At 40.6% G+C, this 72,089-nt stretch overlaps 1 long non-coding RNA gene across 9 annotated transcripts; it reads right to left on the bottom strand.

The window, feature by feature from the left end:
- Positions 1–40,063: 40,063 nt before the first annotated feature.
- Positions 40,064–44,422, bottom strand: LOC110897475. Of its 9 annotated transcripts, none has more exons than XR_004877601.1 (6): positions 44,325–44,422; positions 43,780–44,038; positions 41,134–42,661; positions 40,589–40,707; positions 40,384–40,484; positions 40,064–40,324 (listed from the first exon to the last, which is right to left on the bottom strand). It is a non-coding gene; the product is annotated as an uncharacterized LOC110897475 (long non-coding RNA). The 9 variants fall into 9 exon arrangements; XR_004877600.1 differs by having other exon boundaries at positions 43,780–44,009; positions 44,098–44,404; XR_002568676.2 differs by having other exon boundaries at positions 40,589–40,736; positions 41,134–42,261; positions 42,622–42,661; positions 43,780–44,402.
- Positions 44,423–72,089: the final 27,667 nt, after the last annotated feature.

The following is a 72,089-nucleotide window of genomic DNA, read 5'->3' as shown; positions in this document are numbered from 1 at the left end:
GTTTTCGGTCATGATGTAAAACGATGTCTTTGTTAGTCTGTAAGTTGACCAAGTCAACCGTCCTCCTGGTTTGACTTGGACCAACAGTTAGAAAATGTTTGTAAATGTTCTGTGTCGAAGGATAGCTCATCGAAGGATAATGTAGATCCTTCGATGAGCTCGAAAGATATGTTACGAAGGATAATGTTGGACTTCGAAGGATATGCCATCCTTCGAAGTATATGTAGATCCTTCGAACACTTTGTCATCGATAGATGATCCTTCGATCATCTATCGGATCCTTCAGACCAGACATGCTGGGCTGGGTATATATATACCCATGCAGTGTGTGTTAGATACACAGACAGAAACATAAGTGCACACCAAGAGATAGAGAGAGTTGAGAGCATTCTGTCCGAAACACACACACACATAGTGAGAGTTTGCAATACAGATTTGTAAACATTGTGCTTGTAACCGAACCCTTCATTCGTATTAATACAAGTAGTGTTAATTGGTGAACCTTTGTGTGTTTGTGTCTATACTTGCTTCATCCCGGTTTGCTTGCTAGCTTGGATTCCGCACTCGCTAGTGGGTTAGTATAACAAGGTTTAGGTTCGTCATCCTCCGGAAAGGGACCTACAAATATATTAGGATATTTTGTGTAATATGTAGGTTAACTTAAGTTAAATTAGATCTTTTGTGTAATAAGTAGGTTAACCAGCTGATATTATGTTCTTGTCATGAAACTTGAAAAATGATAATCAGTTATCTTTCAGTTGAATTATGTTCTTGTCATGAAACTTGAATCAGTTAAACTCTAATGATGATGATTGATGATGATGAGCAGCAGGTTTTATGGTTAGGCTTAGTTGTTTATGACCATTTAGATGATGATTGATGATTGATGATGGTGAGTGTTAATGATGATGATTGATGATGATGAGCAGCAGGTTTTATGGTTAGGCTTAGTTGTTTATGACCATTTTGATGACGATTAATAATTGATGATTGATGATGATGATGATGATCAGCAGCAGGTTTTATGGTTAGGCTTGGTTGTTTATGACCATTTTGATGATGATTGATGATTGATTACACTGCAGTTAGGCTTAGTTCTTTATGTGCAGCAGGTTAGATGATCAAAATGGACCACCAGTGATGTGCAGCATGTGATTATGAGTGTTAATGATGATGATTGATGATGTGCAGCAGGTGCAGCAGGTTTGAGTTGTTTATGTGCATTTGCAGCATGTTAGATGATGACAGTTAGATGATCCATTCAGTGCAGCAGGTTTGGTTTATTTATGTGCATTTGCAACCATTTTGTCATCTGCAGTTAGGTTTGGTTTGTTTATGTGCATTTGCAGCATTTACATGATCCATTCACATCAATTAAGCAGATTGAACATGTTTGGTTTGTTTAAACTGATTTTGAGTGTATGTGTTTTGGACATGATTGAACAGGTTTGAGTAACATAGAACAGATTGGTAAGTGAATTTCCAACCATAACTTAGCTTTATTAAGTTTAAATCAGATTGTTAAGGCAATTTCAAATACATTGTTGGTGCACTACATCTGTCGACTTCGTCTTGGATCGAGTCTTACATCGAATTGTATAGATTAGGGCACGTTTTACGAGAAAATAGGAAGATGTTAGATTTTAGAGAGCTGATTTCGCTCATAGGGACTTTAGCAAGTGATTTCGCTTATTTGGTCATGCTAGGGTTTCACTTATGTGGTCATGTCCCTTGGAGTGAAATCTCAGACACTATATATATGTGTCATGAGCGAAATCAGTGAATCAGTTGTACGATTCCATACCGAGGTGCTGCCGGTGTGAAGACTTCCTGTATTTGAGTTCTAATCAATACAATTAGTGTTATTAGTGAAGAATAAGCTGTTTCTACCTTTGTTTCTTGTTATTCTGCACCTGAAACAGAGAAGAACACCTCTAAACGACTCATTCGGGTCAGATCTCGATCCTACAAGTGGTATCAGTGCTCAGGAGGAGGAGTTCTGTAGAGAGTAGCTGGAATTCATCTTGTTTTCTTTCTTCTACACCTTCTTTCATCATTTCAGGAAGTTTTACCGGTCAAAATTGGATTAAAATTTCACAGATTGTGTATAATTGGACATTGATAAACCCTGGAAAGTTTGAGACCTAAATTCAAAGTAAAAATGGACTAAATTGACCTCGAACTTGATTTCGCTCATACGGACATCTTGTGATTTCGCTTATCTGTCATCTTGATTTCGCTCCTGGGTCACATAATCTAAAAGGTTTTGCTCCAAATTGCCTGATAAATTCGCTCATAGCTGCATAATCAGAGATTTCACTTTTGTGAACCTCCAAGAACACTGATTTCGCTTTTGTGAACATCAGGGTTTCGCTCTTGTGTTTCCAAACCCTAATTTCGCTCAAGTGTACTTTCTGGGATTTCGCTCTTTGTGCACAAACCTCTTATTTCGCTTATTTTTCACTGATTTTGAAAATTGTGCTAAGTCATCATGGATACCGAGTTCTATAACGCGTTAGCAACACCGTCTGGTCCAGCTGTTATTGTTCAAGCAATGAGTTTAGAAAACGAGACGGGAACCACCCAAAAGCCCCCGAAATTGATGAGTATTGAAGAATACTACGGGTGGAAAGACAGATTCGAAAACTGGGTCCAGGCAAATCATCTCAGGTCTTGGGAATCATACTGAAGAAATATGTGCTGCCTCGAACAGATGTGCAAGTTCTCAAAGAGTTATCAGAGTTTACAGATCAAGAACGGGTTATGTATAAAGCAGAAAAGATGATGATCAGTCTGCTTCAACAAGCTATCAAGGAAGACATCTTCATTCTGCTACAGCATGACAAAACTGCAAAATCGATCTGGGATGCTCTTCGTGTCAAATTTGAGGGTAGTGAGAACATGATAAAAAGCAAAAAGGCGTTGCTCAAGAAAGAGTTTGATCTGTTTAGCAGTTTACCGAGAGAGGATACAAAGAAACTGATCGAATGTTACTGTCACTTAGTGCGATCAATGTCGATGTTGAGTATTACTAAAGATCGTGAGGAGTGGGTGGACAAGTTAGCCGATGCATTACCACAGAAAGAGTGGGGAACGTACTTGATGATTCTGAAGAACACGGGTGTTTATGATGGGCTAACAATCTCTCAGCTTATCGAAAAGATTGAAAGTCAGGATCTGCAACAACAGAAGATCGCTAGGATAAACAGCCCAAGTGGTCAACAGGACGTAAAAATGTATTACAAAGGTAGTGTTCCGGTTCCAGAAGCTGAGAGAAGTCCGAAAATCCAAACTGCATTTAGTTCTGGGGATTCAACAGAAAAGGCTGATCAAGGTTCAAACAGCAGCAGCAGTGGATTCTCATCATTTCCTAGTGTCAATCCGAAAGAGTCAAACACGAGTTTTCATTCTCAGAGCACAAAGACAGGAAATGGTTTTGTGATTCAGTGTAACATCGCTCTAAATCTTCGAGAGGGTCAAAGTTTTTCTGAGGAAACTGCTAAAGACCACATAGCTTTACTTGGTTCTGTGTTACTATCATATGAAGGTCTTGTTGCTAGGAGGATCGGAAATCCTATGCTTACAAAGGAGGATTACGATCAAATAGACGCCGAAGAGATGGAATTGATGGATATCAAATGATGTCTAGCAAGTGTTCTTAGGCGTGCTGAAAATTTCAAGACAATAACCGGGAGAAATGACTTTCTCGACGCTCATGTATCTACATTAGGTTTTGATAAATCTAAAGTTACTTGTTTTCGATGCAGGGAGAAAGGCCATTTCAAACGAGAGTGCAAGGGCAGGGAAGCTAGTGGTGCTCAGAATCTGTTCAGAAAAGACGACTACTACCGGAAAGCGATTTATCAACAGGTTGGTCAACAACAAGATTCACAGACGGCTCATGGTAGGAAGATTGAGGATTCAAAGCGAGCGTGTTTGGTAGACTTTAACTAGAGCAACTACATATCACCTAAAAGCAAAGCATGTTTAGTCGATCAAGATGATGAAAGACTACCTGAAGGCTTCAGCTGGGATATGTTTGTTGATGAAAAGGATGATTTCAAAGCTTTCATCGCTAAGATTGTGAGAGAACCAGACATATTCACTACATGGATGAAATCTATCGGTGAAACTGTGAAGTTTGTTGCATCTGATGAAAGCTCAGAAAGTGCTGATGAAAGTGTACAGAGTTCTGATGAGAGTGTACAAAATGATGTTAGTTCAGAAAAGGAAGTTGTTTTTGATCAAACACCATCAGATTCTGGTCTATCAGATGTTGATTCTGAAAAATCTGCACAGTTTGATCCATCACCTCCAGACAGCAGCAGTGATGACGAGGAAGAAAAACACATTAATGTTGCGAAAACTCATCTTTCTCCTGAAAGTTTTCATTTTTATTTTGTAGATCGCATGGAAAAGTTGAAGGCAAAAAGAGCTGCAAAAGAGCAAGTGGAAATTAAGATTGAAAGTGTTGCTGAGGAGAATGATAAGACTGAGCAGGTGAATGAAGAAAAGATGTCTGAAGCTGAGAAGGTGATAGAGACAGAAAAGGTGGTTGAAGTGGTGAAAACAATCGAAGTTGAGAAGATTGTTGAAGTTGTCAAGCCTTGCACGAAGTGTTTGGAAGCATGCAAGGAATGTGCAGTAAAGAATGAGATAATTGCTGAATATGAGAAGAAGAAGGAGCAGTTGCTGTTCAATCTCAACTATGTGAAAGAATCTTATGATGTCTTGAACAAAACAGTAACTGGTCTCCAAAAGACAAATTCAGAAAGAGAACAAGCAATAACGATGATGAATGCTGTAATGATGTCAAAGCAGAAAGCTATCAACTTCTACATCGAAGAGAGTGCTAAGTGGAAGCAAGAGTTGGAGACAGAGAAGATTGAAAATGAGAGAATCAGACGCTTATTGCAGAGTTATTCTAGTTCTGATTATCTTATTGATCGTATTTACCCAACTGTTGCAGGTATGGAAGCTTTTCAAGAGGACAAGCCAAAGAAGAAAGACAGTGAACCACTGTTAAATATAACAAGTGTCCGCCTCCGATTTGGGAAGGGTATTTGCCTAGGAAACCGAACGAGGAACAACTTGAAAAAGCAGTCAATATAAAGCTTAAAATCGACACAACTGATGAATTACCAGAAAACATTGACGTCATGTTTACCTTTTCTGACACTGATCATGAGTCTGAGTTAATCAAAATGGTGGTCGATCAGGTGTTGGACACTGATGAGGATGAGTCAAAGTCTGAGTCTGGAGGGTCAAATTCGTCAGTCAACAGTTCAAAGTCGTCGGTCAAACGGTCTTATAGTAAAGAATCTTTGTTATCAAAAGCAAATTTGGATGATGAAACATTTGAAATCGCATACACTTTAAATGATTCTGACAAATTATACTCTGACAAAGAGTTTCCAATAAGAAGTGTTTGTTTTGAATTGATCAAAAAGGTTTTCAAAATGACAGAAATTAATATTTCTGAAATAAAAGATTTAAATCTTACACTTCAAGAGTTCAACAACGTTTAAATAAGAAAAAAGGTTTCGATTCTCGTTCTGGTTTTCAAAAGAAACCAAACCAAAATGGTAAACTCAAAAAGAAAGGTCTTGGTTATATTGCACCAGAAAATTATAAAAATGAGAAAAATTCTAAAACAAAAACAGAATTTGTTTCAGGTGGAAGTTCTGAAGATGAACAGAAGAAACCGTTTTGGAGACAGTCAAACCAAGAGTTTCTTGCTGAGAGGAAGAAGAATGGAACTGAAAAGATCTATTCAAGAGAGACTCGTACCTGTTATAAATGCAATGAAGCTGGCCATATTGCATGGAATTGTCAGAAAAATGCTAAAAGAAAACACGGAGTTTCTAAGAAATTGAAAGAAAAGGTTGTTGATGTTGAACCACCAACCGAAAAACTTAAAGTTTTTGAAAACTCAACTTATGAGGTTAGTGAGTGTTCTAAAAAGAGTGTTTTCAAATAGAAAGCTGAGAACAGCCAAGTGTGGGTTGTTAAAAAGGTTAGTGAGAAAGTCGGCGATGAATCTGATTCCACAAAGCCAGAAGAGCCACAGATTGAGATGAAAATTTCAGTAAATGATGATGAGTTTCCATCACTGAAATTTGAAGAGATTAAAAGCAAAGTTGGTAAAATTGAAATCTCGAATCAGTTTTACAAAGAGAAAAATGAATTTGATGTCGAGAAAACATTTTACGGGAGTGTTAAAAAGATTTTTGGAAAAATGTTGAATGGGAAAGCGAAGGGGGTTAAAGATTTTTATGCTACTAAAAAGGCAACTTACAACCCTACTGTGCAAGAATTGAAAGCCATCAAGTCTGAGAATACTTGGATGGAAGTCTGTTTCCCTTGATAGTCTTAGGACTATGCCGGAGATCCCAAGTTTATATCGTGGATCAGGAATCGGCATCATTCTTGTAAAAGTGTGTTTATGAAATAGTCCTTCAACCTAGATTGAAAATTTGTTGAAATTTTGCAGATCAAGGACTACGCCGGAGCTTCCATGTTGGTAAGTGCGAAGCAGGAATCGGCATCCTGATTGGTAAAATGGTGATGTAGACGTAACATTCCTACAACTGGTATGGCTTGGTTGTACCTACAAGTGGTATTGTGTATTTTTACAAGTGGTATTGTTTTGGATATACTTACAAGTGGTACAGAGGTTTCTGCACTGCAAATGGTAAATCAGGGACATTAAGTTGTACTTGATTTACTACACATGATAAAAATAGACAAGATGATGAACCATATCCCCGTGCTTAACAAGTGGTAAACTTACAAGTGGTAAAAACAAACTCATTTTCCAGAAAAATCATTTTGATTGAAACAAAGTTAAGTGTTTTGAAATCTAAATGAGAAAATGGTTTGTGATAGGGAGAGTTCTGATTGTTTATGCCTAGTGAATGGCGATTTGATGTGATTCGATGTCAGTTGTCAAGTTTTGTACAGTTTGTTTTACATTTCTTGTTTCAAGTGGGTCAAGAGTCTAGTCTTGTTTTCAAATTTCCTTAATGTGTTTGCATTTTAGGGGGAGTAGAAAATTTTCAGAAAATCCAAAAACATTAGAAAATTTGAAAAAGCCAAAAACATGATAAAATCAAAAATGAGTTTTGTTAAGAAAAGAGGAAATGATAGTACATCAGTAGACTGTCACAACATGCTAAAGAAATGTAAAGATAAAATGTGATAAACAATCTTATTGCAGATGTGTCAGTAGGTTTTTACACACTTAGTAAATTGTGACGAGATTTAAACCTAAAATCAAACTTGCTTATTCTGTGGGTTAACAACATCTTGGATATATAGGTAACCCCTGAAATCTTGTTTGAAAGGTCCCTTATTATGAGATACTAAGTCTTTATGCTCAGTGATATCTGGGGTATTATCCCGGGACTTCTGCTGTATGGAAATACTGACCTAGTCCCCGGATAATGCTTTCTGCAAAAGCTTGAAACATAGCATCGCCCTCAGCAAGCTGATGAAATAATAAAATTGATAGTCACTGCTGTTGAAATAAAAAGATCCTCTAAAGGGACACACCGAAAAGTCGAAGCCGTCATCTCTTTGCATATACGGAAGTATCGACCTGAGCTCTCACGGCCCTCGCATTTAACCCCTATACAGATATCATATGTGGTATACTCACCTGTAAGACTGAATATTGGGATCTGGATACGGGAGTATATCCAAAAAGATTTTGTGTGTGTTTTAGCATAAAATTTTTGAAAAAGTCAAAAAGATTTTCGACAATTGATATTGGAAAGCAGATTTTCAAAATTCCGTGTGCTAAACATGATGACATTGTTGTGAGGGGGAGTGTGTCTTGATTGTCAAAATATGTTTTTAAATCAACAAGTGGTTCATCATGTGTGTGTGATTTGAGAGAGAGTGATTGTTGGTGCATATGTTTGTGAGAGGGAGTCATCTGATTATTTCAGAGTATTGGTACATATGTTTATACTTAAATTGTTAAAATCTTACTTCTGGGTTAAGAATGTGCATGAATAGCCAGGTTTCGATCTTGGACCTAAAGATAAAGAGCAAGGTTACATTACCTGAGGACTCTGATTGAGGAGAGCCAAGTTTCGATTCTGGAAGTTAAACGCTATGAACAGAGCTAGTGCCAGGTTTCAGATTCTGTGGTGAAAGTTAAACCAGGCATCAATCTTGAACCTGCGAAAGCCAGACAATGATCCTGAAGCAGATATTGCTGAAGAACAAAGAAATGCCAGCAAATCGAGAGGGGGAGTCTGAAGATATTCAAGCAAATATGGTTAAAGAGGAGTCTGTTGATGAAGATAGAGAGAGAGAAAAGCCCAGAGACTGATCAAGATTGAAGAAGTGAAGACACAACATTGTCATGACTCGATAGTCGACTCGTCAACATCTGAGGGGGAGTCTGTTGGTGCACTACAACTGTCGAATTCGTCTTGGATCGAGTCTTACATTGAATTGTATAGATTAGGGCACGTTTTACAAGAAAATAGGAGGATGTTAGATTTTAGAGAGCAAGTGATTTCGCTTATTTGGTCATGCTAGAGTTTCGCTTATGTGGTCATGTCCCTTGGAGCGAAATCTCAGACACTATATATATGTGTCATGAACGAAATCAGTGAATCAGTTGTACGATTCCATACCGAGGTGCTGCCGGTGTGAAGACTTCTTGTATTTGAGTTCTAATCAATACAATCAGTGTTATTAGTGAAGAATAAGCTGTTTCTACCTTTGTTTCTTGTTATTCCGCACTTGAAACAGAGAAGAACACCTCTGAACGACTCATTCGGGTCAGATCACGATCCTACATACATTACAACAATTTCGTGTTAATCACCATGTGCAGACATGTGTAGTTGACTTTGGCTGGTCAAACTTTTTTGGCGGGAAGGGTTTTGGTTACTGCAGGGGGTAATATTATTTCTTACAACAAAGTATAAGGGGTAAGAAGAAAGGACAATTTAGTCATTTAACAGTGGGGGATAATTATGCGACATAACAACAACGTTGGGGGGGTAATATTAAAGGGTAGGATAGTCATTTCACATTCCAGTTAACAGATCTGTTAACTTATTTGATGTCGGGGGGGGGGGGGGGGGTGGGGTAAATTGCAATTATTTCCATGGAGGGGGTCAGAGTGCCAATTGGGTTAAACCCCAGGGGGTAAAATTGCAATTTACTCTTATTTTTAATACAACTTCATTTTTAACAAACTTATACGGGAATGTCGAGAAAATAAAATTAAACACAACTACATAATTCAGTTTTTTGAAATAAATTAACTAACGTAAGTTATTAAAAAAATATCAAATTTATTGATAAATAAAATATGATAGAAAATAATAGAAAAAAAGAATTAATAAAAGTAAAAAATAAAAGAGAGAGAGAATATGATTTTAGTAACAGTAAAATAAAATATTTAAAAACTATTAAAATATTTAATAATAAAATATTTAAAAAGCTATAGATTATTATGAAAATAAAGTTACTATTCATGTTCATCCGTCAACAATATATATATATAGTATTAAGAATTATTATTATACGAGAACTAGAGTGTTACAATTTTGACTATCCAAATGATGTACCAGCTTTGGCTTTGGAGAATTAGGGTGTTACAATTTTGACCATCGAATTGATGTACTAGCTTGAAATAAGTTCCATCCTCGATTTCATACTTGAGGTTGATAAGAAAACTGAGAGAGCCATCTTATTAAGTATATTTACAAATATTACTTGAGAGATTGATAGAAAAATAGGTCTAATGAGATAGTTATTGAAGTCATGAGTCATCATAAGCATAATAGTAATTTAATGATATAGTTAACTATGAATTTAACGAAATGTTTATATTTATATAATTTCATTTGCAAGTTACAATATGTGTAGGTTAGGGTCAACTCATTAATATATACATTTAACAAAAGGGTATTATTATTATTATTATTATTTTAAAAGAGAACTTTATTAAAAACAGCCGGCCTGACAAAAACCACAGAACCGCACCACCAACCAATTACAACATATACAACGGATTGTTACACCATTCTCTCTACATTATATCCTTAAACTTCGATCTATTTTTAAGCCAAAAGAACCCGTAGGATCTCACTTCACCAAAAATGTCTACCCTATCTACTCTACCATTGGCAAATATCTTCTCGTTCCTAGCTTTCCATATCGCCCAACACACCACTATAACCAAACCACGAATTAACTCTTTATCTTTATTGTTCCGGCCAACCTTTTTGTGAAAATTTAGAACGTCTGAGAACGAGAATGCAAAGAACGAAGGGAGGTTCACCCACCCACAAAAACGATTCCAAACCCACATAGCAACGTCACAAGCCGTAAAAAGGTGGTCCACAGTTTCCACTCCATCCCCGCAAAGAGCACAAGACGACAACTCAGCTTGAATGTTCTTTCTTTCTAACACTTGCCTAGTCGGGATCCGATCTAGAGCAGTTCTCCACATAAAAATCCTGCACTTGGCTGGCACCCATCCACAACCCTTGACGGAAAAAGGAACCTCCTCGACACTATCCTCCATCACTAACGCCTTGAAAGACCTCGACGAGAACACCCCCCATTTATCACTTCCATCCCCGCAAAGAGCACAAGACGACAACTCAGCCTGAATATTCTTTCTTTCTAACACTTGCCTAGTCGGGATCCGATCTAGAGCAGTTCTCCACATAAAAATCCTGCACTTGGCTGGCACCCATCCACAACCCTTGACGGAAAAAGGAACCTCCTCGACACTGTCCTCCATCACTAACGCCTTGAAAGACCTCGACGAGAACACCCCCGAAGCCTCCGGAGACCAAACCCATTTATCACTTCAAGCCGTAAGCTTCACACCGTCGAATGAAGACAAGAAATCATCCAGCTCCTGCACTTCATAACTGATGTCGGCTCCCTTAACCAACTGAATTGGAAACGCAAATTATCTCCCGAAACCTCCAAACGGTCACTCACCCAACAAGATTTGAATTTTTAAGGGCAAAGAGGCAAGGCCATTTAAACATAAGAGCCGAATCTCCATACCAAACGTCTAACCAGAATCTAATATTGTTAACATTTCCCACCACCCCTTTAACTAAACTGTGAATTCTCTTTCCATTCACAAGCAGCTTTTCCTCCATCTTCCTAGTATTATTCCATACTCCAGGAACCGACGGATTAGATGGCAAGAACGACCACCTTCTTTTCCTACCATGACAAGCCATAATTACTCTTTTCCACAAACTATTATCTTCCACTTTAAACCACCACACCCATTTAGCCAAGAGCGCCTGGTTAACTAGCTTGAGCTTACAGAAACCGAGCCCTCCATCTTTTTTGGGACACGAGACCTTCTCCCACGCCACCCAATGAGTTTTTCTAACCACTTCCGAACCACCCCAAAGGAAGTTTTTCATAAGAAATTCTAATTTATCTACCACTTTAAATGGCGCCTTAAAAATTGAAAAAATAATAGATTGGGAGACTCTCTAAAACTGCTTTAATAAGAACTACCCGACCGGTGATGGATAAAGAGTTAGCTTTCCACGATGCCAACCGATTTTTGAAGATCCCGACAATAGGGTCCCAATTCTTCACCCTATTCATATTAGCTCCCAACGGGATTCCCAAATACGTAAACGGGGTAGAACCTCTTTTACACCCCACTATCGACCCCATTTGAACAACTTCCCCATCTTCGGTTCCCACGCCATAAAGATTAGACTTGATAAAATTTATTTTAAGGCCCGAACACGCAAAAAAGACCCGAAGGATCCTCGTGACCGCTTTGAAATTAACCTCCTCCCATTCTCCCATAATCAACGCATCATCGGCATAAAATAAGTGAGAGACTAAAGGGCCCCCATTAGGCAAAACAATTCCTTTAAAACACCCCGACGTACAAGCCTTAGCAATCAAACAAGAGAGCGCTTCCATGACAATAAGGAAAAGGAAAGGAGATAAAGGGTCACCTTGCCTAATACCTTTCTGACACTGAAACTCGAACGTAGGAGATCCATTTACCAACACAGAGGAACGAGCCGAACTAAGGACCCCTTTCACCCATTTAAACCACAAGGCAGCGAAACCCATTTGCCTCATTACCTCTATAAGAAAGCTCCAGTTAACATTGTCAAAAGCCTTCTCGAAATCAATTTTAAAAATAAACGCCTTCCTACCCGCTTTTTTAAGCCACGACCACACCTCGCTCGAAATCAAAGGGTTGTCTAAAACGCATCTATCTCTAACAAAAGCAGACTGGGACTCCGATACAGTACCCCCGATAACTCCCTTTAACCGATTGGGTAAGATCTTAGAAATAACTTTACTAACAAGCCCAATTAAGTTAATCCGCCGATAGTCTCTCAAACCAACTGGGTCGACAATTTTAGGGACAAGAGAGATAAAAGAAGAACTGCAGCACCTATCAATGGAGCCAGATTCATAAAAGGACGCCATAATATCTCTAAAGTCATCTTCAAAAAAATTTCCAAAAGTGCTTCAGGAATTTAAAGTTAAAACCGTCCGGACCAGGAGCTTTATCCAACCCGCACTCGAAAACTGCGTCCTTAGTCTCTTTACCAGTGAAAACGCCCGAAATACCCATAGCTTCCACATCCGAAAGCCGCTTGATGTTGTGGCAAAGCAGACCAGGTCTGTTACTCACAAACTTCGTAAAGTGGTTCCTAAAAAACCCCAAAATCTCTTTCTTAACCAACTTCGGTTTCGAAACCCACGAACCACCAATCATGAGCCTTGGAATACCATTTTTCTTTTTCCTATTATTGCAAAGTCTGTGGAAAAAGCTATAGTTTTCGTCACCTTCTAACGCCCACTTGCAACGAGACTTTCGCTTTAAATCCATAAGCGCCCACCTCTCCTGTTCCCTAATATTATTAAAACATTCCTCCTTAATCCATAATTCCTCTTCGCTTAAATCCCTTTCTACACACAACATGTCCAAAGCATCCAATTCTAACATCAGGATGGGCTTCAATAACATCAAAAGAATTGACCGCGTTTTCCACCACCTCTTCTAGACCATCCTTCTCGATCCAAGAGTTAAAGAACCTAAATGATTTAAACCCAAAATTTTCACTGCTGGTCACCAGAATAACCGGACTATGATCCGAATGTAATCTCGGAAGAGCTCTCAAACAAGCATTAGGCCATTTGTTGAAAAAAAAAATTCAAACCAACATCCTATCAATCTTGCTAAGTTTGTTTGAATTAGAGGCCAGGAAGGTAAAGCTCCTACCTTTCATGCCATATTCAAAAAAATCGCACCAGTCAATAAACTCATTAAAATATCTGGCACAAACACTATTAAAGCTCGAATTTTTTCTCTCCTCCTGGTTTCTAACCGCATTAAAATCTCCCAACAACACCCACAATCCGTTCCCCGCGCTGACCACACCCGATAAAGCCTCCCATAAACCTTTTTTTCCTGACACCCGCTGAGGAGCGTAGACGTTGATTGTGTTGATAAACTGGTTGGAACCCCCCAAATGACCAAAAATATGAAGGAAATATCTATTCTTAGAAACCCCCTGGACTCGGAACAAATTAGGATCCCAAATGCTAACCAATCCCCCCGACCTACCCATCGCTCCCACAAAATCCATCTCTAAACAGTTATTGCCCCAAATGTCACACCCCCAAAATCCACATGCGGAGTACCACCGCTTGGAGGCGTGACTGACCAGGATCTTAACCATCAATCACACTGAACTCATAAGCATAGGTGAACAGTACTTTCATTTATAAACACAAGTGTTATAATATTACAATATTTCACAGTTTACAGCGGAAGCATATTTAACTCAATGAGTGTTTATAAAACCACATGTAAGTTCTTAATTCTTGTGTTGCGTTTCCATGTGTCTCGACCCATGACCACTCCAGCTTCCCAGACAGCAAGTTCCCTGGATATGCACCTATAAGCCTACAAGGCATGTAATAGAGAGTCAACAACTAGTTGAGCGAGTTCATAGTTTATAGTTCAGTAATAGTATAGTGTGAGTAGTATGTTCGTTCGTTATGTCATGTACTGTATTAGTTTCCATCGCGGCCTCCCAGGCAGGTATGCGAAGATTAGGGGATGTCTTTCCCAAGTATTCTAGACTAGGTTTATTTGTATCGCGGCCTCCCAGGCAGGTGTGCGAAGATTAGTAAATTTAGTTCGCGGCCTTCCTAAGGCAGGTGTGCGAAGTCAGTCATAATATCGCGGCCAACCCTTGGCAGGTGTGCGAAGATCAGTTCAATAAGTGTTACTAGTCTAGCCGTATCTTGTCGTTAGGTTCTATCATCTGAGTATATACAATAAGTCATCCAATCCCATTCCCACCCGGGAACCCCATGCCTTGGCTGTGTGAACTCACCTTGGTTTGCTCGGTATGCTAAGTTGAGTGCTCACAATAAATCAGTCAAGCCCTATAGTGCACGTATACTCAATCAGTTCACGCTTGTAATGTTTCGCATGAAACAGAAATCTCTAAGTGCACGGGATAGTTAACATCAAGTAACACGTAAACAGATAGTCGCATTCATATCATTCATGCTTCACATAATTGTCTTTCACAGTTGCTATAACTTGGTTACTCATTAACCTACTTAACAAGGTTAACAAACCTAACTGAATTTATGTTCATAACAGAGATAATCACTGACTGTGCTAGTTAACTAACTGAGACATCCAACAATTAAAGTTATCAATTTAACATCTTACCAGAGATATACATGCTTAACAAAATTACACATTTAACTTAACCGAGTTAATCAAGTTAATAGAGTTAATAACTTAACTCAGTTAATAGACTGAACAGAAATATGGACTTAACAACGGTTAATAAACTTAATAGCATCATTTATCACGTATGCAGTTAACATACATAACAAAGTTAACAGACTAAGCGAAAACAACATACTTAACAGGATTAATAAACTAACTGGTTACTGTGCCAGAATACACACAAACTCATATGTGACGAAATCACTTTTGGACGAAAACCCAAGGCCACGAAATCCAAGGGTTTTCGTCGAGTTGTTGAATGGCGAAAACACTAAGTGTTTTCGTCTGGTTCCCTGCATCACAACAGTTACGCAACAACTCCGAATCTCCGAAATCATCTAACAGTTGCAATTTAGATCAGCATACATATTAATCAACACCAATGTGTTTTAATCATTAAAACATCATTTAGACATAACAATCACACGTTCCACTAGTCTACGTGCAATCTGATCCAGCTAAGCCCATTAATCCTATGCGGCCCAACTATCATGGACATAACCTATTTCCAATTTAGTTCATTCATACGATCATGAATTAGATTATTATGTGGTTATTCTAAATTTCATACTGTTCAATCACATGCAAACATTAATAAAATCATGCGATCATTGTTCAATATTGGCAGATTTTAATGATCATTCATCCCACAAGAAACTCAATTCAGCAACAGTACTTAGTAACCTTTATGTTCTTGACTCCCCAAACATTAATATATTACAATTATTTATAATCCATATAATGGATGCAATATAATGGATTGCATGTGCATACACAACATAAGTCATTCTGACAATTCACATGTAGGCAGCCCCAAGGCATTCAGAAAACATCAAGCCTATCCTAGATGACATGCAATTTATTAACATACACCCTAGTCTAGGTTATCATCATGTAATCACCATACAGTTCAAATCAAAGCAAAACGTATTCTACTTCGTTATTAAACCAATCACAGCAGCAATCAATTTGTACATGTGGATCACAATCAGTCTATGTACCTACAACCCTAGGTCATTTGCTAATCATCACATAATCGCATTCTATTGTTAATCAAGTCCATGTATAACATAAACGAGCAAAACAAGAAACGATATAATTTCAGATCCACTAACCGAGTGACTCTATCGACATAGATGATGTTGCCTCTAGGGGGTTTGTGTCCACTGCCGTCGCACACAGGGAAGAACTCTAGGGTTTGGTGATAAAACTACTCGCAACAGTGGGGAAAAATAAGACTTTTAACACAACTCGCTACTGGGCCAAAGCCCACTCCTGATTTCGTTGAACATGTGGTGGACGAAAACACCAAAGTGTTTTCGTTAGTTGGTATTTTCGTTGGTGGGGTGTTTTCGGCCAACATTCATATATTTTATTAATTATGCTAACACATTATACACACAAGACATATCACAAAATGTAATGCACACCATATATAGATACAAAAACAACACTTAGTGATTCAGTATTAAGTTCAGTAGAAACCTTGAAAACTCGGGTTGTCACACCAAATTTGGAAGCCGCATCCAAACTGAAATCCCCAATTTAAATTTCTTGAATCGCCATAAAGCTAATCTTATGTTCAAGTTTTAAACCTTTGATCCACGCTGATTTAAAATCAGACCCCAACCCACGAATATTAATCGAAAGGAAATTCATGACGTACCCAACTGGATGCCTTCTTCCCTGATTATCTTCTTCACCAAGTGTTGATGATTTTCTAGCTCAACTCCAATTTTCTTTCCCAGATTAAGCGTGCAATCCGCTTCGCGAAGCACCCATTCCTCAAATGGTTGAACCTCTTCTCCCCTGACATCCGGATCCGTCTCGATCTCTTCTTGCATCGATTCGTTAGCTGAGGATACCCCCTTATTCGGAGAAGACCCCAAATCGCCATCAGCCCTGACGTTAAGATCTAACGAGAAAGCCTCGTCTTCCGAACTACTTCCCAGGTTGTCTTTCCCCAAAGACTGACCAACGTTACCTAAGATATCAAAAGAATCAAGTGGATCCTCAATCCTTCTCCTCTTTTTACTAGTCGGCTTCCTTGATTTACTAACAAAAACATGAGCATGGGCCTTAGGCAACCTCTTTTACAGTTTATTGTGGGCTTTAGCCTATACATTAGGCCCACCATTCATTTTACCTCCATTCTCAAAGCTGCTAATATTAAAAATATTTTAAATCTCCCCCTCCTCTAAATTATCGAAAGACCCCCCCCCCCATTAATCTTGGAAACTTACACCGGTTCATTATTACTGTCACGACCCCCGCGCCCGGTTTGACCCGGTCCAGGAGCCGCGGGACAGAAAACCCGTGGTATTTATTATCTGATTTGACAGCGGAAGTTTTACCAGGATCTTTAAACTTCGAAAATGCCTGATTATTTTATTTCATAATTTGGGATGAACCCCGTAATTTACAATAGAGGAATTTCACGAGGAAATTCCCTGGTTTAAAAAACATGTTTATTTATTTAACTAAGCCACCACTTCAAGCTTTATGAGTGCTCCGTAGCACTTTTCTTTGATTCACATGAGGTCGCCTGAAACATGTTTTAAAAAATATTTTTGTCAGCGGGGAAATACTGGTGAATCATTCAAATTTAATAAAATGACACATAGCTATTAAATACAGCATAAGAGCGATTACAATGGCTTCTATCTTATTTTATCTGGCGCCATGTCACACCCTGGTGACGATGGTCATACCACTATTGGGTCCTTTCACCCAAGTAGTGATGATTATCACTGTTAGGATTTATTAGCCTAACCGTGAGAAATTAGTAATGTGCACAATACCCCACTTGCCAGTGATTCAAGATGACCACGACTTAATCCTTGTAATTATAACTTTGAAAATAATTTGAGGTATTGTAAAATACTTTTGATAAAAGAGAATGACTCACATTGTGTTGGTGCAGTCATCTGTCATCTTCGTCTTATGTCGAGTCTCGAGTTCGTTGCAGATCAGATTGGGCAAGAAATCAAGAGATTTGAAGGCTGGCCGTTTGAGAGGATAGCTGGCCGTTTGAAGAGAAGCTGTCCGTTTGAAGACTGCTCGTTTGAATGTTATGCTGACTGTTTGAGCATGTTCAAACGGTCATGCATCACCTATATATAGTTCTCAAACGGTTGTCATTTGTAACGGTTCGGAAAACTGATACCGAGGTGCTGCCGGTATTTCTTTGTACTATAATCACTGTTATATCAATAGAAAAGAGGTTTAAAGTGTATTCAAGCTGTTTTCTAGTGTGTTTCTTAGTATTCCGCCTCTGAAACATACGAGAGCTCTTCTGATCGACTCATTCGGGTCATTTCACGATCCTACAATTGGTATCAGAGCTCAGGACGAGGAGTTCTTGCCATATTCAGCTTAGAAATCTGATTTTCTACACCTTCTATTCTAAACCGATACTTTTCAAGGACAAAATCAGCTAAAAATTTCATACTGTGTTCGGAATTGATAATTGACAAAGCCTTGAAAGTTTCAGATTGAAAATCGAAGTAAAACTGATAAAAATTGGATGTCCGTTTGAAAATGTTCGATGAATTGCTGATGTCATAGGTCTGCCTCGTTTGAAACTGCCATCCCATCGTTTGAAATTGGATTCGTCCGTTTGAACAATACTTTACCGTTTGAACCTATCGTTTGAAAACATGTGGTCCGTTTGAAAAACAGGTCCCATCGTTTGAAACCAGATTCTATCGTTTGAAATCGTCCAACCGTTTGAACTGATCGTTTGAACCGGATCCTGTCGTTTGAAATCACAACAGTCCGTTTGAAAAGTGTCCTGTCGTTTGAAAAGTTCACTAATCGTTTGAATCTGTTCCGTTTGAAAAGTCCACCGTTTGAAACACTACCGTTTGAACTGTTTAGTTTGTGAAATATGAGTACCGAGTTCTACAACGCATTTGCAACACCGTCGAGTCCAGCCGCAGTTGTTCAAGCAATGAATTTAGATAACGAGACAGGAACTACCCAAAAACCACCTAAATTGATGAGTATTGAAGAATATCATGGATGGAAAGATCGCTTTGAAAACTGGGTTCAAGCCAACCATCTAAGATCGTGGGAGTGCATACTTAAGAAATATGTGTTACCGTGTACTGATATGCATGTTGAAAAGGAATTATCAGAATTCACGGATCAAGAACGTGTTATGTACAGAGCAGAAAAGATGATGATCAGTTTGCTTCAACAAGCCATCAAAGAAGACATCTTCATACTACTTCAGCATGATAAAACTTTAAAGTCTATTTGGGATGCTCTTCGTATTAAGTTTGAAGGCAGTGAAAACATGATCAAGAGCAAGAAAGCTTTACAAAAGAAAGAATTTGATCTTTTTAGTAGTTTACCCGGAGAAGATACAAAGCAGCTTATTGAACGATACTGTCATTTAGTACGATCCATGTCAATGCTTAGTATTAAGAAGGACAGAGATGAGTGGGTAGACAAGCTGGCTGATGCGTTACCACAGAAAGAATGGGGAACGTATTTGATGATTCTGAAAAATACCGGTGTTTATGAAGGATTAACAATTGGGCAGTTTATCGAAAAGATTGAGAGTCAGAATCTGGAACAGCAGAAGATCGCTAGGATGAACAGTCCGAGTGGTCAACAGGATGTGAAAATGTACTACAAAGGTAGTATTCCAGCTCCTGAAGCTGAGAAAAGTCCGAAAATACAAACTGCGTTCAGTGCTGGGGATTCATCTGAAAAAGCTGATCAGGGTTCGAACAACAGCAGTAGTGGGTTCTCATCATTTCCGAGTGTCAATCCCACAGATTCAAAGACAAGTTTTCAGTCTCAGGGAACAAAGACTCGAAATGGATATGTGATTCAATGCAACATAGCTCTCAACCTTCCAGAAGGTCAAAGCTTCTCTGAAGACACTGCGAAAGACCACATGGCACTTCTGGGTTCTGTTCTGTTATCCTATAAGGGTCTGGTTGTTGGTCGGATCGAAAATCCTATGCTCACCAAAGAGGATTACGATCAGATAGACGCCGAAGAGATGGAACTCATGGATATCAAATGGTGTCTTGCAAGCGTTCTTCGACGTGCTGAGAAGTTCAAAACCATCACCGGGAGAAATGACTTTCTTGATGTTCATGTATCTACTTTAGGTTTTGATAAATCTAAAGTTACTTGTTTTCGATGCAGGGAGAAAGGCCATTTCAAACGGGAGTGTAAAGGTAGAGAAGCTAGTGGAGCACAGAATCCATTCGGAAAAGATGACTACTACCGTAAAGCTATCTATCAGCAAGTTGGTCAATCTCAAGAACCACAGACAGCTCATGGAAGAAAGATTGAAGATCCCAAGAGAGCATGTTTGGTAGATTTCAGCTGGAGTGATTACATATCATCTGATGGCAAAGCAACACGCATAATCAATCAAGATGATGAGAAACTACCTGAAGGTTTTAGTTGGGATATGTTTGTTGATGAAAAAGGAGAGTTCAAAGCATTCATTGCTAAGATTGTTCGAGAGCTAGATTTGTTTGCTACCTGGATGAAATCTATTAGGGTGAATGTGTCTAGTGAGGATGAAAAGTCTGTTGCGTCTGATGAAAATTCAGAAAGTACAGATGAACTTTCAGAAAGACCTGGAGAAATTTCAGAGGGTTCAAATGAGAGTTTATCAAGTTCTGATGAGAGTGTACAGAATGAGGTTGTTTCAGAAAAAGCAGTTGTTTTTGATAAAACACCGTCTGATTCTGGTGTATCAGATGCTGATTCTGAAAAATCTGTACAGTTTGATCAGTCACCAGTTGATAGTAGCAGTGATGTTGAGGAAGAAAAACATATAAATGTTGCTAAATCTCATCTTTCTCCTGAGAGTTTTCATTTCTATTTTGCAGATCGCATGGAAAAACTAAAGGAGAAAAGAGCTGCTAAAGATCAACAAAAGAAGTCTGATGTTGATGTTCAAAATGTTGAAAGCGTTGCTGAGAAGGTTACCGAAGTTGATAAAGCAGAAGAAAAGGTGACTGAAGCTAAGAAGGTGATTGAAGTTGTAAAAACAATCAAAGTTGAGAAGATTGTTGAAGTCGTCAAGCCTTGTGAGAAGTGTTTAGAAGCTTGCAAAGATTGTGCAGCAAAGGACGACATTATAGCTGAGTACGAGAAAAAGAAGGAGCAGTTATTGTTCAACCTCAACTACGTGAAAGAATCATACGATGTCTTGAACAAAATAGTAACTGGCCTCCAAAAGACAAACTCAGAACGAGAACAAGCACTGACGATGATGAATGCAGTCATGATGTCAAAGCAGAAAGCTATAAATTTCTACATCGAAGAAAGTGCTAAGTGGAAGCAAGAGTTGGAAACCGAGAAAATTGAGAATGAGAGAATTAGACGTTTACTGCAAAGTTATTCTAGTTCTGATTATCTCATTGATCGTATTTACCCAACTGTTGCAGGTATGGAAGCTTTTCAGGATGAGAAGCTTAAGGAAAAGAAAGACTGTGGTAAGAAACCGACTGTTAGCTATAACAAGTGTCCGCCTCCAATTTGGGATGGGTATTCTCCTAGGAAACCAAACGAGGAGCAACTTGAGAAAGTAGTCAATATAAAGTTAAAAACCGACACAACTGACGTTTTACCAGATAATACTGATGTCACGTTTACCTCGTCCGATACCGATCATGAATCTGAGTTAATTAAAAAGGTGGTCGATCAGGTGTTGGATACTGATGAGGAGTCTGAGTCAAAATCTGAGTCAGGAGAGTCAAATTCGTCAGTCAACAGTCAAAATTCGTCGGTTAAACGGTCTTACAGTATAGAATTTTTGTTATCGAAAGCAAATTTGGATGATGAAACATTTGAAGTTGCATACACTTTAAATGATTCGGACAAATTATACTATGACAAAGAATTTCCAATAAGAAGTGTTCGTTTTGACATGATCAAAAAGGTTTTCAAAATAACAGAAATCAATATTTCTGAAATAAAAGATTTAAATCTTACTGAAAAACCTAAAAAGTACACTTCAAGAGTTCAACAACGTCTAAACAAGAAAAAGGGTTACAATTCTGGTTCTGGTTTTCAAAAGAAACCTAACCAAAATCGTAGCTACAAAAAGAAAGGATTAGGCTTTTTTCCACCAGAAAATTATAAAAATGATAAAAATTCTAAAACAAAAACAGAATTTGTGTCAGGTGGAAGCTCGGAAGATGAACAGAAGAAACCATTATGGAGACAGTCAAATCAAGAGTTTCTTGTTGAAAGAAAGAAGAATGGAACTGAAGTGTTTTATCAAAGAGAGACTCGAACCTGTTACAAGTGCAATGAAGCTGGTCACATTGCATGGAATTGTTCGACAAATGCAAAAACAAAACAGGGAGTTTCTCAAAAACTAAAAGAAAAAGTTGTTGTTGTTGAACCACCAACAGAAAAATTTAAGGTTTTTGAAAATTCAACGTATGAGGTTGGTGAGTGTTCGAAGAAGAATTTTTACAAAAAGAAAGAAAAAGACAACCAAATGTGGGTTGCTAAGAAGGTTGATGTGAATGTCGGCGATGAATCTGGTTCCACAAAGCCAGAAGAGCCACAAGTTGAGGAGAAAATTTCAGTGAATGATGAAGAGTTTCTATCACTGAAGTTTGAGGAAGTTAAAAAGAAAGTTGGAAAAACTGAGATTTCAAATCAGTTTTACAATGAGAAAAAAAGATTTTGATGTCGAGAAAACATTCAACGGGAATGTTAAAAAGATATTTGGGAAAATGTTAAGTGGGAGAGCAAAGGGGGTTAAAGATTTTTACGCGACTAAAAAGGCAACATACAACCCTACTACTCAAGAGCTGAAAGCCACCAAGTCTGAGAAGACTTGGATGGAAGTCTGCTTCCCATGATAGTCTAAGGACTACGCCGGAGATCCCAAGTTTATATCGTGGATCAGGAATCGGCATCATTCTAGTGTTTGAAAAGTTTGTTTGATAGATGTTGAATAGTGTTTGAATTTTACAGGTGAAAGGACTACGCCGGAGCTTCCAGGTTGGTAATTGAGAAGCAGAAATCGCCATCTTTCTGACTAATTTTACAAGTGGTAAAGAGGTTTCAGTAGATGTCTCATTCCTACAGGAAAACCTACAAGTGATACTTTTTTGCTATACTTTGAAGAGATTATGTTTACAAGTGATGCAGAGATTTCTGAATTGCTAATGGTAAATCAGGGACATTAAGTTGTACTTGATTTACTATTCATATGAGATTGATAAACAAAATGATGAACCATATCCCCATGCTTTATAAGTGGTAAACTTAAAAGTAGTAAACACAAACTCATTTTCCGGAAAAATCATTTTGATTAAAACAAACTTAAGTGTTTTGAAATCTAAATGAGAAAATGGTTTGTTGAAAGGGGGAGTTCAGATTGTTTATGCCTAGTGAATGAAGATTTGATGTGATTCGATATTAGTTGTCGAGTTTCTATATAGTTTGTTTTACTTTTCATGTTTCTAGTGGGTCAAGAGTCTAGAAGTTTTCAAATTTTCTTTGAAATGTGTTTGCATTTTAGGGGGAGTAGGGAAATTTCATAAAATCCAAAAACATTAGAAAATTTGAAAAAGCCAAAAACATGATAAAATTCAAAAATGAGTTTTCGTTGTGAAAAGAGGAAATGATAGTACATCAGTAGGCTGTCACAACATGCTAAAGAAATGTAAAGATAAAATGTGATAAAAAATCTCACTGAGGATGTGCCAGTAGGTTTTTACACACTTAGTAAATTGTGACGAGATATAAACTAAATTTCAAACTTGCTTGTTCTGTGGGTTAACACAAACTTGGATATATACGTAACCCCTGAAATCTTGTTTGAAAGGTCCCTTATTCTGAGATACTAGGTCTTTATGCTCAGTGATATCTGGGGTATTATCCCGGGACTTCTGCTGTATGGAAGTACTGACCTAGTCCCCGGATAATGCTTTCCGCAAATGCTTGAAACACAGCATCGCCCTCAGCAAGCTGATGAAACAATAAAATTGATAGTCGCTGCTGTTGTAATCAAAAGATCCTCTAAAGGGGACACACCAAAAGTCGAGCCGTCATCTCTCTGCTAAACGGAAGTTCTGACTCGAGCTCTCACGGTTTCGCATTTAACCCCTGAACAGATATCATCTGTGGTATACTCACCTGTAAGACTGAATATTGGGATCTGGATACGGGAGTATATTCAAGTAGTGGGACACACGGATAAGTTTAAGTTCTTAAGACATTAATATCGTATCTCGGATCAGTTGAAGTTTGTGTGAAAATTTAAGTGGACCGATATACTGACAATCTAGGTGAATTGTTTTGAACTGAAAATGCAATCAAGCTTAACGGTGTTAGTGACATGTCTCATAAACTGATATGATCCTCTTACACGAACTCACAAAAATATGTTTGTAAACATTTCATTGTTTGCATTTTATTTCTTTACATTGAAAAATCCAAAAAGATTTTGTGTTTTTTAGCATAAATTTTGAAAAATTCAATAAGATTTTCGACAAACTGATGTTGGAAAGCTGATTATCAAAATTCCGAGTGCTAAACATGATGACACTATTGTGAGGGGGAGTGCTTCTAATTGTTAAGATATAGTTTTTAAATCAACAAGTGGTTCATCAGTTTGGAAAATCATCATGTGTGTGTGATTTGAGAGAGAGTTAGTGATGCAAGTAGTTAAAATTAGAAAATTTATTTCCGGGTTAAGAATGTGCAGGAATTGCCAGGTTTCGATCTTGGATCTAAAGATAGAAAGCCAGGTTACAATATCTGTTGAAGAAAGCCAAGTTTCGATCTTGGAAATCAAATTTTGGAAAGCCAGACAACGATCCTGAAGATGTTGCTGAAGAACAAAGGAATACCAGCAAATCGAGAAGGGGAGTCTGAAGACAGAGAGAAAGAGAAGCTCAGAGAACTGATAAAGACTGAAGATTATAAAGACTCGGCACTTAAGACTCGTCAACATCTGAGGGGGAGTCTGTTGGTGCAGTCATCTGTCGTCTTCGTCTTATGTCGAGTCTCGAGTTCGTTGCAGATCAGATTGGGCAAGAAATCAAGAGATTTGAAGGCTGGCCGTTTGAGAGGATAGCTGGCCGTTTGAAGAGAAGTTGTCCGTTTGAAGACTGCTCGTTTGAATGTTATGCTGACCGTTTGAGCATGTTCAAACGGTCATGCATCTCCTATATATAGTTCTCAAACGGTTGTCATTTGTAACGGTTCGGAAAACTGATACCGAGGTGCTGCCGGTATTTCTTTGTACTATAATCACTGTTATATCAATAGAAAAGAGGTTTAAAGTGTATTCAAGCTGTTTTCTAGTGTGTTTCTTAGTATTCCGCCTCTGAAACATACGAGAGCTCTTCCGATCGACTCATTCGGGTCGTTTCACGATCCTACACATTGCAAGTTTAAACGGGCAGAGTTTAGCCATCGGATAAGCCTGATAACCTAATTTAAACAACAATGCACACGAACTAGGTTAGTAACTAATACAGCATTTATGATAACTCACGAGATACAAACCCTCACAACGAATGACAAAGTGCAATACTTAAACATCCATCGAATTCACGGCGAATGACAAAGTATAGCCCTAATGTGGGCGGCAGTTAAACATCCATCGGATAGTTTCAATCGATCGGACATTGAATCGTAGCAGCGATCGAGTTAATACCCGATATCATGGCAGCACTTCCCTAATGGAAATTATGGTTTTGAGAAGTGTATCTTCGGTTTTTGAGAAAAGTTTTCGAAACCAGTGAACTGCTCATGACCCAAGCAATTTATAGCTGAAATATGGGTTTTACGCGGCCCGCGTGGCCACCTAGTCTACGTGTAGGGTTGGGGTGTCACGAGTAGGTGTGCCAGATGGACAACATGTGGCCCGGATGCTTATCAAGTCAAATCTTAAGTTGACGCGGCCCACGTAAGGCCATGTTTAACCTTTACGCGGCCCGCCTGAAGGTCAAATTTCTTGTTTTCTTGGTTTTTCATGCATGTTAGGGTTTCAGGGGTCCGGGTTTTTACTTACGGGCCGTTTAGGGACATTTTTGGCAGTCCTTACACTTACCCATCCCCCCCCATGTACGTGTTTACCTCTTCAACTTCCTCTTCAGTGTGGTCGGTGACGACCTTCGGACTTCCAGCACCCGACGAGAACTCCGACGGCCGACAAACAGGTGTAGGAGAATCCGACAGATCCTTACCCAGCTTCGTTACCTCCTCTTCATACCTCTCACCACTATCAACCAAACCTTCACTCTCCATGATACTATCCGGGATCCACTCCCCTTGTTCTTCCAAGACACAAACTTTAAACTTCCTCTCGTTCTATTTTAGCGTGACAGAACTACTGATTCTTTCTCCATCCCCGACTAAGACGCCAACCAAATCATAGGTTAGATCATTAGCCTCGCTCGACATCGAAGACGCATGTACCACCTTCCCGAACAATCTGCCAACAGTATCAAAGATCTCGATGTCTGCCAAGTGAAGAGGAACACCCATAATTTTTAACCAAGCAATTCTTTCGAAAGGAAGCGGCTGTCCTTTCCAAATCTCAACCCAAGAGAACCAGCGAACAACTAACGAGTTATCCTCTTTAAACCTAACCATCTCCTCTGGATTCTCAAAAATGATAAGCATGTATAACCCACCTACATACTTAAGCTTGAAATCAGACTTGACATGGGCATTCAACAGAACGTCCATTTTGACCAAAGTCGAGAAATCCAAAGTACGAACAATATGTCACACTCCCAAAATCCACATGCGGAGTACCACCGCTTGGAGGCGTGACATGACCAGGATCAAGCCACCAATCATATTGAACATGTAAATAAGTAGTAATAGTTATCCATCAATACGAAAGGTGTTTATCAAAACCAACATAATCAAGTGTAGCGGAAACATTAATGTAAAAACCCAAACATAAGTATTAAGTGTGTAATGACATAAATGTTTAATAAGCATTCACGATCCATTGCCCACAACGACCTGCTCCTCCCTGTACAAGCTCCATAAGTACCTAAGGTCCTGCAAGGCATGCAGCAGAGAGTCAACAACTAGTTGAGCGAGTTCACAGTTAACAGTTCAGTTATAGTATAGTGTGAGTAGCATTATGTTCGTTCGTTATGTCATGTATCGTATCAGTTTCCATCGCGGCCTCCCAGGCAGGTATGCGAAGATATTAGGGGATGTTTTTCCCAAGTATTCTAGACTAAGTTTATTCGTATCGCCCCCCCCCCCAGGCAGGTGTGCGAAGATTAGTAAATTTAGTTCGCGGCCTTCCTAAGGCAGGTATGCAAAGTCAGTCATTATATCGCGGCCAACCCTTGGCAGGTGTGCGAAGATCAGTTCAATAGGTGTTACTAGTCTAGTCGTATCTTGTCGTTAGGTTCTATCATCCGAGTATATACAATAAGTCATCCAATCCCATTCCCACCCGGGAACCCATGCCTTGGCTGTGTGAACTCACCTTGGTTTGCTCGGCAGATACACAGAAAGTTCGAGTAAGCTATATGGTGATCAACCACGTCCTAGCATGGTTATCATACAAGTCAGGTTCGTATTCGAATATAACACATAGGTTCTACACGTATTGTGGCAAATATAATCATGGCATACACAAGTATTCATAGCAGTCCAATAGCAGACACGTAAACAAGTCCAAGTATCCGGCCCAATCAATTGGGCTCGTGACAGTGCAAGTCCAATAATAATGTGCAAGTGTTCACGGTCTCGAGTCGAGACTAGTGATTTCGAGTCGAGACTAGTCGGTCTCGGGTTGTACTGATTTCGGGGTCTCGAGTCGCAACAAGGGCGGTCTCCAGTCATTATGGTCTAGTCGAGACTACACGGTCTCGAGTCGCAACCGGACCCACAACCGTGGTCTTGGTTTGTGCTGCTCTGTGCCGGTAATGTGGTCTCGAGTCGAGACTAAGGGTTCTCGACTCGCAACCCGTGTCGAGACAAAGTGTAACAGATTGTAACAGTTTCCTTATTATCAGCTCAATTAGTTCCATAATATCAGCAATCAGTTTTAGCAGTTCCACAATTTAGATCAATCAACAAATCAACAGTTTCAAACTTAGTTACTATTCGATCAAACAAGGGTTTTATCCAGGAATCATGCATATTCATACTCGTTCATATCATTAACATCAAGAACAATAATCCATAAATCGAACAAGTATGCAATCGGATTATCAAACCAGTCGATTCTAACTAGCATGCACCCTAGCTTATGTGTAAATTAAATATGTTAACAGGTTTTCAATCCGATCGAGTTCCATAAACACTACCCGATTCACAGGAACATGATCATGAAATTCCATATTGTTTATCATACATGCAACCGATTTCATATGTATTCATAATCATTATGCACATGAGTCGATTAGCAAGATCACAATCAATCATGTAACAATAGCCCTAGATTATCATGCAAGAAACATCATCAAACATGAAATCATATAACAACAAACACTTAAAACACTAACCGGCTTAGGGATGAAACCCGTGAGGTCTCGAGTCCAGGTGGTGTTGTCGCCGGCTTCAAGAGGAAACGAGAGAGAGAGAAGGAGTTCTAGGGTTTGTGTGTGTTAGGATGTTTTGTAAAAGTGTGAGATAGTTACCACATCTCAAAGTTTATGCGATTAGGGGATGGGCCGAACCCTCCCTTGGGCTGCCCCATGGTCTCGAGTCGGATGTGTGTGGCCCGAATGGGCTTGTGTAGTCGAGTGGGTCACGCAAGCATATAAACAAACATTCACAATTTCACACAAGGCACATATAACATGTTATTCAAATAGAGTTTACATAATCACGTAACGTTACACAAAAGTAGGTTCGAAATACGAGTTGTCACATTATCCCCAACTTAAAAGAAATTTCGTCCCGAAATTTGGTACGCACTCACTGAGGAAGCTAGGTAAGTTGTATAGTTCACTGTTTTCCTAGGGAGTCACATCCTTCCCCCGTTGATCTGGAATTTCGTCCCGAATTCCGCAGTAGTAGCTTCAGCCTCAGTAGTGGTTGCATTGGTTCCGAATAACTGGGGATACTTTTCTGTCATCTGGTCTTCGCGTTCCCAGGTGTACTCTGGGCCACGTTTGGAGTTCCAACGAACTCGAACAAGAGGGATTCTCTTGTGTTTGAGAACCTTAACATCCCGGTCCGTGATTTCTACAGGTTCCTCGACGAAGTGCAACTGTTCGTCGATAGTGAGCTCTTTCAAAGGAATTATGAGGGTCTCATCTGACAAGCACTTCTTCAGATTCGACACGTGAAAAACGTTGTGAACTGCCCCGAGTTCTGCTGGTAGGTTTAGTCTGTAGGCTACTTTGCCTATTTTCTCTATAATGTCGAATGGTCCGACATACCGTGGATTGAGCTTGCCTCGTTTGCCAAAACGAACCACACCCTTCCAGGGTGAGACTTTAAGTAAAACCCGGTCCCCGACCTGAAATTCCAATGGCTTTCTACGCTTGTCCGCGTAGGCTTTCTGACGGTCGCGTGCTGCCGCCATGCGTTGTCTTATCTGTGCAATCTTTTCCGTGGTGTCGACTATAAGTTCTGGACCCGTGATCTGACTATCCCCCACCTCTGCCCAACAGAGAGGTGACCGGCATTTACGTCCGTACAATGCCTCGAATGGAGCGGCTTGGATGCTGGTGTGATAACTGTTATTATACGAAAACTCCACCAGAGGGAGATGCTTTTCCCAGCCGTTGCCGAAATCGATAACACACGCCCGAAGCATGTCTTCTAGAGTTTGTATCATGCGTTCAGACTGTCCAACCGTCTGAGGGTGATATGCTGTGCTCATGTCTAACTGTGAGCCAAAAGCTTTGTGCATTGCTTGCCATAGCTCTGAAGTGAATCGTGCATCGCGATCCGAAATAATAGAGGTGGGCACCCCGTGCCTTGAGACTATTTCCTTCAAGTATATGTCTGCTAGTGTGGAAAACTTGTCCGTTTCTTTGATTGCCAAGAAGTGAGCAGACTTGGTGAGTCGATCCACGATCACCCAAATAGTATCGTTACCACGCTGAGATCTAGGCAGGCCTGTAGCAAAATCCATGGAAATTTCCTCGAATTTCCACTGTGGTATCTTTGGTTGCTGAAGTAAGCCTGCTGGTTTCTGATACTCTGCCTTGACTCTTGCACAGGTCAAGCATTTGCCGACATAAGTGGCAATGTGGGCCTTCATGTTAGGCCACCAATACGTAGTCTTGATGTCGTGGTACATTTTATCCGACCCTGGATGTACCGAGTAGCGAGATTTGTGAGCTTCATCCATCACGAGTTCTCGTAAACCGCCATATAGTGGGACCCAAATACGCCCCGTTACGTAGTAGGCGCCGTCTCCCTTCTGTTCTAATCGTTGCCTCGAGCCGCGTAGGGCTTCAGCCCTTACGTTTTCTGGTTTCAATGCTTCTGCCTGAGCATCTCGTATCTGTGCAGGAAGACTAGACTGAATCGTAAGCTGTAGCGCTCGCACGCGCTTAGGTAGAGTGTCCTTTCGACTGAGAGCGTCAGCCACAACATTGGCTTTGCCTGGATGGTACTTGATAGCGCATTCGTAATCGTTCAGAAGTTCAACCCATCGTCGTTGACGGATGTTCAAATCCTTTTGCTTAAGGATATGCTCGAGACTCCTGTGATCGGTGTAGATAGTGCACTTGGTACCGTACAGGTAGTGTCGCCATAACTTAAGCGCGAAAACAACAGCTCCCAGCTCGAAATCGTGCGTCGTGTAGTTCCGTTCGTGAACCTTGAGTTGGCACGAGGCGTAAGCAATGACCTTGTCGCGCTGCATTAATACACATCCAAGACCCTGAATGGATGCATCACAGTAAACCACGAAGTCGTCTGTGCCCTCTGGCAATGAGAGGATAGGTGCACTGCAAAGTCTATCCTTTAAGTGCTGGAAAGCAGTTTCCTGAGTGTTGCCCCAACGGTATGTGACACCTTTTTGTGTCAGTAGTGTAAGCGGCTGTGCAATCTTCGAGAAATCCTTGATGAACCGTCTGTAATATCCTGCCAAACCCAAGAATTGGCGTATTTCCGTTGGTGTACGCGGTGCAGGCCAGTTCCTGATCGAATCTACCTTGGATGGATCGACATGGATCCCATCCTTATTTACCACGTGGCCTAGAAAGTGGACTTCACGAAGCCAGAAGTCGCATTTTGAGAACTTGGCGTACAGTTGTTCCTTTCGAAGGAGTTCCAAGATAAGACGTAAGTGCTGCTCGTGTTCCTCCTGACTCTTGGAGTAGATCAGAATGTCGTCGATGAAGACGATGACGAACTTGTCTAGATAGGGTTTGCACACCCTGTTCATTAGATCCATAAATACGGCAGGCGCGTTCGTTAACCCGAATGGCATGACAAGAAACTCGTAGTGACCGTAGCGAGTTCTAAATGCTGTCTTGGAGGTGTCCTCCTCGCGGACTCTCAGCTGATGATAACCTGACCTCAAATCTATCTTGGAGTAGTAGCACGACCCTTGCAACTGGTCGAATAAGTCGTCTATACGTGGAAGAGGATAACGGTTCTTCACCGTCACCTTGTTGAGTTCCCGGTAGTCTATGCACATCCTGAATGTACCGTCCTTCTTCTTCACAAATAACACTGGAGCTCCCCAAGGCGAAGAGCTAGGACGAATAAAGCCCTTTTCCAAGAGCTCTTGTAGCTGCTTTGACAGTTCTTCCAGTTCGGTTGGAGCTAAACGATACGGTGCTCGAGCTATGGGTGCTGCTCCTGGAGCGAGCTCGATCTGAAATTCGACCTGACGATGAGGCGGTAAGCCAGGTAAATCTTCAGGGAACACCTGAGGAAAATCGCGTACAACTGGAATATCCTCCAACTTCTTTTCTGTCGCTGATGCGTCAGTAACGAGAGCCAAAATTGCGGTGTGACCCTTCCGCAAACATTTCTGAGCCTTCAAGATGGAGATGATGCCAACCACAGCACCACTCTTATCGCCTTGAACTTCGAGAGGTTCCTGACCAGAACGAGGGATGCGAACAATCTTCTCTTTGCACAAGATCTCTACGTGATGTTGGGATAACCAATCCATCCCTATAACAATATCGAAACTTCCCAAGACTTTGGGAATAAGGTCGATGGAGAAAGCTTGACCGACTAAGACAATCTTACAACCCCTGACTACTTGCGTGGCTTCTAGACTCTTACCATTAGCTAATTCTACTACATGTTTGGTGGTTAAGAGTGTTGGTGCACGTTTTAGCAATTTACTGACTTTTAGCGATACGTAACTTGTATCAGCACCCGAATCAAACAAAACAGTAACATAAATATCGTCGAGAAGAAACTTACCCATAACCACATTGGGATCATTCCTTGCATCGCCCTGACCTAGCACGAAAGCACGACCTCGAGCTTCGTTGCCATTGTTGTTGTTGTTCCCTCCATTGTTGTTGTTCCCGTTGCCCTGGTTATTGTTGTTGTTGCGATTCTGGTTCTGGTTCAATTGAGGGCATTCACGTTTGAAGTGGCCTTCAGCCCCACACTGGAAACATCCCCGGTTTCCACGCTGTGGCTGCTGCTGCTGGTTCTGTGGAGCTGGCGGTGGGAGTTGCTGGTTCTGATTTGCTGGTCGCGCACTTCTACAATCCTTGGCCTCATGACCCATCTTGAGGCATCTTTGACAACGCTCCCTGCGACATCTTCCACTGTGGTGTTTGTTGCACTTACTACACCATGGGTAATTTCCCCGGTATCCACCCTGTCCCTGACTGCCTGATGATTGCTGATTCGGACTTTGGTAGTCATTTGTCTTGCGCTGCTGTGCTTGAGACTGAACAGAAACTGATCCCTTGCTGGAATCCCCCTCCCATTTTCTCTTGTTGTCACTGGGAGTAGCAGAAGTAGTGACAGCAGTAGTGGTAGCACTGATGCGTTTGGGCAGCTTGTTCTGTTCCACCGCCTGATCCGTAAGGCGATGAGCAAGACGTTGAATGTCTTGGATGTGGTCGAGGTTTGCCGATGTAACATGGCTCTGAATCTCTGAGGCTAGACCCTTGAGGTACAATTCGATAAGCTTGATTGGAGGGTCCACCATGGTTGGACACAAGATGGCCAGTTCGTTCGACCGTTTCGTGTAGGCTTCAATTTCTGACCCCGTCATTTTCAGGTGGTAAAACTCATCTTCCAACTTGTGGATGTCATCCCGCGTACAGTATTCATGTTTGATGAGTTCCTTAAAATCGTTCCAAGGGGTGGCGTTAGCAGCTGCCAACCCTAGAATCTGAACTTGCGCGTTCCACCAGGTTAGCGCGATTCCTTCCAACGTACCAGTGGCGTACTTGACCCTGCGAGCCTCAGGGCATTCATACATCTCGAACACTGACTCGAGCTTCTCAAACCAATGGAGTAGTCCCACTGCTCCTTCCGTGCCACTAAACGTACTTGGACGACAGTCCATGAAGTTCTTGAAAGTGAAAACTGGTTGCGGTGCGTGTTGACCTATTGTGTACGAATAGGACAAGGTTAAACACAAGAGTTGGTTTAGGAGTGTAGGATCTAAAGATCCTAGTGTGAATTATGACTACAGGATATACCTCCTGCTTGTGTGGCTGCAAATGCCGCAGCAACTTGTTCGTTAATGAGAGCCGTCAACTGGGCTTGAGTCATGTTAATTCGTCCAGACATGATCTTCATAGCAAATATAACATCGGTAAGAGAGAGGTTCGCGTAAAGTGCGACGACAGAAGAGTCTAAGCACACAGGTATTCTCATGCAATAGGGTCATGTGTATCTAGGCATACTACGAGCAAAGTTCTATGTAGTTCTAGCAAGCAGGTAATAAACATAAACCATATTACCTAGGATGTCGAGTCTTGCACGTGGAGCGAAGCGTCGTTGTGGATCGTTGAGAGCACTGTTCTGGTTATAGTCTGGTTTCAATAAACGTTTTCCCATATTAAAACCTAGTTCTCTATAACCAATGGCTTTGATACCAATCTGTCACACCCCCAAAATCCACATGCGGAGTACCACCGCTTGGAGGCGTGACATGACCAGGATCAAGCCACCAATCATATTGAACATGTAAATAAGTAGTAATAGTTATCCATCAATCGAAAGGTGTTTATCAAAACCAACATAATCAAGTGTAGCGGAAGCATTAATGTAAAAACCCAAACATAAGTATTAAGTGTGTAATGTCATAAATGTTTAATAAGCATTCACAATCCATTGCCCACAACGACCTGCTCCTCCCTGTGCAAGCTCCATAAGTACCTAAGGTCCTGCAAGGCATGCAGTAGAGAGTCAACAACTAGTTGAGCGAGTTCACAGTTAACAGTTCAGTTATAGTATAGTGTGAGTAGCATTATGTTCGTTCGTTATGTCATGTATCGTATCAGTTTCCATCGCGGCCTCCCAGGCAGGTATGCGAAGATATTAGGGGATGTTTTTCCCAAGTATTCTAGACTAGGTTTATTCGTATCGCGCCCCCCCCAGGCAGGTGTGCGAAGATTAGTAAATTTAGTTCGCGGCCTTCCTAAGGCAGGTATGCGAAGTCAGTCATAATATCGTGGCCAACCCTTGGCAGGTGTGCGAAGATCAGTTCTATAGGTGTTACTAGTCTAGTCGTATCTTGTCGTTAGGTTCTATCATCCGAGAATATACAATAAGTCATCCAATCCCATTCCCACCCGGGAACCCATGCCTTGGCTGTGTGAACTCACCTTGGTTTGCTCGGCAGATACACAGAAAGTTCGAGTAAGCTATATGGTGATCAACCACATCCTAGCATGGTTATCATACAAGTCAGGTTCGTATTCGAATATAGCACATAGGTTCTACACGTATTGTGGCAAATATAATCATGGCATACACAAGTATTCATAGCAGTCCAATAGCAGACACGTAAACAAGTCCAAGTATCCGGCCCAATCAATTGGGCTCGTGACAGTGCAAGTCCAATAATAATGTGCAAGTGTTCACGGTCTCGAGTCGAGACTAGTGATTTCGAGTCGAGACTAGTCGGTCTCGAGTTGTACTGATTTCGGGGTCTCGAGTCGCAACAAGGGCGGTCTCGAGTCATTATGGTCTAGTCGAGACTACACGGTCTCGAGTCGCAACCGGACCCGCAACCGTGGTCTCGCTTTGTGCTGCTCTGTGCTGGTAATGTGGTCTCGAGTGGAGACTAAGGGTTCTCGACTCGCAACCCGTGTCGAGACAAAGTGTAACAGATTGTAACAGTTTCCTTATTATCAGCTCAATTAGTTCCATAATATCAGCAATCAGTTTTAGCAGTTCCACAATTTAGATTAATCAACAAATCAACAGTTTTAAACTTAGTTACTATTCGATCAAACAAGGCTTTTATCCAGGAATCATGCATATTCATACTCGTTCATATCATTAACATCAAGAACAATAATCCATAAATCGAACAAGTATGCAATCGGATTATCAAACCAGTCGATTCTAACTAGCATGCACCCTAGCTTATGTGTAAATTAAATATGTTAACAGGTTTTCAATCCGATCGAGTTCCATAAACACTATCCGATTCACAGGAACATGATCATGAAATTCCATATTGTTTATCATACATGCAACCGATTTCATATGTATTCATAATCATTATGCACATGAGTCGATTAGCAAGATCACAATCAATCATGTAACAATAGCCCTAGATTATCATGCAAGAAACATCATCAAACATGAAATCATATAACAACAAACACTTAAAACACTAACCGGCTTAGGGATGAAACCCGTGAGGTCTTGAGTCCAGGTGGTGTTGTCGCCGGCTTCAAGAGGAAACGAGAGAGAGAGAAGGTGTTCTAGGGTTTGTGTGTATGAGGATGTTTTGTAAAAGTGTGAGATAGTTACCACATCTCAAAGTTTATGCGATTAGGGGATGGGCCGAACCCTCCCTTGTGCTGCCCCATGGTCTCGAGTCGGATGTGTGTGGCCCGAATGGGCTTGTGTAGTCGAGTGGGTCACGCAAGCATATAAACAAACATTCACAATTTCACACAATGCACGTATAATATGTTATTCAAATAGAGTTCACATAATCAAGTAAAGTTACACAAAAGTAGGTTCGAAATACGAGTTGTCACATTATCCCCAACTTAAAAGAAATTTCGTCCCGAAATTTGGTACGCACTCACTGAGGAAGCTAGGTAAGTTGTATAGTTCACTGGTTTTCCTGGGGTGTCACACAATAAGACTTCTGTCGTACCATTCCTAAAACGGTTTAACAAACTCTGACACCTCCACCACCTTCTCCTCCTGACTCCTTACCTGCGGCTTCCCTATTAACGAGTCTCTGTAACTAGTTCCCAGTGGGTTTGGGATGAAACTCCTGTTAAAAAGAAATTGGTTCCCACCACTTCTTCCCCCACCGGAATCCCCATGGTAATGACCTTTAATCTTCTCCGGCATTCTAGAATCCTCCTTGTTTTCCACCGCAAACCTAGCCACATTTGTTTTTAGTTTAAACTCCCCCATCTTAACATCTTTTAATCTCGCTTCCAACTGCTTTTTATCTTTAACTCCTGAAACGGTGACAAAACCGAATCTTTCACCCCTTTTATCCTTTTTTCTGGCCACGTAAACACCTACGACTTCCCTGTACTCACTGAAACGATCCCCTATCTCTTTAGAACTACACCTATCAGGCAGGTTGCTGACAAAGAACTTCGTGACCCTGAAAGAGCTTCAAACTTTAAAAGGTTAACCGGATTCGTATCGATCTAGCTTAACTATAAAAATAGCCGTGATCGATCACAGACCAACTAAACAATCAAGCAAAAGAGACTCGATGTCGGAAGAGCAGAATCAAGGAACAAAACAAAAAACCGGCCCGAAAGGCGAATGGAAGATGTTGCAAAACAGAATAGGGAGGAAGGAAACCAGACGACACTCCAAAGGAAAGGAAGCCACCGAACCTAGCCCACTATTCCGGTGAGAACACTCGACGTCGAGCACTTCCGGTGGCGGCTCAAGGGAGAGGGAGAAGAAAACCTATAATTAGTTTCGAGATAAAAGTCATCATGGGGTATTATTATTTGATATAATATATTTATTTTCTTATAAATAAAATACCCATTCCCTGGCTCCCTCATGCATGGAATCAACATGATTTAACTGTTTTCTTATACAACAACTTGTTTATTTAAGTTCCTTTTATTTCTTTCTTTGATTCCAGCACAAGGAAACAATAATTTCTCAATCATAAGGAAATTGGTGTCGGTAGTAGGTCTGTTTGGTCTATTGGGTCTAATGAGTGCGCCAAGGGTGCTCGGGATTGATTATGTTGGCCGTTAAAAAAAAGTATTTTAACTCCATGGCAAAACAAAGAAGAATCGACAGTTAAAGGATCAGGTGTGGTATTAGTTTTTTAAATTTTCAGGGTTATGAAACGGATATGATAATGAGTGTCACCAATAAAATAGTTCAAATCGCAAGGATCTTAAATTATATATACATGAACACATACACACACACACATATATATAGGGAGCCACTAAAATGAAAACCATCCCCAGTTGCGAGAACCGTGAGAACCACTCTCCACCAATCATATTCTGCCACCCTAAAGGGTAGTTTGGTCATTTACCCCAAATGTCAAATATCTCCCTCTCTCTGCATTTAAAGCCACCAGACCTTGTCTCTCTCCTCATTTGTCTCCTTTCATCTTGTCTCTGTCCTCATTTCTTCAAAAACCCAGACCTTCATCTTCAACCCAAACCGTAACCCACCACCATATTCATCTTCTCTGATCCCCCCTCCTACCTAATCTGCAGCCGCACCCACTCCCCCTTTTATCCTCTCCTTCTCCGGCGATAAGACCGGCACAACCGCTAGCCATTCATCACCATCTAACAACCGCCACTAGCCATTCTCCAGCGACAAGACTGGCACAACCTGTGACATCTGTGCTTGTAATCATTGTAAACAGTTCAGTTATCAATAAAATAAAGTTATTTGATCCCAATGTTTGTTTGTTTATGTTTGATGTTTTTCATGTTTTGACTTTTATTCTATTTTAAACTCTATATCGCTTTCTGAAGAATTATACGCAAACTGGTGCGTAAACGTAATCAGTTTAGCGCGACAAATACTCCGGAACATCAACTTATGCTTAAAATACCTTAAATAACATTTACATAACTTAAAAATAAGTTTCGAAGGCTTTGGTATGGCAAAATCATGTTTATTCGCTTACAGGGACTAAAATTGACAAACTGCAAAAGTATGCCAAATTGAACTGTAACGAACATTCCAAAACATGATCATAAGTTAAACACACCCTAAATATCCTTTACATAGCTTAGAAATAGGCTTTGAAGGGTTCGGTGTGCTAAAATAAACTTTACGCTCATTCAGGGACTAAAAGCGTCAAAAAGTGCATAAGTTTGCATTTTCGCGCATAACTTATGTTCTGAATACATCCGGACATCCAAAAATTTATGTAAGCATTAAAATATTTTATTTTAGTGTTTGGTATGAGAAAAATCCATTCGTCACGCAATTTGGATCGTTTTTCGCGCTTATGCGCATTCCGTCGTAATTAAGCGAACATCGCGATCGTACGACCAAACGAACCGACATCCGGCATATTTTTGAGCATGTTTCATGTCCACAATGTTTAAGCATCATTTTAGGGACTTAAAGTTGGCTTGACGGGCCTTAAACATGTCGGAAATGGCTTTAAACACCAACAGGGACTGAAACTGCCATTGTTTGAAACTTGTAGCTGGTCTGTAATGCCGTGGCAGGCCGCGTAGGATATGGTTGAACCTTACACGAGCCACGAGGCCCTCCCAGATCTGCAAAACTAGTTTTAACAGTTGTTTACAGCTTTTATACACTCAAAACCCACTTGCAAATGGTTTCTAGCAAACAAGGGGCTTAATCTATGGGCTCTAATAGTTTTGTAAAACAATGGGCCCATGTGTACGGCCTAGATCGAAGCACGTTTCTCGACGAACGATCTTAACAGTTGTACCATGCCTATATAAACCCCTTTCTCTCATTTTCAAAAACACTTCATACCTGAGAAATACTTGGAAAATCAATCTTGCGGGGACCTTCTGTAAGTATTCTTTCGTTCTTTTCTTTCGTTTTAGCATTAAAGTCAAACTGCGTTTGACTTTCTGCATTAACCAGTTTATGGTCAATGCGAAGTTCGTTTGAACTTCATAACGTGAGTGTAATCACGATGGTTATAGTCCCTAGTAACTATACCTACTGATTACCACATTATCTAGGCTCAGTGACGAGTCGTAGTTTCGGCCAAAATGCGTATTCTTGCGTATTTTGTAACCAAACTACTTTTGGGTATCAAGACCCTTTGTCTTGATACCAAACCTGTTTTCAAATCTCGTTAAACATGTTTTAACATGTTTAGCTCGTCATTTTTTAGATTTGTGCTTGTCTAGGGTCGTATAGGTAAGCGATCTAATCAATCGCTTATGCTTTCGAAGCCGACCCATTTGGTCGATCTTTAGGATCCGACCAAATACATTAGGTTACCATAGTTGTATAGGGAATAACATTCCGAGGTTATACCTTATGGTCACGTCATTTAAGTAGTTGTATGATAAGTAGTTCTTATGCCTTAGGAAAATTACCAAAATGCCCTTTTCACGCTAAAATTCATTTTAAGCCTATGTAACGTAATTTTTGACATCTAAACTGATTTAGAAACAATATTAAACATGTTAAGGCATATCTTGCTTGTCATAAGGCAAGTTAGGCGTTCCGAACGCGTTTTACGCAAACGACGCGTTAAAGTAGCATAAGCTACCTAAACGGGTCGTAACGGGTCAAAAGCACTTAGGATAGGTTTTGTTTTAGTATGTAGACTTTGTCAAACCATATTACATAAGTTCCCACACTTATTTGGTTTACAAACCCTCGTACTACCCGATCCTCCGTTAGGTCCGTTAATTAATGTAGATACCTATATTAGGTGCCGTTTGAATCCGTGATCTTCTTGCTTGCTTGGTGGATATCTAAAGTCTATTGAGCAATCTCAAGTGAGTACATAGACCCCTCTTTTACTGTTTTTCAAACGTTTTGGGGTGAAACACATGTGCCTACTTGTTACATTTGTGCTTTCCATGTTTTCACATCATATACTTACTACGAGGTTATATACCCGTGAGTTTCACGGGTTATGGGTTGTGTTAAAAAATTATATTACAAAAGAAATTTTTTTATATGATTTCTTATAAGTGGATAACCATTCATGTTTGACAAACGTTATCAACAAAAAAAAATGTACCATACCATAAACACATAATCACACGGGATGCAAATGAATGTGGATGGTTTTTTTTGTTCGGATCATCCAACTTTATTCATATAAAATAAACACTACAACTACATTATTGGTCTTCTTCATCATAGACTTTCCTTTTACCTTTGTTTGACCCATTGGTGGTTCACGCCCATTACATCCACAATCTCTTGCAATGTCTAGCTAAAATTCATGCTCTTTTTACCCATGATATCGCAATCTTGAATCTATAAAAAAGACTTTATTAACTAAAATTTTATAAGAATTAATAAGAAACTTTACTAACATTTGTGGCTTTGTTGAACTTTCCAAACTCTTTCGGGTCATCGCGGGTATCTTTGAAAGTTCTTCAGGATCCAACTTTGTCGGTGCCAAGTCGGTGGCTACCTAATTATCAATGGTAAACGTTGGAAATGTACATACAGAATTTGTGAGTCTAAAAGGCCAAGATTATCAAATCAAAAATTATAACAAATCATTGCTCTTCGAACCTAGGGTATCAAATGGTGTCACATGGAGGGATGTACCAGCCGATTTTCAGTAAAAAAAAGTAATTGAATCAAACCTCCATAAATCCTTAGCATGTACTTGCTTATTGGTCCAACCACATCTAGCAGCATCAAATAGATGGTTATACAGCTTGAACATGAAAAAAAATCAAATTATTTACCAAATATATCCAAATTGAAGAAAAACGTAAAAGTAATTTAAGGTGAGCATTACACCAAACACCTGCTGTGCAGAAGTTGTTTGTTAGGCATTAATTACATCTAACCCTCCCCTTTTATTTACCTGTGAGCTTCACGGGTTGTTGGTTGGTTAAAAAATTTATAATACATATATAAACATTAAATTAATGTAACCTTTGAAAGCTAATAGATCATAATGTTGGCTCGATTGATATTGAAGACTGGACTAAATATTTTGGTTTGCCAACCCAACTATAGTTTTAGTGAGATGCCATATTCATGTTTCCTTAATGGGAGCTATGTGAAATTAAAATAATCTTTATCCTAATAATCAAATAATCAGGTACCTAAGCAAGCGAAAACTCATCATCTTCAACTATCCACTTGCCACCGGTAGCAGTTGTAGGAACCGACGCATGAGACGAATGGGCTGATTTAGCGATAAGAAATGCAGAAAAAATCATCATTTCGAGTAAAGCCATAGCAGCAGGAAGCCAATTCTGCATAACGTGGTTCATTAATTCTTTACCCATCAAGTCTTTCTCTTCGGACTTCATGGTAACACCTAGCTTAGTCAACATAGGCCACAACTGATCTTTCTGGTCATTCATTCACGTGTTAATAATTTGTTTAATCGGTTCTTAAAAGAACTGAACAAACCCACGTTTGCACGTTGCAGAGTCGGTGCTCTTAGTTGTCCACATTTTGGTATCGGGTCAAAATGGTTCTCTCCCCAAAGCCCTTCCATCATTTTCGCCTCGTCAACACAGCGCAAAGTTCGTTAACGTAAACGCCCACCGGTGCAACCCAGCCGAGAACACAACGGTACCTTTCTGGAATAAACCATGACATCACCGAGAACCAGGTCTTCGTATGTGGCCATGATCACATTAGCGTTTTCGATAACCCATTGAAAAGTTTGATACATTTTTTCACCGTAAACTTGAAGCTCAAGGATACATCTGTCCATCTTTTTGACGATTAAAACGGGTTGAATTCTTTCTCCGAGAGCTTGGCGAAGGGCGGTTTCGGTTTAAGCACAAACACCCTCGATACAATCGACCACAACCAGTGCACCATCGGTAATACGTAGAGCAGCGGTGACTTCAGAGGAAAAGTCAACATGCCCAGGTGAGTCAATAAGGTTGATTAGGTATTCGTTCCCGTTACATTCTCCTTTGAAGCTTTTTAAAGCTTTGTCGCTCATCTCATAGTCAAGTGAGATACCAGTGAACTTGATGGTGATACCACGTTCTGCTTCATCGGCACGGGTATCGGTCATACGAACATCACCAGATACTAATGAGCTTCTATTTAGTAAACAACCTTCAATAACAAACACTGACCCAATTCAAACAGATAGTACTTTAGTAAGCAACCTTCAATATTCTCGAACTTTCAATAGTTTTCGCACAAAATCTCAAATAGAGTGTCAGCAAGTTATCAATGCCACCAAAACACAATAGATATGTTAACTGCAAATGCATACGAACCAATTAATTTCAGTAACCAAATATTGTTTGGGTCAGGTCAGGTGGAACAGTTAAAAACTATCCTGAATTAACTATGTTGTTTAGTATTTTAGGTATATAAAACAGTTTATAGGTTGCGCTGCTTTACAGGTTAAAAAATGGTCATTTTGGCATTTCAGCCACACTTTATGGAGATCAAAGTAAATTAAGTTTGTTAGGGACAATAGTCATCATCATGATATGCTTTTAACTAAAGAAAAATTGTAAGGAATACTGCAAAAGCATATATGAAGCCTCTATACACGTCCCATTTCTGTAAAGAATGCCATATGTACACTAACTTTAAGATTTCTTAGTCTATACCGCTAAAGTGCAATTTTAATCCAACCTTGGAAGTTTTAATCTGCAATCATAAGAGAAGTAGGTTATATTGAGACAACCAAAATATATATAAACAAGAAAGCAACAGACTTTGCACAAAAACACCAAATCTTTTAAGTAGACTCCTGTGATTCATAATTTAGTACTTTGCACATTAACTTTTCATTGTTCTATAGCTGTTAGTCAGATTAGTCATGTAATCAAAATTTACCCCAAAAAATCACAACATAGTCGCATTTTCGATCCATATCATATACATATGATTCCAATCAAATCCATAACATATACATATGATTAACAAAAAAAGCCAAATATACTATTATATAATCCAAAAAATCAATAGAACACATGAACAAAGCACGAAAAATAGGGAAAAAGTTAACCAAATGCAAAACTAATGAGAACTAAATGATGTAGCCAAAATAGCTTGAAGTAGGGATGAGCATTTGGTACCGGGTACTGGTACTGAAGCAGTATATTCGGTACCGACCCATTTTCTCCATTTTTCGGTACCGGTACCGTGGTACTTACGGGTAAAACGCCGGTAAATACCGGTACCGTATCGGTACCGAATCGGTGTATTCAGTACCGCTACCAGTACCACTTTCTCCGTTTTTCGGTACCGGTACCGGTTCGATACCGAGCGGGTACCATGCTCATCCCTAGCTTGAAGTATAAACAAAAGACAACATACTCAAATTGATCAAAAACTAAAAAAAATAACTTCACTTCACTAATTCAACAAAATAGAATATGTTTAGGTTCTTATATTTTTCTACTTGTTTAGGTCAGACAAATGCCATAAGATTTTGATAGTTGAATTTGAGCAGAATTAAGATACGCAGACATTCAATGTAAATGAACAAACTAAATGATATAGTAATCATGTTAAATAAAAGTGGATGCTGATCTAACAAATGATTCAATAGTATAATGACAGAAACACATATAGATGAATATCTCACAATCAGATAGATTGAAACATGAGCTCAGTGAGCCTTCATAAACATAAAACACCGAAATCATTCATGAGCACATTCAGGTGTTTGCTTCAGTTTCAATAATACATATATAAAACAATTAACAGAGGTTGATTAGATTAACAATAAAAATCATAGAAGGATGAACATAACAACATACCTACGGTTATCATTGATGAATCGGTGAAGAACGAAAAAAGCATTTTTGTGATTTGGGGATTCTGGAGTTCGACAAAAGTGAGGTTGTGTTCTATTATAATATATAAGTTCCAATTGTAAAATCCAGTGACCCGAACCATAAAAAAAGAGAAGGCCTCTTCCCGCTAAAACTGATTCCATATCTGCTTCAGTTAACTTGGAGACGAAGGAGCACCAGATTTCCATACAAATCTACAATTAGTAACGCAGAACACCATCAACTGAAAAATAAGAAAAATTAAATGGATTAAGAAATTGTCAAAACACATCAAATCCATACACAAAACGCAGATCAAAGAACGATCTACACGAGCATGTAAACGAAATCGTCAAAAACAACAAAGAAAAACGAAGATCTGAAGAAAACGCGTTGGGAAAAGGGTTTTTGAAAAGATGAAACAGGGGTGGTCTCGTCTCTCTCTCTTTCTCTGGGTTTTGGAATTTGTCCATATTTGGTTTGGTGATAATGAATTTGAATTTTGAATGAGATAACTTATTCGAGGAAACCTGCAAACACATAGGCTTCTGGTGTAAACCTGCAGGAAGAGAGAAAGAGAAGTTTGGTGATAATGACTTTATGTTTCTAAAAAACAGAAAATCTGAGGAAATGACACATAGGAAAAAAATGAAAGGTGAGGGCTTGTAATGTTGACACATAGGAGAGAGACAAGGGAGAGGGCTTAGAATTGTGCCACCTAGGATTTTGATACATTGATTTATTATATTAGGAAGATGTTAATTAGTACATTTATAGTACATGATTTCATTACATTGTTTTGCTATGTATGTTAACTTGGCATACTAGCGCATTGATTTACATTACTTTACTGCTATGTGTGTTGACTGAGCATGCTAGCACATTGATTTACATGACTTTTCTGCTTTGTATGTTAACTTAGCATACTTAGTGCATTGTTTTCATATAACATGTTTACATTTGGTATAACATTTGGTTTGTATAAATGGGACTTATATACATGTCAAACCCCCAAAATCCACATGCGGAGTATCACCGCTTGGAGGCGTGACTGACCAGGATCAAGCCACCAATCATATTGAACAATACCATTAAGTAAATAAAAACCAAACCCAATATAATTGGTGTTTCAAAATAAACCAAACATGTTTAAGAAATCAGCGGAAGCATAGTATTGTGTAAATAACCAAAACATAGTTTAGAGTTCAAATATTAAGCCTAGGACATAACAGTCCATATCCCACAATGATCACACCTCCCTGTGCAAGCTCCAAAAGTACCTAACGACCTGCAAGGCATGTAACAACGAGTCAACAACAAAGTTGAGTGAGTTCACGGTTGGTTGTTTAGTTTTACCAATTTGTTTTGAAATCATAAGTTGTTTCGTAAACCACGAGTTAACCAGTACTTTTGTTTCCCAAACCATAACCATAATCAGTGGGGGGCTTCCCCATGTGAACCACTAGACTGTTACCATATCGACAACTGACGAACAATAGTTGTGCCCTACGTCAATGTCTATCATCATTGACAGTTTGCCATGATCCACTAGTACACGCCCGTTCGAACGACACGGTGTGAGGTTTGTCAAACCTAATAACGCTATTAACTAATGACCCGCTCGCCATTGGCCTCGGCGATTAAGTCGATATAAAATGAGGGACTTATTGATAGAGTTTTGTCTAGTAAGTTATAAGGTTGTTGTCCTACCCAAGGAGGACGAACGTACGTATTCTACCCAAGGAGATTACGCAGGATTAATGTTGGCATCCTACCCAAGGAGGTTGGCCGTACATATCCTACCCAAGGAGGATATGTAGGTTCCGTTTTAATTCTTTAACCCATTCCCAAACCACCGGGAATCCCATGCCTTGTAGAAAGTGTGAACTCACCTTGGTTTGCTCGGTATGCTAAATTACGTGCTCACAATTAATCAGTCAAGGCCTATAGTGTGCACGTATACACAATCAGTTCATGTTCGCATTGTTTTCACATAAGTTAGAATCATAGAATGCATGCAAGGTAGTGATCACTGATTCAACACATAATAGTTATACAACTTATTCATATTCACAGTTTACATGTATGCTTCTTAGTCATGAATAACAGTTAAGTGTATGGATCAAAAATCAAATCATAATTGATATCATCAACATGCAAGAATGTACATATACTCGTTCATTATCATAGTTGTTTCAGAACTACAGTCTGCTTGTGACACTTATGGGCGGCGAAACTCCAAACGGCGAAATTCCTAGAGTTTCGTCGAGATATCAGGTGACGAAAGCTACGGTGTTTCGTCGAGATTCCTTGTGATGAAACCTATAGTGTTTCGTCGACAATGTGAGGGACGAAACTCCCCTATGTTTCGTCGACATGTGTGTTTCGTCGGTGTACACCAGTTACGTCGCATCTACAGGAACCCTAATTACCTTAACAGTTGATCATCAACATCTAGCCTAGTCACGGATTGTTCAATACCAGATCATTGACATATATGCATCTATATCACATACTCGTTTAACGTTCATAGGCAGGCGATAACATGATTTGCAAATATCAAACGTACATGAACAGTTATCAAATCCAGTCCTATCAATCACTAATACACATCAATTCAGATCCGATTTTCATATCCCGAGCGCTATCCTTACTCCTACGGTTTGATTAGCAAGTTACATGTTTAATATAATCCGATTCAAGCACACACTGATTATTAAAACCCTAGATCGACATCATGATTCACATAAAGTCATGTAACCAATTAATCATGCATATCACCATCAAGAACGCCATAATCATATATTTAGAGTTCGAGCCAACTAGGTGTGAGATTACCAACCGATCTGCGGAACGTGAATAGGAATAATCGAACAAGGAAAATCTACTTCGAATGGGAGGGGCTGCCGTCGCACAGGGGGATAGGGAGAGAGTGAGAGAGACTTTAGGGTTTTCAATTTGCTAGTTATGTGACAAATGAAATGGTTTCACGTAACAAATAATCACGTAAGTGTACTGGGCCCGTAATGGGCTTCAGAGAAACTTGGGCTGACGAAACCCCAAGTTTCGTCGCGATGGTCATGACGGAACCCCATGTTTCGTCATGTGGGGTTTGGCAAAACTCCGATGTTTCGTCAAGATTGATTGTGGCGAAACCCTTAAGTTTCATCTATGAGTATAGTTCCTAACCTTAATCAGTTTACAAGTTCAAGCAACTAAACACCTTAACTACATTAATTAAATAATAACACCACATATCAAATAAACATCTCAAACATATAACTAATCGTGCACAAATACAAGGCAAACAAGTTATGCAAACACAATAGTGAACAAGTAGTGCGTCGAGGAAAGATCTTGAAAACTTGAGTTGTCACATTATCCCCAACTTGAAAGAAATTTCGTCCCGAAATTTGGCACGTGGTTACTGAGGAAGCTAGTTGTGTTGCGTTTTTTCCTGGTTTTCCTGGGGTATCACATCATCCCCCTGTTGGTTTGCAATTTCGTCCCGAAATTCCGCAGTAGCTTCAGCCTCAGTAGTGGTTGCACTATTCTTGAATAACTGGGGATACTTGAGTTTCATTTGGTCTTGTCGTTCCCAGGTGAACTTTGGGCCACGACGGGAGTTCCAACGAACTCTAACAAGAGGTATCCTGGTGTGCTTGAGAACCTTAACATCTCGGTCAGTGATTTCAACTGGTTCCTCGACGAATCACAACTGATCGTCGATAGTGAGCTCCTTCAAAGGAACTACGAGGGTCTCATCTGACAGACACTTCTTCAGATTTGACACGTGAAATACGTTGTGAACTCCACTGAGTTCTGCGGGTAGGTTTAGTTTGTAGGCCACCTTGCCTATTTTCTCTATGATTTCGAAAGGTCCAACGTAACGTGGATTAAGTTTGCCTCGTTTGCCAAAACGAACTACACCTTTCCACGGTGAGACTTTGAGTAGCACTCGATCCCCAACCTGGAACTCGAGTGGTTTCCTACGCTTATCAGCGTAGCTTTTCTGATGGTCACGAGCTGCCGCCATTCGTTGTCGTATCTGGGCAATCCTTTCCATTGTGTCTACTACAAATTCTGGACCCGTGATGTGGCTGTCACCAACTTCTGCCCAACATAGAGGTGATCGGCATTTACGTCCGTACAATGCCTCAAACGGAGCAGCTTGGATGCTGGTGTGGTAACTGTTGTTATACGAAAATTCCACTAACGGTAGATGTTTTTCCCAGCCGTTGCCAAAATCGATTACAGATGCCCTAAGCATGTCTTCAAGGGTTTGGATGGTGTGTTCAGACTGCCTATCTATTTGCGGATGACAAGCGGTGCTCATGTCTAGACGTGAGCCAAAGGACTTGTGCATTGCTTGCCACAGTTCAGAAGTAAAGCGCGTATCACGATCGGAAATAATGGAGGTTGGCACCCCGTGCCTCGAAACTACTTCCTTTAAGTAGACGCCTGCTAGAGTAGAGAACTTGTCTGTTTCTTTGATAGCCAAAAAGTGTGCAGACTTAGTTAATCGATCCACTATCACCCAAATAGTGTCATTTCCTCATTGAGATCTAGGCAGGCCAGTAACAAAATCCATGGAAATTTGTTCCCATTTCCATTGTGGTATCTCTGGTTGTTGGAGTAGGCCCGATGGTTTCTGATATTCAGTCTTGACTCTCAGACAAGTCAAACATTTGCTAACGTAGGTTGCTATGTGGGCTTTCATGCTAGGCCACCAGTACGTAGTCTTCAAATTGTGGTACATCTTATCCGAACCAGGATGTACCGAATAACGAGACTTATGTGCTTCATCCATCACAAGCTCGCGTAAGTTTCTAGTGTGGGACCCAGACGCGCCCTGTAACGTAGTAAGCGCCATCTTCCTTTTGTTCTAATCGTTTCCTTGATCCATGTAGGGACTCCGCCCTGACGTTCTCTGCTTTTAATGCTTCAACCTGAGCATCTCGTATTTGTGTAGTAAGACTAGATTGGATGGTAAGTTGTAACGCACGCATGCGTTTAGGTGTAGTATCTTTTCGACTGAGAGCGTCGGCCACAACATTGGCTTTGCCCGGATGGTACTTGATCGCGCATTCGTAGTCATTCAAGAGCTCGACCCATCGACGTTGTCGCATGTTTAACTCCTTTTGCTTGAAGATATGCTCGAGACTCCTGTGATCGGTGTAAATGGTGCACTTGGTACCGTACAGGTAATGTCTCCATATCTTAAGTGCGAAAACAACAGCTCCCAGCTCCAGATCGTGTGTAGTGTAATTCCTTTCGTGAACTTTAAGTTGGTGCGATGCATAAGCAATGACTTTATCCCGTTGCATCAACACACAGCCAAGACCCTGAATTGACGCGTCACAATAAACCACAAAATCGTCTATGCCCTCTGGCAATGAGACAATAGGTGCGCTACAAAGTCTATCCTTTAAGTGCTGAAATGCTGATTCCTATGCATTACCCCAACGATAGGTGTCACCCTTCTGAGTTAGTGAAGTGAGGGGCTGTGCAATCTTGGAGAAATACTTGATGAACCTTCTGTAGTAGCCTGCCAAACCCAAGAATTGGCGGATTTCTGTTGGTGTACGGGGTGCAGGCCAGTTCTTGATCGAGTCTATCTTGGATGGATCAACATGAATCCCATCCTTGTTTACCACGTGGCCTAGAAAGTGGACTTCACGAAGCCAAAAGTCGCATTTCGAAAACTTGGCGTACAACTGTTCTGTTCGAAGGAGTTCTAAGATAAGCCGTAGATGGTGCTCGTGCTCCTCCTGACTCTTAGAATAGATCAGGATGTCGTCGATGAATACAATAACAAATTTATCCAGGTAGGGCTTGCACACTCTGTTCATAAGATCCATAAAGACCGCAGGCGCGTTCGTCAATCCAAAAGGAATAACCAGGAACTCGTAATGCCCATAACGAGCCCTGAATGCTGTCTTATAGATATCATCGTCTCGAACTCTCAGTTGATGGTAACCTGACCCCAGGTCAATCTTTGAGTAGTAGCTCGACCCTTGCAGCTGATCGAACAAGTCATCAATGCGTGGAAGTGGATAGCGATTCTTTACAGTCACCTTGTTGAGTTCGCGGTAGTCGATGCACATTCTGAAAGTACCGTCTTTCTTCTTCACAAATAATACTGGAGCTCCTTAGGGCGAAGAGCTAGGACGAATAAAACCCTTATCCAAGAGCTCTTGTAGTTGCGTGGATAGTTTTTCAAGTTCTGATGGAGCTAAACGATAAGGTGCTCGAGCTATGGGCGCTGCTCCAGGGGCTAGCTCGATTTTAATTCCAACCTGACGGTGGGGCGGAAGACCAGGTAATTCCTCAGGAAATACCTCGGGAAATCACGTACAATCGGGATATCTTCTATATTCTTTTCTTTCGAGGATGCATCAGAAACGAGGGCCAGAATAGCAGTGTGGCCCTTTCGCAATCACTTCTGGGCCTTAAGGAAAGAGATGATGCCCACAACATCACCACTCTTGTCGCCCTGAATCACAAGAGGTTCTTCACCAGAACGAGGAATGCGGACGATCTTCTCTTTGCAAAGAATCTCTGTTCGATGATGAGATAACCAATCCATACCAATAACGATGTCGAAACTACCAAGAACAATAGGAATGAGGTCGATAGAGAAGGTCTGACCAGCTAAGATAAGATTACAACCCTTAACTATGTGTGAGGCTTCAAGACTTTTACCATTTGCTAGTTCTACTGAGTGCTTGGTGCTCAAAAGTGTTGGGACGCGCTTAAGCATTCGACTAACTTTTAGAGACACATAACTAGTATCGGCACCCGAATCAAATAAAACATTAACATAAAAGTCATCCAGAAGAAACTTACCCATCACGACGTTGGGATCATTCCTAGCATCACCTCTGACCAATCACTAACGCACGGCCCCGGGCGCCACAGCCATTATTCTTACCCCCGTTGTTATTTCCATTGTTGTTCCTGTTCCCCTGATTATTGTTGTTATTTTGGTTCTGGTTCAACTGAGGGCAGTTTCTCTTGAAGTGACCTTCAGCACCACACTAAAAGCATCCCCTGTTACCCTGCTGTTGTTGCGGCTGATTTTGTGGAGCTTGCTGTTGCTGTTGATGATTCTGATTCGCAGGTCGTGCGCCCCTGCAATCCTTTGCCTCATGACCAAACTTGTTACACCTCAGACAACGACCATTGTTGCACTGCCCACTGTGATGTCTGTTGCATCGGTTGCACTTGGGGTGGTTTCCTTGGTATCCACCCTGCCCTTGACTACCAGAAGATTGCTAACCAGGACTCTGGTAGTCATCAGTCTTTCGCTGCTGAGACTAAGACTGAGCTGATGTCGAACCCCTGCTTGAGACTCCATCCCATTTGCGCTTGTTGTCGCTGGGGGCATCAGAAGTAGTAGTAACTGTAGCAGTAGTACCAATACGCTTGGGCAGCCTGTTCTGCTCGACTGCCTGATGAGTGAGACGATGAGCCAAACGAATAACTTGCTGGATAGTGGCGAGGTTTGCTGTTGTCACATGACTCTGGATCTCTGGCACTAAACCCTTAAGGTACGGCTCGATGCGTTTGATGGGAGGATCTACCATAGTAGGACACAAGATAGCCAGCTCGTTTGATCTTTTCGTATACGCTTTGATTTCTGACCCCGTCATCTTTAAGTTGTAGAACTCCACTTCCAGCTTGAGGATGTCACCACGGTTGCAGTATTCCTCCTTAATCAAATCCTTGAAGTCATTCCATGGGGTGGCATTAGCAGCAACTATCCCCAGCATTTGAACCTGAGCGTTCCACCACGTGAGCGCTACACCTTCAAGAGTACCAGTAGCATATTTCACCCTATGAGCCTCAGGGCATTCACACATCTCGAAGACAGACTCGAGTTTCTCAAACCAGTGTAGGAGGCCTACAGCTCCTTCAGTGCCGTTGAAAGTGGTAGGTCGGCAGTCCATAAAAGTTTTGAAGGTACATGCAGGAGGCTGAGATGTTGACCTGTCGTGCGATTAAAAAGAGACAAGATTAAGCACAAGTGTTGGTTTACGAAAGTAGGATCTAAAGATCCTAGAGTAAGTTGCTATGGCAGGTTATACCTCCTGCCTAAGCGGCTGCGAGTGCTGCAGTAACTTGTTCATTAATTAGTGCCGTCAGCTGGGCTTGAGTTAGGTTAACACGTCCACTCATGATGTTTATATCAAAGGAAACATGAGTGAGAGAGGTTCACGAAAGTGCGATGACAGAAGAGAGTAAGCACATATGTGTTTTCAAACAATAGTTGTTACGTTCATCTAAGCATACCATGAGCAATGTAATATGTAACTAGCAAGTAGGCAATATAAACATGAATCATGTTACCTATAGTGTTGAGCCTTGCACGTGGAGCGAAGTGTCGTTGTGGATCGTTGAGCACTATACAGGTTATAGTCTGGTTTTATCTAAAAGCTGTTTCCCTTTTTAAAACCAAGTTCACTATAACCAATGGCTCTGATACCAATCTGTCACACCCCCAAAATCCACATGCGGAGTATCACCGCTTGGAGGCATGACTGACCAGGATCAAGCCACCAATCATATTGAACAATACCATTAAGTAAATAAAAACCAAACCCAAAATAATTGGTGTTTCAAAATAAACCACACATGTTTAAGAAATCAGCGGAAGCATAGTATTGTGTAAATAACCAAAACATAGTTTAAAGTTCAAATGTTAAGCATAGGACATAACAGTCCATATCCCACAACGATCACACCTCCCTGTGTAAGCTCCAAAAGTACCTAACGACCTGCAAGGCATGTAACAACGAGTCAACAACAAAGTTGAGCGAGTTCATGGTTGGTTGTTTAGTTTTACCAGTTTGTTTTGAAATCATAAGTTGTTTCGTAAACCACGAGTTAACCAGTACTTTTGTTTCCCAAACCATAACCATAATCAGTGGGGGGCTTCCCCATGTGAACCACTAGACCGTTACCATATCGACAACTGACGAACAATAGTTGTGCCCTACGTCAATGTCTATCATCATTGACAGTTTGCCATAATCCATTAGTACACGCCCGTTCTAACGACACGGTGTGAGGTTTGTCAAACCTAATAGCGCTATTAACTAATGACCCGCTCGTCATTGGCCTCGGCGATGAAGTTGATATAAAATGGGGGACTTATTGATAGAGTTTTGTCTAGTAAGTAGTAAGGTTGTTGTCCTACCCAAGGAGGACGAACGTACGTATTCTACCCAAGGAGATTACGCAGGATTAATGTTGGCATCCTACCCAAGGAGGATGGCCGTACATATCCTACCCAAGGAGGATATGTAGGTTCCGTTTTAATTCTTTAACCCATTCCCAAACCACCAGGAATCCCATGCCTTGTAGAAAGTGTGAACTCACCTTGGTTTGCTCGGTATGCTAAATTTCGTGCTCACAATTAATCAGTCAAGGCCTATAGTGTGCACGTATACACAATCAGTTCATGTTCGTATTGTTTTCACATAAGTTAGAATCATAGAATGCATGCAAGGTAGTGATCACTGATTCAACACATAACAGTTACACAACTTATTCATATTCACAGTTTACATGTATGCTTCTTAGTCATGAATAACAGTTAAGTGTATGGATCAAAAATCAAATCATAATTGATATCATCAACAGGCAAGAATTTACAAATACTCGTTTATTATCATAGGTGTTTTAGAACTGCAGTCTGCTTGTGACACTTATGGGCGGCGAAACTCCAAACGGCGAAACTCCTAGAGTTTTGTCGAGATATCAGGTGGCGAAACCTATGGTGTTTCGTCTAGATTCCTTGTCACGAAACCTATAGTGTTTTGTCGAGAATGTGAGGGATGAAACTCCCCTATGTTTCGTCGACATGTGTGTTCCGTCGGTGTACATCAGTTACGTCACATCTACGGGAACCCTAATTACCTTAACAGTTGATTATCAACATCTAGCCTAGTCACGGATTGTTCAATACTAGATCATTGACATATACGCATCTATATCACATACTCGTTTAACGTTCATAGGCATGCGATAACATGATTTGCAAATATCAAACGTACATGAACAGTTAATAAATCCAGTCCTATCAATCACTAATTCACATCAATTCATATCCGATTTTCATATCCCGAGCGCTATCCTTACTCCTACGGTTTGATTAACAAGTTACATGTTTAATATAATCCGATTCAAACACACACTGATTATTAAAACCCTAGATCGACATCATGATTCACATAAAGTCATGTAACCAATTAATCATGCATATCACCATCAAGAACACCATAATCATATATTTAGAGTTCGAGCCAACTAGGTGTGAGATTTCTAACCGATCTGCGGAACGTGAATATGAATAATCGAATAAGGAAAATCTACTTCGAATGGGAGGGGTTGCCGTCGCACAGGGGGATAGGGAGAGAGTAAGAGAGACTTTAGGGTTTTCAATTTGCTAGTTATGTGACAAATGAAACGGTTTCACGTAACATATAATCACGTAAGTGTACTGGGCCCTAATGGGCTTTGGAGAAACTTGGGCCGACGAAACCCCAAGTTTCGTCGATGGTCATGACGGAACCCCATGTTTCGTCATGTGGGGTTTGGTGAAACTCCAATGTTTCGTCAAGATTGATTGTGGCGAAACCCTTAAGTTTCATCTATGAGTATGGTTCCTAACCTTAATCAGTTTACAAGTTCAAGCAACTAAACACCTTAACTACATTAATTAAATAATAACACCACATATCAAACAAACATCTCAAACATATAACTAATCATGCACAAATACAAGGCAAACAAGTTATGCAAACACAATAGTTAACAAGTAGTGCGTCGAGGAAAGATCTTGAAAACTTGAGTTCTCACAATACATTCACTAACATTAGCTATGCCGCTTGGTAGTAAGTAATGGTACCATAGAACTTGACAAATCCCGTTCCTGACATCATAGGTTTGTTTGGGTGTAAGGAATGACTGAATCTGAAAACATTTCTTTCGATAACCTTGACTTAGGGTTATCCGTCTGTCTCAAGGCTTAAATGTATGCGTTAACTTACCACATAAATGTTTGCATCAGTAAAACATGCATTTACTTTGCAAAACACAACTTTTTGATATATTCAAAATACTTTGTTTTGTACATTTTTACACTTGGTTAAATGATTACATTTTACCTACCATACATAACATTTGTTATACATTACATGACTACATTTTGGACTTTTAAACATTCGACATTGGTTTATTCAAGAACATTTGATGGTTGGTTTAAACATGAACATTATACATTGGTGGTTTGTTTAAGTGACTTAAGTAACGAGACGCGTGTAGTATGATACAAGCGTGGTGGATACGCCGCTGGTACTTCCTATATATGTCACACCCCCAAAATCCACACGCGGAGTATCACCGCTTGGGAGCGTGACTGACCAGGATCAAGCCATCAATCATATCGAACATAGCGTTTAATAATAAAAGTAGATAATGTAATTCAACAAGACATGATTGATGTTCAAAACCAAACATTTGTTTAAGTAGCGGAAGCATGTAAGTAAACCCAACATAAATAATAATGTAATGTCATAGGTGTTTAAAGAAACAATCACGATCCAAGCCCACAACGACCAGCTCCTCCCTGTGCAAGCTCCATGTACCTAACGACCTGCAAGGCATATAACAGAGGATCAACAACTAGTTGAGCGAGTTCACAGAAAATAAATGCGTAATAGTAAGTTCGTTTGTAACAGGTGGCTCTACTGGGCCGTTAGTACGTTCTATTGGTGGGGGCTTCCCATGTTGTATAACCACTAGACTACTCGTAACCATAAGTATCCTTCACAACCGAGGATAGTAGTAAGTATAAATACACGTAGGTTTTACGTGAGTATCCTTCACAACCGAGGATAGTAATAAGTGTAAGTACACGTAGGTTTTACGTGAGTATCCTTCACAACCGAGGATAGTAATAAGTATAAGTCTACGTAGATTGTAAGTATGTGTCCTGCACAACCGAGGACAGTGACTAGCATAAGTATGTGTCCTGCACAACCGAGGACAGTGAGTAGCAGAAGTATGTGTCCTGCACAACCGAGGACAGTGAATAGCTTAAGTATGTGTCCTGCACAACCGAGGACAATGGTACGGTAGTCTAGTAGCAGTGTAAGTACAGTTCTATTCAATCTCAATCCTTCAATCCCAATTCCCGTGCCCTGGGAATCCCATGCCTTAGTAAGAGTGTGAACTCACCTTGGTTTGCTCGGTATGTTATTGCTTCTAGGGTTAATTAATGTTTAAGTCCGTTACTCACGACCTAAGGTATAATGCACATAAATCCAAGATAAGTGATTGCATTAAATTAGGGTTTACATATCCTGGATATTCAAGTAACTGTGTTTGTGTGTTTATCGTGTACATGATGATATCACATAGAATATTCACGCATGCAGGATCATACAGTTGCATTCAACGCCATACAATCATACAGTCCTTTCAAGTTTAAACAGAATTCAGTGCATGCATCACAACAAGCATTCCGGATCATAAAATCAACCCGATTCCGACAGTTCATCAACAACGTCGGATCATTTATCACGTAACCAGTTCAGACTATGCATTTAACATAAAACTCAGGCTAGGTTATCATGTATAAGAGTCAGGCTAGGTTACCAAGTATGAAAGTCACTATAAATTCAAATCATATGCTTGTGTATTCAAAGAGAGTCTGGTAACACGCAATAGTGACAAAAGTCGGACTCCTATGTTTATCATCCATTAAAATTCGGACAAGGGGGGTGGGGGTTTCCCATTCATAAAGGTCGGACATGAGGGAGAGGGGTTGAAACTCGGACCTATCCTTTTATCATTCACAACGTCGGACCAAAGGGCTTTATGCCAAAAAAAGTCGGACAAGGGTCACAAAACTCGGACTAGGGGGTGGCCTTCCCTCCTCAAAAGTTCGGACAGGGGTTTCCCCCTTCAAGAGTTCGGACCTCTCACCACACACACCAAAAATTCGGACTCCCCTCCTTCTTGTTTAAAAGTCGGACCTCTCTAGTCCCTGGTTAAAAATTCGGACCAACATGTAGGGTTACAAACTCAGACAAATGTTTATCATACAAGCTCAGACACTTTGTTCCTGGGTTAGAAATTCGGACCATGCTTACTGTTAAGGGATTCAGACTTTCATGCATAAAACTCAGACAAGTTCATTCGTTCACAAAACTCTGACTTACAATCATGCGTGAATTCCAGTCATTGCACAGAATCAAAATAATCAAATCAGTTACGTTTTCTAAGCAAGTCGTGGAACCCTAATTACATACACTGGCAACCCTTTCAATCCTATCATCAATCACAATTGCAGAAATATTATGTACTCGACACAAACAAATCATTACGCAACTAATCATCATCGTCATCACAATAATTCAGAATCAATAATCACAGCCTATCACAGGAAGAACTAGGGTTTTAACATCAATCAATCAATCAACAATTAACATCAAACAATGATTAAACAATTACCTTGATTGATTCTAAATGGATTGAAAGATCAAACTTGTTGCAAGAGACTTGTGAATCCAAGAATGATGAGAAGATGGTTGTGGAGAGGATTAGAGAATGTGAGGGTACGTGTTTTGATTCTTGTGATGATTAGTGAATGATTAGGGAAAGAGATTAGGGTTAAGTATGACTTAGATTTCACTAATTGCTCTCTACACCCTGAATTACTACATCTTACAATAGTACACCATCTCAAACAGTTTCACAGTTTCACCACCAAGTTTATGCATTTGACACGTCTAACACAATTAACACATAACCATGCATAATCACACAATACACTTCATTGTATTAAAACGTATACAATTCCATGGCAATCAATTGTGCAGATAAACAACTAATCAGTACATGAACGTGCAATAAATGCGAAATAGATTTCTTGGAAATTCGAGTTGTCACATTATCCCCAACTTAAAAGAAATTTCGTCCCGAAATTTGGCATGCGGTTACTGAGGAAGCTAGGTACGTTGTATCGTTCACTGGTTTTCCTGGGGTGTCACATCATCCCCCCGTTGATTTGGAATTTCGTCCCGAAATTCAGTAGTAGTAGCTTCAGCCTCAGTAGTGGTTGCATTGGTTTCGAATAACTGGGGGTACTTTTCTGTCATCTGGTCTTCGCGTTCCTAGGTGTACTCTGGGCCACGTTTGGAATTCCAACGAACTCGGACAAGAGGGATTCTCTTGTGTTTGAGGACCTTAACATCCCGGTCCGTGATTTTAACTGGTTCCTCGACGAACTGCAACCGCTCGTCGATAGTGAGTTCCTTAAATGGAATTATGAGGGTCTCATCTGACAGGCACTTCTTCAGATTCGACACGTGAAATACATTGTGAACTGCACCGATTTCAGCTGGTAGGTTTAGCTTGTAGGTCACTTTGCCTATTTTCTCAATGATCTTGAACGGTCCGACATACTGCGGATTTAGTTTGCCCCGTTTGCCAAAACGAACCACACCCTTCCAGGGTGAGACTTTAAGTAAAACCCGGTCCCCGACCTGAAATTCCAATGGCCTCCTACGCTTATCCGCGTAGCTTTTCTGGCGATCATGAGCTGTCGCCATGCGTTGTCGTATTTGTGCTATTCGTTCAGTAGCGTCAACTACCATTTTCTGGTCCTGTAATCTGACTATCCCCCACCTCTGCCCAACAGAGAGGTGACCGGCATTTACGCCCGTACAATGCCTCGAATGGAGCGGCTTGTATGCTGGTGTGGTAACGGTTATTATACGAAAACTCCACTAAAGGGAGGTGTTTTTTTTTCCCAGCTGATGCCGAAATCAATAACACATGCCCGAAGCATGTCTTCTAGGGTTTGGATCGTGCGCTCAGACTGCCCATCCGTCTGAGGGTAATAAGTTGTGCTCATGTCTAAACGAGAGCCGAAAGCTTTGTGCATTGCTTGCCATAGTTCTGACGTGAATCATGCATCGCGATCCGAAATCATAGATGTGCGCACCCCGTGCCTCGAGACTATTTCCTTTACGTATAGGTCTACTAGTGTGGGAAAACTTGTCTGTTTCTTTGATTGCTAGGAAGTGAGCAGACTTGGTGAGTCGATCCACAATCACCCAAATAGTATCGTTCCTACGCTGGGATCTAGGTAGGCCTGTAACGAAGTCCATGGAAATTTCTTCCCATTTCCACTGTGGTATCCTGGGTTGCTGAAGTAGGCCTGAGGGTTTCTGATACTCTGTCTTGACTCCCGCACAAGTCAAACATTTGCCGACGTAAGTTGCAATGTGGGCCTTCATGCTAGGCCACCAATATGTAGTTCCAATGTCGTGGTACATTTTATCCGACCCTGGATGTACCGAGTAGCGAGGCTTGTGTGCTTCATCCATCACAAGTTCTCGTAAACCTTCGTATAGTGGGACCCAAATACGTCCTGTTACATAGTAGGCGCCGTCTTCCCTTTGTTCTAATCGTTGCCTTGAGCCACGCAAAGCTTCATCCTTTACGTTTTCTGGTTTCAATGCTTCCACCTGAGCATCTCGTATTTGTGCAGGAAGATCAGACTGAATCGTGAGCTACAAAGCTCGTACGCGTCTAGGTAGAGTGTCCTTTCGACTGAGAGCATCAGCCACAACATTGGCTTTACCTGGATGGTACTTGATGGCGCATTCGTAATCATTAAGTAGCTCGACCCATCGTCGTTGACGCATATTCAATTCCTTCTGCTTGAAGATATGCTCGAGACTCCTGTGATCGGTGTAGATAGTGCACTTGGTACCGTACAAGTAGTGTCGCCATATCTTAAGCGCGAAAACAACAACTCCCAGCTGTAAATCGTGCGTCGTGAAATTCCGTTCGTGAACTTTGAGTTGCCGCGAAATGTAAGCAATGACCTTGTCGCGCTGCTTTAACACACATCTAAGACCCTGGATGGATGCATCCCAATCTACTACGAAATCGTCCGTGCCCTCTGGCAATGAGAGAAGAGGTGCGCTGCAAAGCCTATCCTTTAGGTACTGGAAAGCGGTTTCCTGGGGATCTCCCCAACGGTAGGTGACACCCTTCTGTGTCAGTAGTGTAAGTGCCTGAGCAATCTTTGAGAAATCTTTGGTAAACCGTCTGTAGTAACCCGCCAAACCCAAGAATTGGCGTATTTCCGTTGGTGTACGTGGTGCAGGCCAGTTCCTGATCGAATCTACCTTGGATGGATTGACATGAATCCCATCCCTGTTCACCACATGGCCTAAGAAGTGGACTTCACGAAGCCAGAAGTCGCATTTTGAAAACTTGGCGTACAGTTGTTCCTTTCGAAGAAGTTCCAAGATAAGACGCAGGTGCTGCTCGTGTTCCTCCTGACTCTTGGAGTAGATCAGGATGTCGTCGACGAAAACAATGACGAACTTGTCTAGATATGGTTTGCACACCCTGTTCATAAGATCCATGAGAACTGCAGGCGCGTTCGTAAGCCCAAATGGCATGACTAGGAACTCGTAATGGCTGCAGCGAGTTCTGAATGCTGTCTTGGAGACGTCCTCATCCCGGACTCTCAGCTGATGATAACCAGACCTTAGATCAACCTTGGAGTAGTAACTCGACCCTTGCAACTGGTCGAATAAGTCGTCAATGTGTGGAAGAGGATAACGGTTCTTCACTGTGACCTTGTTCAGTTCGCGGTAATCAATTTCACATCCTGAAGGTGCCATCCTTCTTTTTCACAGATAATTGGTATCCAAGAGTTCTTGTAGCTCCCTAAGGCGAAGAGATAGGTCGGATAAATCCCTTATCCAAGATTTCTTGTAGCTGCGTCGATAGTTCTTCCGATTCTGGTGGAGCTAAGCGATACGGTGCTCGAGCTATGGGTGCTGCTCCTGGAGCGAGCTCGATTTGAAATTCGACCTGACGATGAGGCGGTAGACCAGGTAAATCTTTAGGAAACACCTGAGGAAAGTCGCGTACAACTGGATGGTCTTCCAACTTCTTCTCTTTCGCTGATGCGTTAGTAACGAGAGCCAAAATTGCGGTGTGGCCCTTCCGCAAACATTTCTGAGCCTTCAAGAAAGAGGTGATGCCAACCACAGCACCACTCTTGTCGCCTTGAACTTCGAGAGGTTCTTGACTAGAACGAGGAATGCGAACAATCTTTTCTTTGCATAGGGTTTCTGCTTGCTGTTGCTGCTGGCGATTCCGATTTGCAGGCCGTGGGCTCCTGAATCCTTAGCTCCATGGCCCATCTTGAGACACCTCTGGCAACGTCCCTCACTGCACAAACCACCGTGGTGTCTGTTGCATTAGTTACACGTTGGGTGAATTCCCCGATATCCACCCTGCCCCTGATCGCCAGAAGTTGGCTGACTCGGCTCTGGTGATCACCGCTTGGGAGCGTGACTGACCAGGATCAAGCCATCAATCATGTCGAACATAGCGTTTAATAATAAAAATAGATAATGTAATTCAACAAGACATGATTGATGTTCAAAACCAAACATTTGTTTAAGTAGTGGAAGCATGTAAGTAAACCCAACATAAATAAAAATGTAATGTCATAGGTGTTTAAAGAAACAATCACGATCTAAGCCTACAACGACCAGCTCCTCCCTGTGCAAGCTCCATGTACCTAACGACCTGCAAGGCATGTAACAGAGGATCAACAACTAGTTGAGCGAGTTCACAGAAAATAAATGCGTAATAGTAAGTTCGTTTGTAACAGTTGGCTCTACTGGGCCGTTAGTACGTTCTATTGGTGGGGGCTTCACATGTTGTATAACCACTAGACTACTCGTAACCATAAGTATCCTTCACAACCGAGGATAGTAGTAAGTATAAATACACGTAGGTTTTACGTGAGTATCCTTCACAACCGAGGATAGTAATAAGTGTAAGTACACGTAGGTTTTACGTGAGTATCCTTCACAACCGAGGATAGTAATAAGTATAAGTCTACGTAGATTGTAAGTATGTGTCCTGCACAACCGAGGACAGTGACTAGCATAAGTATGTGTCCTGCACAACCGAGGACAGTGAGTAGCAGAAGTATGTGTCCTGCACAACCGAGGACAGTGAATAGCTTAAGTATGTGTCCTGCACAACCGAGGACAATGGTATGGTAGTCTAGTAGCAGTGTAAGTACAGTTCTATTCAATCTCAATCCTTCAATCCCAATTCCCGTGCCCTAGGAATCCCATGCCTTAGTAAGAGTGTGAACTCACCTTGGTTTGCTCGGTATGTTATTGCTTCTAGGGTTAATTAATGTTTAAGTCCGTTACTCACGACCTAAGGTATAATGCACATAAATCCAAGATAAGTGATTGCATTAAATTAGGGTTTACATATCCTGGATATTCAAGTAACTGTGTTTGTGTGTTTATCGTGTACATGATGATATCACATAGAATATTCACGCATGCAGGATCATACAGTTGCATTCAACGCCATACAATCATACAGTCCTTTCAAGTTTAAACAGAATTCAGTGCATGCATCACAACAAGCATTCCGGATCATAAAATCAACCCGATTCCGACAGTTCATCAACAACGTCGGATCATTTATCATGTAACCAGTTCAGACTATGCATTTAACATAAAACTCAGGCTAGGTTATCATGTATAAGAGTCAGGCTAGGTTACCAAGTATGAAAGTCACTATAAATTCAAATCATATGCTTGTGTATTCAAAGAGAGTCTGGTAACACGCAATAGTGACAAAAGTCGGACTCCTATGTTTATCATCCATTAAAATTCGGACAAGGGGGGTGGGGGTTTCCCATTCATAAAGGTCGGACATGAGGGAGAGGGGTTGAAACTCGGACCTATCCTTTTATCATTCACAAAGTCGGACCAAAGGGCTTTATGCCAAAAAAAGTCGGACAAGGGTCACAAAACTCGGACTAGGGGGTGGCCTTCCCTCCTCAAAAGTTCGGACAGGGATATCCCCATTCAAGAGTTCGGACCTCTCACCACACACACCAAAAATTCGGACTCCCCTCCTTGTTTAAAAGTCGGACCTCTCTAGTCCCTGGTTAAAAATTCGGACCAACATGTAGGGTTACAAACTCACACAAATGTTTATCATACAAGCTCAGACACTTTGTTCCTGGGTTAGAAATTCGGACCATGCTTATTGTTAAGGGATTCAGACTTTCATGCATAAAACTCAGACAAGTTCATTCGTTCACAAAACTCTGACTTACAATCATGCGTGAATTCCAGTCATTGCACAGAATCAAAATAATCAAATCAGTTACGTTTTCTAAGCAAGTCGTGGAACCCTAATTACATACACTGGCAACCCTTTCAATCCTATCATCAATCACAATTGCAGAAATATTATGTACTCGACACAAACAAATCATTACGCAACTAATCATCATCGTCATCACAATAATTCAGAATCAATAATCACAGCCTATCACAGGAAGAACTAGGGTTTTAACATCAATCAATCAATCAACAATTAACATCAAACAATGATTAAACAATTACCTTGATTGATTCTAAATGGATTGAAAGATCAAACTTGTTGCAAGAGACTTGTGAATCCAAGAATGATGAGAAGATGGTTGTGGAGAGGATTAGAGAATGTGAGGGTACGTGTTTTGATTCTTGTGATGATTAGTGAATGATTAGGGAAAGAGATTAGGGTTAAGTATGACTTAGATTTCACTAATTGCTCTCTACACCCTGAATTACTACATCTTACAATAGTATACCATCTCAAACAGTTTCACAGTTTCACCACCAAGTTTCTGCATTTGACACGTCTAACACAATTAACACATAACCATGCATAATCACACAATACACTTCATTGTATTAAAACGTATACAATTCCATGGCAATCAATTGTGCAGATAAACAACTAATCAGTACATGAACGTGCAATAAATGCGAAATAGAAATCTTGGAAATTCGAGTTGTCACAATATATAAGTGCTTGTATTGTATTACATGTCGTAGCATTATTTAAATCATTCAATTTGAACTTATACATTTTAAGCAATTAACATATTTTTCACAAGACTTTGTTTTACAAAAACTGTTTGTTTTATACAATTTATTTTACTTGGTTATTCATTTAACCATACAATATTCTTTATAAATACATATCGTCTGATTTATTATCGTTTTTCGAATGATTTATACAAACAAACACTTAAACAAGGTTCATGACAAATTTTCATTAAACATTTCTTTAAAACTAAGTCATGAATCCCATTTTCATAAAACCTATGTTACTCATAGGCATTTTTATGCTGACGTACCTATTTTCACATGTGTTTTCAGGAGCTGTTGCTTAGGATGATGATCGTGACACTAGGGCGGACCTGTGCCTTAGAGACTTAAAATGAAGATAGACTTAGTTTAATTATGTTATGTACTCTTTGGTTCTTGTTTTGAAACAATGTATTCCACCTTTGGTTTATGAATAAAATGTAATTTTAATTACCATGGTTGTGGAACAATAATTCTGTTACAACACTCCCCGACGTTTCCGCCATGATTTGATGTTTTACGTGGTCGGGGTGTGACAGAACAGTTGGTATCAGAGCCAATGGTTATAGGGAATTAGGTTATTAGTAATGCTTTGACCTAGACTATAACCTTTCTAGGACCCCAACACAAGTTATCTTGTATTTAGATCTTAAAACATGCACTTCACCTATCCTTAGGTGAACACCAAAACGAGAACCCAGTTTTCTAAAACGATTTTTTGAAAAACAATCTTCTGTTTTTGAATAATTTATTATATGGTTTTGAACCCTTTTGATTTTTCAAATTGATTTTGAAAATTTATCATTTGTTTTTGAATGATTTCTTTTGGCCTTGTGCCTTCCAAGTTTTCAAAATCCCGTCAAAGTTTTGGGTTCTAAATAGTGTGAACACGTGCAAACTGGAAGGGTGAATGCCTATACCCTGGGTTTTCTGTCTAAGGCTAGAGTGTTGGTACAAATCCACATAATCGGACCAGTCACTCTTACCTGGGAACTCTTGGGGTGAGTGTTCACTTATAGGCGAGCATGTCTTCGCTAAGCATTATTTTTGGACCCATTTACTTAGATTAGTCACTGCGTGTCGTTTGTTTTACGGACAAATGACCACCATCTTTGCTTTTGTTGACTTTGTTTGCTCTCATTCTTTTCATCTAATCATCTCACTCGTTTCCTCTCATGTTTCCTCTTTTTAGCATGCCTCCTCGACGTGAATACCCGTTATCTAATGCCGAAACGGCAGATATTATGGCACAACACATGGCTGCCGCACTCCCAAACATTATAGCTCAGGTGAACCAAGCCAATAAAAATCAGAATGCTCCTTGTAACTTCAAGAGTTTTAATTCGGCTAAACCACTCAAGTTCAGTGGTACTGAAGGGGCAACTGGGCTCCTTCAATGGTTCGAGAGCATTGAGAGTACATTCCGTCACTTTCTATGCCCTGAGAACCGGAAGGTCGAGTTTGCTTCTAGCGTATTTCAGAAGAGGGCTTTGACATGGTGGAACGGGGTTATGAGAGATCGTGGTGCTGAAGTTGTTTTAGCACAAACTTGGGCTGAACTTAGAACTCTTATGATGAGGGAGTTTTGTCCTTGTCATGAACTGCGAGCGTTGGAGAGGGAGTTTTATGATTTGAAACAAGATAGTGGTGAGCACCGGGCGTATACTGACAGGTATGAGGAATTAAGCTTACTTTGCCCAACAATGGTTACCCCACTCGAGAAGGCTATCGAGAGGTACATCGATGGTCTACCTGACTCAGTGCAAGACATTGTTACTGGTAGTAACCCTACCACTGTCCGTCAGGCAATCGAGCTATCTGCGACGTTGACTAAGTCGCAGATTCGAAAGGGTAAGTTGCACAAAAAGGGTGACAAGAAGGGTAAGTAGCTGGAGTCTGATAAGAAGGATAGAAAGAAAGGTAAAAATAAGAAGGGTAAGGATTCGGGTTCTGCAAAGGGTTCTAGGAAGCGGAAGGCTTCCAAAAACTATGCCGTTACTGCACACGCTCAAGCTGCACGAAATCAGCCTGCACAACCACTCGCCAAGAGACCTTATCTTGGCAATGCACCTTTGTGCAACAGGTGTAACGGCCATCACCTACCACACCTCCAGTGTCGTCATTGCACTAACTGTGGAAGAAATGGTCATCTTGCTACCACATGCCGCATTCCTGTCAACCAGAATCAGACAGTTCAGAACCCGGCTCAACAAGTTGCTCAGCCCCTTGCTCAGCAACAAGGTTAAGCTGCACGACCACACTACCCACCAGGCTCTTGTTATAACTGTGGGGATCTGACCCACTATCGTAATCAGTGTCCAAGATTGGTGAATGCGAACCCAGTTCAGGCTCAGGCTCGAGGTCGAGCTTTTAACATGAATGCTGTTGCGGCGCAAGCAGACAATAAAGTGGTGAATGGTATGTTCTTTGTTAATAATCAACCTACGTCTGTTCTTTTTGATTCAGGGTCCGATAAGAGTTTTGTGTCGTTATCTTTTGAGCCCTTGCTTCAATTGTCTAGAACGAAACTAGGTAAGCCTTTGACAATAGAAGTTGCTAGTGGTGAACCCGTTGTTCTTGATTCTGTTCTTCGCAACTGCCAGTTGAACCTTAACGACCATCTTTTTCCTATTGACCTCACGCCTATGCAACTTGGAAGCTTCGACATTATTGTGGGTATGGATTGGTTAGCCAAGCATCGCACAGAGGTAGTTTGTTTTGAAAAGATCGTTCGAATGCCGCTTCTGTCAGGTGAGATCCTACAGGTTCGTGGTGAGAAACCTGCTAGTAGCCTAAAGCTTATGTCTTGTTTTCAAGCTCGGAAGTATCTGCGAAAAATTATGTGGCCTTCTTGGCACATGTTACAGCAGATAAAGGCAAAGGTAAGTCTATGCAAGATATTCCTGTTGTTCGGGATTATCCGGAGCTGTTTCCTGAAGAGTTACCTGGTCTACCTCCAGCACGCTAAGTCGAGTTCCGTATTGATCTCGTACCTGGTGCAAATCCTATTGCCAGAGCTCCATATCGTCTTGCACCATCTGAAATGCAAGAGCTGTCTAAGCAGCTTCAGGAGCTTTCTGACAAAGGTTTTATCCGTCCGAGTTTTTCACCTTGGGGTGCTCCCTTTCTTTTTGTCAAGAAGAAGGATGGATCCTTCAGGATGTGTATTGATTTTCATGAGCTGAATAAGCTTACCATCAAGAATCGATATCCCCTACCTCGCATTGATGATCTCTTTGACCAGTTACAGGGTGCTACTTGCTTTTCGAAGATCGACCTTCGTTCTGGGTATCATCAACTTCGTGTGCATGAAGAAGATATTCCCAAGACAGCATTCCGCACTCGATATGGGCATTATGAGTTCACAGTCATGCCATTTGGTTTGACCAATGCTCCTGCTGTTTTTATGGACTTAATGAATGGGGTCTGCAAGCCTTATTTGGATAAGTTCATCATCGTTTCTATTGATGACATCTTGATTTATTCTAAGACGCAAGCTGATCATGAGCAACATCTTCGTCTTACTCTGGAACTCCTAAAGAAAGAGCAACTTTTTGTCAAATTCTCCAAGTGCGAATTTTGGCTTAAGGAAGTTAAATTTTTGGGACATATTGTCAACGAACAAGGTATTCATGTAGATCCCTCCAAGATCAGTGCGATTAAGGATTGGGATACGCCTACTACTCCAACTGAGGTTCGTTCTTTTCTTGGTCTTGCGGGTTATTACCGTCGCTTCATCGAGAACTTCTCAAAGATTGCAGTTCCTCTAACTGCTCTAACTCAGAAGAACAAACCCTTTGAATGGGGTTCTAAACAAGAAGAAGCGTTTCAGACCTTGAAGCAGAAGCTTTGTGATGCACCTGTTCTAACCTTGCCTGAGGGCAATGATGATTTTGTCGTTTATTGTGATGCATCGAAATTGGGAATTGGCTGTGTTCTGATGCAAAGGAACAAAGTCATAGCCTACGCATCAAGGCAGTTGAAGGTGTAGGAGAGAAACTACACCACTCATGATCTTGAGTTGGGTGCAATTGTCTTCGCTCTCAAAATCTGGAGACACTATTTGTATGGTACAAAGTGTGTGGCTTTCACTGACCACAAAAGTCTTCAGCATATCTTTAATCAGAAAGAACTCAACATGAGGCAAAGACGTTGGGTTGAACTCCTAAACGACTATGATTGCGAAATTCGCTACCATCCTGGTAGAGCGAATGTCGTGGCTGACGCATTGAGTCGTAAGGAACGTACTAAGCTTCATTGTGTTCGTGTTCAATCTGATATTCAAGCTCGATCCGATATCCAAGCACGCATTTCTCAGGCTCAACATGCTTGTGTTTCACAAGACTTGATGGGTAAGGAATTACCTTGTCATATTAAGCCTGATCTTGTGCTGAAGGAAGATGGATCGTATTATTTCATGGACCGTTTATGGGTCCCAAGCCAAGATGATCTTCGCACCTTGTTTATGGATGAAACCCATAAGTCTCATTATTCTGTTCATCCTGGCTCAGATAAGATGTATAAGGATCTTCGTACTCAGTATTGGTGGCCTGGTATGAAGAAGGACATTGCCTTATACGTTTCAAAATGCCTTACTTGTCTTAAGGTTAAGGCTGAACACCAACATCCTTCTGGTCTTTTGGAGCAACCAGAGATTCCAGTTTGGAAATGGGAAAACATCGCTATGGATCTCATTACTAAACTTCCGCGCACAAAGAAAGGTTATGATGCCATCTGGGTAGTTGTTGATCGTCTTACTAAGTCAGCGCATTTCTTGCCAATCCGTGAGGATTTTTCTGCTGAAAGGTTGGCTAAGATCTATGTGGATGAAATCGTATCTCGACATGGTGTTCCTTTGAACATTATTTTTGACAGAGATGCTCGCTTCTCGTCTCGTTTTTGGAGAACCATGCAATCTGCTATGGGGACCCAACTTAATCTGAACACAGCTTATCATCCACAAACAGATGGTCAAGCTAAAAGAACAATCCAGACTTTGGAGGATATGCTTAGAGCTTGTGTGATCGATTTTGGTGGTAGTTGGGATTCACATCTTCCATTGATTGAATTCTCCTACAACTACAGTTATCACTCCAGCATCAACATGGCTCCTTTCGAGGCTCTCTATGGTTGAAAATGTCGTTCACCAGTCTGCTGGAATGAAATTGGTGAGGCTCAGCTTACTGGATCTGACCTCATTCTAGAGACAACTGATAAGGTTAAGAAAGTTCGTGATAACCTACAGACAGCTTGAAGCCGTCAAAAGTGTTATGCGGATCGACGACGCAAGCCCTTGGAATTTCAAGTCAGTGATCGTGTATTACTTAAGGTCTCACCTTGGAAAGGTGTGATCGGATTTGGAAAGACGGGAAAACTTGCACCTAGATACGTTGGACCATTCAAGATTGTCGAAAGAATCGGTAAGGTAGCCTACAGACTTGAATTACCTCCTGAACTTGGAAATGTTCATCCAACCTTCCACGTATCCAATCTCAAGAAGTGTTTAGCTGATGAGAACCTCCACATACCGCTTGACGAAATCCGTGTTGATAAAACACTGCATTTTGTTGAGAAACCTGTGGAAATTATGGATCGTGAAATCAAATGGCTTAAATGCAAGCGCATTCCTTTGGTTAAAGTTCGCTGGGAATCTAAACGTGGACCCGAGTTTACTTGGGAACGTGAAGATCAAATGAAGGCGAAGTATCCACATCTTTTCCCACGAGTTTCCTCTAAACAAATTTCGGGACGAAATTTCCACAAGTAGGGGATACTGTGACATCTGTGCTTGTAATCATTGTAAACAGTTCAGTTATCAATAAAATAAAGTTATTTGATCCCAATGTTTGTTTGTTTATGTTTGATGTTTTCCATGTTTTGACTTTTATTCGATTTTAAACTCTATATCGCTTTCTTGAGATTTATACGCAAACTGGTGCGTAAACGTAATCAGTTTAATGCGACAAATACTCCGGAACATCAACTTATGCTTAACATACCTTAAATAACCTTTACATAACTTAAAAATAAGTTTTGAAGGCTTTGGTATGGCAAAATCAAGTTTATTCGCTTACAGGGACTAAAATTGACAAGCTGCGAAAGTATGCCAAATTGAACTGTAACGAACATTCCAGAACATGATCATAAGTTAAACACACCCTAAATATCCTTTACATAGCTTAGAAATAGGCTTTGAAGGGTTCGGTGTGCTAAAATAAACTTTATGCTCATTCAGGGACTAAAAGCGTCAAAAAGTGCATAAGTTTGCATTTTCGCGCATAACTTACGTTCTGAATACATCCGGACATCCAAAAATTTATGTAAGCATTAAAATATTTTATTTTAGTGTTTGGCATGAGAAGAATCCATTCGTCGCGCAATTTGGATCGTTTTTCGCGCTTATGAGCATTCCGTTGTAATTAAGTGAACATCGCGATCGTACGACCAAACGAACCGACATCCGGCATATTTTTGAGCATGTTTCATGTCCACAATGTTTAAGCATCATTTTAGGGCCTTAAAGTTGGCTTGACGGGCCTTAAACATGTCGGAAATGGCTTTAAACACCAACAGGGACTGAACTGCCATTGTTTGAAACTTGTTGCTGGTCTGTAATGCCAAGGCTGGCCGCGTAGGATATGGTTGAACCTTACGCGGGCCGCGAGGCCCTCCCAGATCTTCAAACAGCTGTTATACACTCAAAATCCACTTGCAAATGGTTTCTAGCAAACAAGGGGCTTAATCTATGGGCTCTAATGGTTTTGTAAAACAATGGGCCCATGTGTACGGCCTAGATCGAAGCACGTTTCTCGACGAACGATCTTAACGGTTGTGCCATGCCTATATAAACCCCTTGCTCTCATTTGCAAAAACCTACTTGATTTCTGAGATTTTCTCTAAGTTGAAGTGTAAAACACTTCATACCTGAGAAATACTTGGAAAATCAATCTTGCGGGGACTTTGTGTAAGTATTCTTTCATTCTTTTCTTTCGTTTTAGCGTTAAAGTCAAACTGCGTTTGACTTTCTGCATTAACCAGTTTATGGTCAATGCGAAGTTCGTTTGAACTTCATAACGTGAGCGTAATCACGATGGTTATAGTCCCTACTAACTATACCTACTGATTACCACGTTATCTAGGCTCAGTGACGAGTCGTAGTTTCGGCCAAAATGCGTATTCTTGCGTATTTTGTAACCAAACTACTTTTGGGTATTAAGACCCTTTGTCTTGATACCAAACCTGTTTTCAAACCTCGTTAAACATGTTTTAACATGTTTAGCTCGTCACTTTTTAGATTTGTGCTTGTCTAGGGTCGTAAAGGTAAGCGATCTAATCAATCGCTTATGCTTTCGAACCCGACCCATTTGGTCGATCTTTAGGATCCGACCAAATACATTAGGTGACCATAGTTGTATAGGGAATAACCTTCCGAGGTTATACCTTACAGTTACGTCGTTTAAGTAGTTGTATGATAAATAGTTCTTATGCCTTAGGAAAATTACCAAAATGCCCTTTTCGTGCTAAAATTCATTTTAAGCCTATGTAACGTAATTTTTGACATCTAAACTGATTTAGCATCAATATTAAACATGTTAAGGCATATCTTGCTTGTCATAAGGCTTGTTAGGTGTTCCGAACGCGTTTTACGCAAACGACGCGTTAAAGTAGCATAAGCTACCTAAACGGGTCGTAACGGGTCAAAAGCACTTAGGACAGGTTTCGTTTTAGTATGTAGGCTTTGTCAAACCATATTACATAAGTTCCCACACTTATTTGGTTTACAAACCCTCGTATTACCCGATCCTCCGTTAGGTTCGTTTATTATTGTAGATACTTATATTAGGTGCCGTTTGAATCCGTGATCTTCTAACTTGCTTGGTGGATATCTAAAGTCTATTGAGCAATCTCAAGTGAGTACATAGACTCCTCTTTTACTATTTTTCAAATGTTTTGGGGTGCAACACATGTGCCTACTTGTTACTTTTGTGATTTCCATGTTTTCACATCATATACTTGCTATGTTCATTAGTACACTTATAGTACATGATTTCATTACATTGTTTTGCTATGTATGTTAACTTGGCATACTAGCGCATTGATTTACCTTACTTTACTGCTATGTGTGTTGACTGAGCATGCTAGCACATTGATTTACATGACTTTTCTGCTTTGTATGTTAACTTAGCATACTTAGTACATTGATTTCATATAACATGTTTACATTTGGTATAACATTTGGTTTGTACAAACGGGACTTATATACATCCATTAACATTAGCGACGCCGCTC

This window comes from Helianthus annuus, chromosome 13 (genome assembly GCF_002127325.2).
Source record: "Helianthus annuus cultivar XRQ/B chromosome 13, HanXRQr2.0-SUNRISE, whole genome shotgun sequence".
Classification (NCBI taxonomy): domain Eukaryota; kingdom Viridiplantae; phylum Streptophyta; class Magnoliopsida; order Asterales; family Asteraceae; genus Helianthus; species Helianthus annuus.
This window is presented reverse-complemented; position numbering and strand designations above follow the sequence as displayed.